Source organism: Phacochoerus africanus, chromosome 4, assembly GCF_016906955.1.
Source record: "Phacochoerus africanus isolate WHEZ1 chromosome 4, ROS_Pafr_v1, whole genome shotgun sequence".
Classification (NCBI taxonomy): domain Eukaryota; kingdom Metazoa; phylum Chordata; class Mammalia; order Artiodactyla; family Suidae; genus Phacochoerus; species Phacochoerus africanus.
This window is the reverse complement of record NC_062547.1, coordinates 69,618,674-69,685,499: the sequence shown is the minus strand read 5'-3', so window position 1 is coordinate 69,685,499 and position 66,826 is coordinate 69,618,674. Positions and strand designations below refer to the sequence as shown.

At 52.1% G+C, this 66,826-nt stretch overlaps 6 protein-coding genes across 22 annotated transcripts in view; 5 read left to right on the top strand and 1 right to left on the bottom strand.

The window, feature by feature from the left end:
• Positions 1-4,739, top strand: part of AP1M2 (adaptor related protein complex 1 subunit mu 2) — a 12,956-nt gene extending 8,217 nt beyond the window's left edge. For both annotated transcript variants that reach the window (XM_047777042.1, XM_047777043.1), the window contains 4 exons: positions 1,415-1,573; positions 2,411-2,536; positions 2,989-3,064; positions 4,316-4,739. In XM_047777042.1, coding sequence (XP_047632998.1) covers positions 1,415-1,573; positions 2,411-2,536; positions 2,989-3,064; positions 4,316-4,338 — 384 coding nt within the window. In that variant the 3' untranslated portion in view covers positions 4,339-4,739. The remainder of the gene's footprint in view (positions 1-1,414; positions 1,574-2,410; positions 2,537-2,988; positions 3,065-4,315) is intronic.
• Positions 4,740-6,073: 1,334 nt separating this feature from the next.
• On the top strand, positions 6,074-8,637 carry CDKN2D (cyclin dependent kinase inhibitor 2D). 2 transcript variants are annotated; one of them, XM_047777051.1, is made up of 3 exons: positions 6,074-6,220; positions 6,493-6,648; positions 7,688-8,637. In XM_047777051.1, the coding sequence occupies exons 2-3, from the start codon at positions 6,508-6,510 to the stop codon at positions 8,045-8,047; spliced, it is 501 nt and encodes a 166-aa protein (XP_047633007.1). In that variant the 5' UTR covers positions 6,074-6,220; positions 6,493-6,507; the 3' UTR covers positions 8,048-8,637. The 2 variants fall into 2 exon arrangements, with proteins under 2 accessions (XP_047633007.1, XP_047633006.1); XM_047777050.1 differs by having other exon boundaries at positions 6,199-6,648.
• Positions 8,638-8,966: 329 nt separating this feature from the next.
• Positions 8,967-17,849, top strand: KRI1 (KRI1 homolog). The gene is made up of 19 exons (XM_047777041.1): positions 8,967-9,200; positions 9,311-9,384; positions 10,136-10,241; positions 11,356-11,464; positions 11,662-11,716; positions 11,795-11,844; positions 12,356-12,452; positions 12,542-12,619; positions 12,902-13,041; positions 13,289-13,415; positions 13,522-13,617; positions 13,708-13,878; positions 14,941-15,016; positions 15,114-15,202; positions 15,294-15,420; positions 15,506-15,636; positions 16,025-16,089; positions 16,205-16,303; positions 16,962-17,849. The coding sequence occupies exons 1-19, from the start codon at positions 9,107-9,109 to the stop codon at positions 17,302-17,304; spliced, it is 2,127 nt and encodes a 708-aa protein (XP_047632997.1). The 5' UTR covers positions 8,967-9,106; the 3' UTR covers positions 17,305-17,849.
• Positions 17,526-25,661, bottom strand: ATG4D (autophagy related 4D cysteine peptidase). 5 transcript variants are annotated; one of them, XM_047777044.1, is made up of 11 exons: positions 25,112-25,650; positions 24,482-24,565; positions 24,225-24,398; positions 23,488-23,752; positions 23,350-23,414; positions 21,934-22,068; positions 21,606-21,736; positions 19,524-19,602; positions 19,371-19,447; positions 19,173-19,292; positions 17,526-18,059 (listed from the first exon to the last, which is right to left on the bottom strand). In XM_047777044.1, exons 1-11 carry the CDS (start codon positions 25,341-25,343, stop codon positions 17,877-17,879), a joined length of 1,545 nt encoding a protein of 514 aa, XP_047633000.1. In that variant the 5' UTR covers positions 25,344-25,650; the 3' UTR covers positions 17,526-17,876. The 5 variants fall into 5 exon arrangements, with proteins under 5 accessions (XP_047633000.1, XP_047633001.1, XP_047633003.1 ...); XM_047777045.1 differs by lacking the exon at positions 19,173-19,292 and having other exon boundaries at positions 25,112-25,656; XM_047777047.1 differs by lacking the exon at positions 21,934-22,068 and having other exon boundaries at positions 25,112-25,644.
• Positions 25,662-46,439: 20,778 nt separating this feature from the next.
• Positions 46,440-53,263, top strand: S1PR5 (sphingosine-1-phosphate receptor 5). 8 transcript variants are annotated; one of them, XM_047777034.1, is made up of 3 exons: positions 48,668-48,727; positions 49,965-50,081; positions 50,918-53,263. In XM_047777034.1, the coding sequence occupies exon 3, from the start codon at positions 50,936-50,938 to the stop codon at positions 52,130-52,132; it is 1,197 nt and encodes a 398-aa protein (XP_047632990.1). In that variant the 5' UTR covers positions 48,668-48,727; positions 49,965-50,081; positions 50,918-50,935; the 3' UTR covers positions 52,133-53,263. The 8 variants fall into 8 exon arrangements, with proteins under 8 accessions (XP_047632995.1, XP_047632989.1, XP_047632990.1 ...); XM_047777037.1 differs by lacking the exon at positions 48,668-48,727 and adding an exon at positions 49,031-49,479; XM_047777039.1 differs by lacking the exons at positions 48,668-48,727; positions 49,965-50,081 and adding an exon at positions 46,440-46,825.
• A 3,506-nt stretch (positions 53,264-56,769) lies between these two features.
• On the top strand, positions 56,770-65,750 carry KEAP1 (kelch like ECH associated protein 1). 4 transcript variants are annotated; one of them, XM_047777029.1, is made up of 6 exons: positions 56,770-56,889; positions 58,961-59,646; positions 61,730-62,415; positions 63,974-64,179; positions 64,457-64,633; positions 65,045-65,750. In XM_047777029.1, the coding sequence occupies exons 2-6, from the start codon at positions 59,008-59,010 to the stop codon at positions 65,209-65,211; spliced, it is 1,875 nt and encodes a 624-aa protein (XP_047632985.1). In that variant the 5' UTR covers positions 56,770-56,889; positions 58,961-59,007; the 3' UTR covers positions 65,212-65,750. The 4 variants fall into 4 exon arrangements, with proteins under 4 accessions (XP_047632985.1, XP_047632987.1, XP_047632984.1 ...); XM_047777028.1 differs by lacking the exon at positions 56,770-56,889 and adding an exon at positions 57,183-57,303; XM_047777030.1 differs by lacking the exon at positions 56,770-56,889 and adding an exon at positions 57,311-57,439.
• Positions 65,751-66,826: the final 1,076 nt, after the last annotated feature.

Sequence of the window (66,826 nt, the reverse complement as noted above, 5' to 3'; positions counted from 1 at the left end):
CTCAGATATGGTGTTGCTGTGGCTGTGGCGTAGGCTGGCAACTACAGCTCTGATTAGATCCCTAGCCTGGGAACCTCCATATGCCACGGGTGTGGCCCTGAAAAGACAAAAAAATAAAAATAAAAATAAAAAAAAGCTCGTCCCATGTCACACAAATCTAAATCTAGATCTAATGTTGTAACTTGTTTATTCGTCTTGGGATTGTTTTTTGGTGTTTTGTTTTGTTTTTTGTCCACTCCTGTGGCATGTGGGAGCTCCCAGGCCAGGGACTGAACCTGTGCCATAGAAATGACCTGAGACCCAGCAGTGACAAATTTGGATCCTTAACCCATTCAGCCACCAGGAAACTCCACTTTGTAAGGAGAGCATGTGAGGCCTGAGAATACAGGCTCAGGTCAAATTTCTGCTGTGCCAGTTACCAGCTATGTGTTTTGGGCAAAGTGCTCTTTCTCTCTGTCTCCTCATCCATAAAATGGACTTCAGGAATGGATCCTACTTTAGAGAATTAGTGAGAGTTGAGTGCTTGGCACAGGGCCCAGAATGAGGTAAGGGCTCAGTAAATGCCAGCTTTCCAGTGAAAACTGAAGGGCTGAGGGACCCATCCAGACCTTGCAGTCAGAAGTTTCAGCTGTGCATCTTGGTCAGAAGCCTTCATTTTCTCATCTGTGAAGTGTGCTGAGAGCAGAGCCTGAACTAAGGGCTGCTCAAATGAAGGATCATTTTGAACCCACGCTTGTTTGGACACTTTCCAAATGGAAGGCCAAGAGCAGGGCCTCTCTGGAGTTCCTTTTGTGGCTCAGTGGGTTAAGAACCTGACTAGTATGCATTAGGATGAAGTTTCGATGCTTGGCCTCGCTCAGTGCATTAAAGATACCGAATTGTTGTGGCTGTGGTGTAGGCCAGCAGCTGCAGCTCTGATTCGGCCCCTAGCCTGGGAACTTCATATGCCCCAGGTATAGCCCTAAAAAGAATCCCCCTTGAGGATGCAGGTTCAATCCTTGGCCATACTCAGTGGGTTAAGGATTTGGTGTTGCTGCGAGCAGCAGTATGGGTTACAGATGTGGCTCAGACATAGTGTTGCTGTGGTTGGGGCGTAGCCTGGAATCTGCAGCTCTGATTGGACCCCTAGCCTGGGAATGTCCATATGCTATACCTTAGGCCCTTAAAAAAAAAAAAAAAAATAGGAGGAGGGCCTCTAGAGTCTCTTGTGGGTGTGGACCCCAGCTCTGCCACTTTGTTGGCTGTGCACTTCCAGGCCAATGCCTTAACTTCTCTGTTTCCTCATCTGGAAAATGGACAGGATCATGGTCCCCACTTCAGGTTGTGGAAGGCTCTCGGTGAGATGGCATGGAAAGGGCTTGGTGAATATCTGCATGAGTGAATTCTTCAGGACCCCCACTCTCTTAACTGACAGGCCAAGGGGCAGTTTAAGAAGCAGTCGGTTGCCAACAGTGTGGAGATATCTGTGCCCGTTCCCAGCGATGCTGACTCCCCACGCTTCAAAACCAGCGTGGGCAGTGCCAAGTACGTGCCAGAGAAGAATGTTGTTATCTGGAGCATCAAGTCTTTCCCGGTGAGTCCCGGGCACTGTTGCGGTTGGGGGGAAATCCAGGGGCCTGACCCCTGCTGCTTGTGACCGAGGCAAAGAATAAAGTAGAGCGCCACATGTGCGAAAAGGTGGAAACCGGGCCAGTCTGGTGGTTAAGCTCTCCCATCTCAAGTCTTAAGGAAACCAGCCCTGGGTTCAGATTGCTCACCCTTGGCTCTCTGAGCTAGACGGCCTTGGGAAACCCATTTCCTCTCATGGAACCTCAGTTTGCCCATCTGTGAAAGAGGCAGGATGTCGTTATGGCCCCTGCCCCTTCACCCCACCCCCACCCCAGGTCCTGGGGCTGCTAGAAGATTTGGTCTGTCTCTGTGATCTGGAGAGGTTCCCTGGGGCCTGGAAAATGGGAGGTGATAATTAGAAGGCCTTCCACCTGGAGTTCCCATTGTGGCTCAGTGGATTAAGACCTGACATAGTGTCTGTGAGGATACAGGTTCAATCTGTGGCCTTGCTCAGTCGGTTAAGGATCTGGTGTTGCTGCAACCTATGGTGTAGGTCACGGATGCAGCTCAGATCTGATGTTGCCCTGGCTGTGGCATGAGCCTCAGCCACAGCTCTGACTCACCTGCTAGCCTGGGAACTTCCATATGCTGCAGGTATAGCCGTAAAAAGTAAAAAAAAAAAGAAGGCCCTTGACCAGCCTTTGCAGTCAGAAGCTTGGCTATGAGTCTCGGGCCAGGAGGCCTTGACTTTCTGGTCTGCAAAATGGGCTGAGAGCCGAGCCTACCCTGGGGGCTGCTGTGAAGATGTTCTAGGGTATGGAGGGGTCCCCTCAGTGTGTCTGATACCCCCATATGCCCTCAGGGAGGCAAGGAGTACCTGATGCGTGCCCACTTTGGCCTCCCCAGCGTGGAGAAGGAGGAAGTGGAGGGCCGGCCCCCCATCGGGGTCAAGTTTGAGATCCCCTACTTCACTGTCTCCGGGATCCAGGTGAGGGGAGTGGGCAAGAGGGGGGCTCCTCTCCTCGATCTCTGTGGGATCCCTTCTCTCCCATCTCTCGGCTTGGATCACCGCCCTTCCCTGGCCTGAGTCATCTCTCCTTTGCCATCAGCCTTATCTTTTCCTACAACAGTGTTACCTTTTCTGCTCTCAGCCTGGGTCCCTCCCCCTTTTGCTTTGCCCTGTGCCATTCCCTTGTATGGTGCCATCTTTCCCATTGTCCTGGACCACTTCCCCCCTCCCCACCCCACATTGCCCTTGCCACATTTTTGCCCTGAGCCATGTGACATCATTACTCCCAGCCTATGTGTTCTTTTTTTTTAAATTATGGTTGATGGCCTATGCTCTCTTGTTCCCCTAAGTTATATATATATATATATTCCCTTGGTCCCACTGGCTCTCTCCTCCTATAGCCTGAGCCACCTCTTTTCATCTCCTTGCAGGTCCGATATATGAAGATCATCGAGAAGAGTGGTTATCAGGCCCTGCCCTGGGTCCGCTATATTACCCAGAGTGGCGGTAAGGCAGCCTGGCTTCCTGGCATGATGAGGACAGGAGATGAAGGGGATGGTCTTGGGGCTTTGATACATTCTGTCTCAGAGGGTGCCAGACCTCAAAAGGCTTGGCTACAGGTCTACCCCATCTTTGTCAGTGTGCCACCCTTGGCCTCAGTTTGCCTGTCTTTATTTTATTTTATTTTTTGCTTTTTAGGGCTGCACCCACAGCATATAGAGGTTCCCAGGCTAGGGGTCAAATTAGAGCTACAGTTGCCTGCCTATGCCACAGCCACAGCCACAGCCACATAGGATCTGAGCTTCATCTGCGACCTACACCACAGCTCATGGCAACGCCAGATCCTTAACCCACTGAGCGAGGCCAGGGATCAAACCCACAACCTAATGGTCCCTAGTCAGATTCATTTCCACTGCGCCACGAGGGGAACTCCTGCCTGTCTTTAAAATGGGGACAGGGAGTTCCCTTGTAGCTTAGTGGGTTAAGTATCTGGTGTTATCATTGCTGTGGCTCTGGTTATAGTTGTGACGCAAGTTCAATCCCTGGCCTAGGAACTTCTGCATGCCACAGGCATGGCCAAAAAAATTTTTAAAAAATGGGTTAAGGATCCAGCATTGTTGCTGCAGCTGTGGCTTAGGTCACAACTGTGGCTCAGACCTGATCCCTAGCCTGGGAACTCCATATGCCGCTGGGCAGCCAAAAAAGAAAAAAAAAAACGGGGCGGGGGGATTTGCCCTTTCTAGGGTTGTGATGATAGGTTTTGGATGAGGAGCTGAACACATAGCAGCGCCATCTACTGCCTGAGAGGCTTATTGCTGTGGTTACTGTCCCTGTCCTTTTTTTTTTTTTTTTTTTTTTTTTTTTTTTAGGGCTGCACTGAGGCATATAGAGGTTCCCGGGCTAGGGGTCAGATTGGAGCTGTAGCTGCCAGCCTACACCACAGCCACAGCAACTCATGATCTGAGCCACATCTGTGACCTACACCCCAGCTCATGGCAATGCCGGATCCTTAACCCAATGAGCGAGGCCAGGGATTGAACCTGCATCCTCATGTATCCTAGTTGGGTTCATTACTGCTAAGCCATGATGGGAACTCCTGGTTACTGTCCCTGTGTTTGAGCCCATCCTTAGCCTTGTTAAATATGCAGATAATCATGAATAGTGGGGAAGGGGATGGATTTCAGGATGGGTGGGGAGCTGTCTTTCTGCCTTCTTTCCCTAGTTCTGAGATGGTCCCCACTCATTGTTTCCCTGCAGATTATCAACTTCGTACCAGTTAGAAGGGAGAAGAGGTGGGGGCTTGACCGTGGGCCACCCTCTCCCCAGGCCCCCGACTGAAGACTCTATAAGAGGGAGGCAGGATGGCGTGCATGTCTGTGTGTGTGAGGGCAGTGTCTGAATTGGTAGTTTCCTGCTCTCAGCACCAGGCTGGCTCCCAGCCTTTTCTTTTACACATAGGCTGGGAGGGGTGGTTTCCCTGTCTCCAGGCTCCTGCCCCTCCCCACCTCCAATTTTATATGAAGAAATAGAAGAGGGGCTTGAAGTCCCCCTCGTGAGTGCCTTCTTGCAGTGACCTGCCTTAGGAGGTGGGGGGAGGGTGCCCCTCCTCCACAATTGCTGAGCCCAGAGGCCCCGCTGACCCATTCTGAGTTTTAGGATGGCATTAAAAAAAATTAATCTAGCTGCTGTGTATGTGCTTCTTGGCTGGGGGCTGGGGATGCCAGCCATGTACCTGAAGTGCTGGGATAAGAGTAGGCAACACATATCCATTTCTCAGCCCCGGTCATTGCTCATCTAGGCCCTCTCTGTTGCCTCCGTCCACTTTGGTCCTCTCGCTCAGGGCTTCCCTCCCCGACGAGAGCCAGTTCCCCTCATCGCCGCCAGAGGGCACCTGTTAACTCCTAAATCAGATCGTGGGTCCTGTGCGCAGAACCCTCCCAGAGTTCCATTCTTTTTAAAAAGTAAAAGTCAAGTGCTTACCGCAGCCCACAAGACCAAAGTGCATTATCCCTTCCTCTCACCTGCCTGCTCTTGCCTCCCTCCCACTCTCTCCCTCTATACCTCACTCTTCCTGTACTTACTGGGCACTCTCTCACCTCAGGGCCTTCGCATCTGTAGCGCCTCCACCTGGCTTATTTTTCCCCAGAAATCCACATGGCTTTTTCCCTTAATCTTCAGGTCAAACCAAATGTTACCTCCTCAGGGTGGCCCTTTCTGACCTCTCAATTTCAAAGGCCTTCCTTTCCCAAGAAAGGAACTACTTAATGCCGTTTTATCAGTATACTCTGAAAATATTTAATTTTCGATTTATCCAGCCCTAAACGGTCGGCGTCCTGAAGCAGGAAGTACCCGGCTTGCTCTCCACTTGGGCGCCTCAGTAAATGTTTGAAGGCCTCAGTAAATGTTTGAAGGCCTCTATTGAGAGCCTCCGACCGCGACTTTTGCCTCCCTCCTCATCCACGTGGCAGCTGTAGCGTGAAATTTCCTCCACGCCCTTGAACTTGAATGCGATTCCTTCCTCATCCATTCCATTTCCACGTTTTGTTTTCTTCACGCTGCTTACCACTAAATTTATGTGCTTGAATGTACGCTCCCCAACGCGAGGAAGGGTTCCTGCACAGAGTGAATTAATTAAATAAAGCGCTCAGCGTACAATAAGAGCTAATAAATACTTAATCTTGCAATTAAACGGGAGAATCCCGAACTGGGCGGCCCCAGCCCTGCTTTCCTTCCCCCGAAGGTGCCGAGGCCCTGGAGCAGCCCGCGCTACCCTACCCTGACCTTTAATCCCCTGGGTCAGTTAAACAGGCCCTCTTTCCCGCCCGCCCGGCGCGTTTGAAAAACTGAAAACCCCGCCATTGCCGGCGGTTCACCGGTCGCCGAAGCTCGTCCAATCAGCAACGGCTCCGCCCCCTCTGGCGCGCAAAGCCCCCCTGACGACGCGTGGCCATTGGCTGCGCTGGCCGCGTGGGCGGGACACTACGGGGTCGCGAGCCGGGCAATGCGGCTGGGCTACAACGTAGCGAGTTCATAAGAAAACAAATCCTCGGCGCTCGGGGGCGGGGCCCCGAGTGTGGTGGCTCCGCCCCCTGGCGGCCGGCTCCGCTACTGCGGCCGCGGCGAGGGTTCAGAACAGACCCCGCCCGTCGAGGAGGAGGGAGGGTGAGTTGGGGGAGACCCGGCCCCTAAGGGGCGGGCGCCGGCAGGCCCCTGTGGGCAGCGGAGGGTTGGGCCGGGCTCTCAACCCCTTGCTACCCACCGGCTGACAGGGGGAGGAGCCAGCTGGGAGGGCGGGGGTCGCGTCGGAGCCCTGGACTAGCGAGTGGGACCGGGATCCTAGCGCAGGCCGGGGACGCGACTGGAAGGCTGTTAGGGCCAGCGCCGCTGGGCTCCCCCGCACTGACCGCACCGGGGTGGGGCGAGGGGCTTCGCAGGCCGCCAGTATCGATATGCTGCTAGAGGAGGTCTGCGCCGGCGACCGGCTGAGCGGAGCGGCGGCCCGGGGCGACGTGCAGGAGGTGCGCCGCCTTCTGCACCGCGAACTGGTGCACCCCGACGTCCTGAACCGCTTTGGCAAGACGGCGCTGCAGGTGAGGCCCGGCCGGCCCCGCAGCGAGGGCGAGGCGGGGAGCGGGCCGAGGACCGAGACCCCAGACCCCTTCCCTCTCGTCTCCTGTCCCCGGTGGCCAACTGGGGTCTGTTCCTTCATCTCTGGGCTGACTTTGCTCCCTGATGTCCCCTTTCTTAGGGTGGTGGATGGGGTTAGGTTGGGGGAGGGGAAAGCTTTCCATCTTTGGAGAATTCCTTGTTCTCTGATTGCGGAGGATTCAGTTTCCCTGGAGAAGTTCTTATTCCTTGGGTGAGGGTTCAGCTTCTTTGAATCCCGGTTTCATGGGGACAGCTTTGGTTTCTTGGAGCTTCCATGGAGGATCCGATCTCTGGAAGGAGGGATTCATGTTTCCAGGGCGTCCCCATCATCTGGGGTGGGGGAGGTAGTTTCTCTGAGAGGTATCCAGCTTCGGATGGGGGTGTCTCCCTGAGGTCTCCATTCCCTGGGGATTTTCATATTGGTATATTATGGGGGAGGATCCCCATAAGGGAGTACATGGGAGTCCCTATTCCCTTGGCATTTACAAAATAGGAATCCCATTTTTTGAAGGGGTCAGGTACCCTGTGGAGCATCCCCATTATTTGGGAGGGGGACATTCCTTGGAGAAGGGGTTTCAAATTCCCTGGGCATCTCCTTTCCCTTGATGGGGGTGTTCTCATCCTCTGCGGGTCTGTTTCCTGGTGGGGATTTCATATTTCCTGATGATTTCCCATATGTGGAGAGAAGTGTCTCAGGTTCCTTGGGGGAGGGTCTTAGGTTCCTTGAAAGTTTCCTTGGGGGCTCTTCCCTAGGGGATGTATTATCCTGGGGGTGATCAGTTTTTTGAGGGTTCTTGTTCTCAGGAGATCTTGTTCTCTGGGGTCTCATCAGCTGCCTGGGAGCTTATATTCCCCCAAATTTCTCATTCTCTAGAGGACCTTGTCTCTGGCATTCTCTACTCCTGAATGACCCTTTTCTCCAGTCCCCCATTTTCCTGGGCCTCCTCCTTTGAGGACCCCCTGACCCTCTGCCCCCAACAGGTCATGATGTTTGGCAGCCCCACCATCGCCCAGGAGCTCCTGAAACAAGGTGCCAGCCCCAATGTCCAGGATGCCTCCGGCACCACTCCAGCCCACGATGCAGCCCGTACTGGATTCCTTGACACCCTGAAAGTGTTGGTAGAGCACGGCGCTGATGTCAATGCACCTGATGGCACCGGGGCACTCCCCATTCATCTGGCTGTGAGAGAGGGCCACACCTCTGTGGTCAGCTTCCTGGCTACTGAGTCTGATCTCCATCACAGGGACGCCAGGGGGCTTACACCCCTGGAGCTGGCAAGGGGGAGAGGTGCTCAGGATCTCATGGACATACTACAGCGGCACACAGTGGCACCACTGTGACCTGGGGCCACCCAGTCCAGCAACAGGACCCGGCTGGGTTCTGTGTCAGAAGAGAAGGGAAGAAACACTTTCTCCCTTAGCTCCTCCTGCCCACTGCCGAGGGGCACAAGTTTGTGGCTTGTTGGTGTTGATTTCTGGGGTGTGTGTGTTTGAGGTGCATTTCTCATTTTTTTTCTCTCACCCCTTTTGGTGTATTGGGCAGAGAAGGGCTCCTGCAGGCAACAGCCACCTAAACGGTTCAGTTTCCTCCACCCCCCAGACTGCTGGGACTACAGACAAGTCCCAAGGGCAGAGGGTTTAAAGCCGTAGCTCCAGAGTGAGGTCATTCCTTCCAAGGCTCCTGGAACCTGTCGACCTTGGCCGGCTGTACCCAGAGCTAGACCTCAAGTGTGCACACTGCTTTCGGGCATGGGGGAGGGGGGTGTTCCAAATCAGTAAAAGGGTAGTATGAGTTCATTCATATTTTGTTAAAAGCTTGTTTTCCAGTCCCTTGTACAGCGTTAACACATTCTATTTATTAAGCTTTATGGAAAAAATTGTTGTGTGTGTAATTTAATGTTTTTACCCATTAAATTAAGACTTGTGCATGATCATAGCGCCATTGGCTTCTGATTTTTGAGGCTGCGATGGAGAGTCGTGCATTCAGGATGTTTGTGGGGGTGGGCACCCGGGTCGCGGATCGTGGGTCCTTTGGCGGAGGGGCGAGAGTGGTAATTCCCAGGGCGCCAGGGGTGAGTGAGCTGGGTGGGGCAGCGGTTTGCGCTGTCGGAACGGAAGGGAGGCAGGAAACCGCGAGTGGAGAAAGGGCCCCCAGATGTCAGCTGGGTGCCGGGAGCCCTGGGGGTGGGGGAGTGGGGTGGGCGGTGGCCGTAGCCTTCCCTGCAGAGGCGTGGCCCATGGGTGGGGACTGCCGTCACAGGGCTTGGGATCCCGGAAAGGCCGGGGGCTGGGTTAGGTGCCGTCCACGAAGCTCCGCCCCATTTAAAGCTAGCTTGCTAGGGAGTAGCCCCGCCCCCTGGGGCGCCCTCCGTACGCTTGCGCAGTGTGCCCAGAGCCGCCATGCCGGAGCCGCGTGAGTCGTCGCCCCTGCGGGTGAACGCGGCGTTTGCTGCGCGGTACGGCCGCTACCGGGAGCGCGAGGAGCTGCAGCGGCGTGAGTGCGGGGCGCATGCGCGCAGGGCGCCGGCGCATGCCGGGCGGTCAGGAAGTGGGCTTGATCTGGTCCCCCAGGCTGACCTGAGGGCTCCTATCTGTGCCCCACAGTCAAAGATCGCTACGGAGACCGGGACGGCAGTGGCGACTCCAGCTCCGAGTCTGACTCCAGCGATGAGCGCGTGGTGAGCTTACCCGCTTCCGTCCTGAACTTGGGGAGGCTTCCAAGCCCACCATCCTTGCCCGGTTTATAGGGAGCTGCTTACCCTCATCACCAGCGCGCCGAGGGGAGCTTTCAACTCCCGCCCTTCATTCCCTTGAGAGCCAGACAGCGCCGTCCCCATCCCCAGGGGGTGGCCAGATTCCCCCTACCTCCCCCATCCCACCTCGGAGCTCCTGGCCCATTTTGATCTGTGAGGTGTAAACCGTCTGTCCACCTCTTTGTCCCTAACAGTCTAACCCTTTCTCAACGCCTGCCTCTCTCCCCAAAGTGGGGCATCCCTCTGCCACATGGGGCACCCACCTTTTCCCCATAGCAGCCCTGATCTTCCCAGTCTCCCTGAGTGGTCCAGCCCTTTCTCTCCATTCTTCCTGTGCCCTTTCTGCCCACCTAGCCCCGTGTCCTGAATCCATTACTGATGCCAGGAAGTAACCTCCCCTTGCCCACTACTTCCATCTTATATCCTGTACATATCCTATGTGTGGACCACCCCCAAGACGGCCCCTCTCCCTCCTCTACCCGTTTGCCCCCCTCTTCCACTCAGATCCAGACCTCCACCCCCCACCTGCCTCTCTAGCCAGATTCCCCTTCCTGCTTCTTAATATATGCCCCTCCCCCACCCTAATTCCCACACCCTCTCAGCCCACCTACCCCTGGTGCCCCCATCACCAGGTGCCTCCTTCTGAAATCTGTCTCCACCTCTTTTCCTGCCCTAGGAATTTGACCCCCAGCAGGAGCGAGACTTTTACAGGACTCTATCCTTGTTGAAGAAGAAGGATCCCCGGATTTACAAGAAAGATGCCACATTCTATCAGAGAACAGGCCTGGGACTGCTCGTTTTTTTGTTTTGTTTTGTTTTGTTTTTGTGTTTTGAGGGTGGGACCGGCAGCATATGGAAGTTCCCAGGCTAAGGGTTGAATCAAAGATGTAGCTGCCAGCCTACACCACAGCCACAGCAACTCAGGATCCGAGCCACATCTGTGGCCTACAGCACAGCTCAGGGCAATGCTGGATCCTTAACCCACTGAGCAAGGCCAAGGATCAAACCCACATCCTCATGGATACTAGTTGGGTTCATCAACCACTGAGCCATGACGGGAACTCTGGGGCTGCTCATCTTGAGGCCCAGTTTCCTCATTGCCTTATGGGCTGTTGTGATTATTTCACCAATCTTTTTTTTTGGCTGCTACCGAGGCATGTGATCCCAGGCCAGGGATTGAACCTGCTGCACCACCACAGCAGTGACCCGAGCCACAGCAGTGACAACCCTGGATCTTTAACCCAGTGAACCACCAGGGATCTCCCTATTTCATGAGTCTTTACACATCACAACAGCAGGAGTTCCTGTTGTGCCTCAGCAGGTTAAGAACCCTATAGAGTACATAGATACTCTGTGAGGATGTGGGTTCCATCCCTGGCCTTGCTCAGTGGCTTAAGGATCCGGCGTTGCCTCAAGCTGTGCCGGATGCAGCTGGTAGCTGCAGCTCCCATTTGACCTCTAGCCTGGGAATTTCCATTTGCTGTGAGTGCTGCCCCTAAAAAAGACCAAAGGAAAAAAAAAAAGGCTGTGTGAGACTTCCCACTATGGCACAGTGGGTTAAGTATCCAGTGTTGTCTCTGGGTAGCATGGGTTCGATCCCTGGCCCTGTGCATTAGGTTAAGGATCTGGTGTTTCTGCAGCTGTGGCATAGGTCCTAGCTGGGGTTTCTGGCAGGGAACTTAAAAAAATGATAATAATGGCTGTGTGCTTGGCACTGTTCTGAGTGTAAACTACTCACTGAATGGTCACTGCCAGGTACTACCGGGTAGTAGCCCATGTGATACATGTTTGAGAGCTGGGAGCAGGTGGCCTGGGGATTTGAAGCCTGGGTATGACTCAGGGAAGAAGGGGTGGGTGGGTGTGGCTGATGGCAAGTGTCTTCTGGTGGCCCCACAGCATCTTCCTCGGAGAGTGAGGAGGAGCCGGCAGCTGAGGAGAAGCAAAAGAAGGTTTGTCCCATGTACCTGAAGGACTACGAGAGGAAGGTCATCTTGGAGAAAGGAGGGTGAGGAGAAAGCCTGGTGCCCCTGTTCTTGCCTTTCCAGGGCAGGTGGACACATGGGGGACTTGGGGGCAGGGGTGGGATGAAGCCCATGACTCATCAGAGTTGAGAGGGGAGGAGCCTTGGTGACCCACTCCCCGCCCCATGGGGACAGACAGGCCCTGGGGCGCCTATCCTGAAGCCTTCATCCTTTCCTGTAGCAAATATGTTGATGAGGAAAATTCAGATGGGGAGACCTCTGATCAGAGACTCCAGGTAAGTGGGGTGCAGGCTGGGCGGGGGGGCTCGAGGGGCCCAAGGCTGGGCCTGAGGCCCATGTCACTCTCTCTGCAGCAGACCTCAGCGAAAAGTTATGTGGAGGAACAGAAACAGCTGAAGGAAAGGTGAGCCCTGAGGCCGGCTCAGCGGTCAAGTGGAAAGGAGTTGAGATGCTGACGTCAGGCAGGCCTGGGTTCAAATCCAGCATGCCAGAGTTCCCCTTTTGGCTCTACAAATCCGACTAGTATCCATGAGGACAGGGGTTCGATCCCTGGCCTTGCTCAGTGGGTTAAGGATCCGGCGCGTTGCCATGAGCTGTGGTGTAGGTCGCGGACACGGCTCAGATCCCGTGCTGCTGTGGCAGTGGCATCGGTCTGCAGCGGCAGCTCCAATTCACACCCTAGCCTGGGAACCTCCATGGGCCACAGGTGCGGACCTGGAGAAAAAAAAAAAAAAAGAGTCCGGTATGTCATCTGTTCATTCTTTGCCTTAGTTTTGGCATCTGTTCAAAAGGGTTGATAATGGGCTCTATGTTACAACACTGCTCTGGGCTTGTCAGGAAGAGCCCAGGCCTTAGACAGGGTAGCCAGCAGGGCCAGTCTGCCGGTCCTGAGGCCTATTCTCTCTCACGGGCAGCTTCCGGGTGTTCGTGGAGGACAGCGAGGATGAGGACAGCGCTGGGGAAGGTGGATCCGGGTTGCTGCAGAAACGCGTCAAAAGCAGAGAGGAGAAGGTGGGTGCTGGGGCCCAGCTGAATGGGGGCTGGCAGCAGAGAGAGAGGCGCTGGGGCTCCCGCAGACTCTTAGTGCCCGCCTCCCCCAGGCCCAGGAGGACGCTGACTACATCGAATGGCTGAAGGGGCAGAAGGAGATTCAGAACCCCGACACCCTGAAAGAACTGGTGAGCCCCAGGCGTAGTCACTGACCCACTAAACTGCCTGGTCCACCCCCTTCAACCTTTTTCTGGAAATCAACCCTTGAGGTAGCTCTGCTCTGAAAATGGGGTGGCTCCCCTCCCTGGGCCTCAGCTTCTACATCTGTGAAATGGGGATTATGCCCCCCTACTTTCTAGGTTGGCCGTGAAGCCTCAGTCACCTAAATCTCCTCGGTGCCCACATCTACCCTCCTTCCCTGTCACTTAGTCCCTGACCTGGGTCCTGTCATACCCCACCCCCACCCCTAGACTCACCTTAAGGAATATTGGAACAACCCAGAGCTGGATGAGGGGGAACGCTTCCTGAGGGATTACATCCTCAACAAACGCTATGAGGAGGAGGGAGATGAGGAGGAAGAGGAAGAGGAGGAAGAGGAAGAGGAGGACAGGTGAGCAGCTATGTCCCCCAAGGGCCTGGAGCCTGCACTGGCCAGAAAGTAAAAGGCACTGGGTGTTTACTTTTTCACACAGATGGTAGCAGGGTTAGTCTTTCGTGCCTCAGTTAACCCATCTGTAAAATGGATATAATGGTGGCACCCTGGCAGAGGGTGTAGGGAGGCTTCAAGTTAATACACTGGTACATAGGAGGGTGAGGACTCATCTGACCCCTCAACTCCGCCCCATCTCATCCCCCAGGATCCCTGGCCCCCCAGTCCAGCTGGCCGTGGATGACTCCTCAGACGAGGGGGAGCTTTTTCTGAAGAAGCAGGAGGACTTTGAGCATAAGTACAACTTCCGCTTCGAGGAGCCAGACTCAGCTTTGGTGGGTGCCTGGAGCTGGGGGCTAGGGGGCAGGGGCCAGGGGCCGGGGTTGGGCAGGACCTGGCCTACGGGGTGGGAGAGCCTAGGTTCATCTCTGCTGCCCACAGGTCAAGACCTACCCTCGGAACATCGCATCCTCTGTGCGCCGAAAGGACGAGCGCAGGAAGGAGAGGAGGGAGGAGACGCGAGAGCGGAAGAAGAGGGTGAGTGTCGGGGTGACTTGCTGGGGGGTGGTCCCCAGTCTGTGAAGAGGAGCCCATGCCCCCTCTCTCACCCTGGCCTGCCGCCCACAGGAAAAAGCAAGGAAGCAAGAGGAGCTCAAGCAGCTGAAGAATCTGAAGAGGAAGGAGATTCTGGCCAAGCTGGAGAGGCTGCGGCAGGTCACAGGCAATGAGACCCTGGGCTTTGAGGAGCAGGACCTCGAGGATGACTTTGACCCCGCCCGGCACGACCAGCTCATGCAGGTGAGCCCAGCTGTGTGACTTCAGAGAAATGGCTTAACCTCTCTGAGCCTATGTCTCTGAAATTAAGTTGGGGAGTTCGCTCGTGGTGCAGTGGGTTATGCACCTGGTGTTGTCACTGCTGTGGTACAGCTTCGATCCCTGGCCTGGGAACTTTCACATGCCAAAAAAAATAAGTTGGTTAATGGTCAAGGAACTGCAGGTCACTGTCTTTCCTGTAAACTCTCTTATTGAGGAGTTCCTGCTGTGGCTGAGTGGTAATGAACCCAACTGGTATCCATGGAGATGTGGGTTCGATCTCTGGCCCCACTCAGTGGGTTAAGGATCCAGCATTGCCGTGAGCTGTAGTATAGGTCACAGATGCAGCTCAGATCTGGTGTTGCTGTGGCTGTGATGTAGGTCAGCAAGCAGCTACAGCTCCAGTTGGACCCCTAGCCTGGGAACTTCCATATGCTGTGGATGCAGCCCTAAAAAAATAATAAAGTAAAAAAATAAACTCACCTGTTGAGCTGCTAGTGTTTGTTGTTGTAGTTGGGGAAACGGTTTCAGACTATGGAAACAGACAATGAGGGCTGGATGGGAGAAGTGGTGGGGAACATGGACTCTGCAAAGCGGCCCCTGACTAAGCCTGGGAGGTCAGGGAAGGAGACTAGACATGTGTAGGTGGGCCAGGTGATAACTGGGCTGGGTGGGTGCTGTGTGGTCGGAATTCAGCCTTCACTTTCTAGAAGCTCAATCCTGAGCTTCAGTTTCTCGGTATTCTGAGGTTTCTGCACCTCTGGGTGCTTGTGAAAACCCAGTGAGGTGAAGCCCAGCATCAGGCATGTAGTGGGTGCTTAATAAATGACACAGTTGGTAATGTCTGCTTATGCCAGTCAAGTGGAACAGGGCGCACAGAGCAAGGGGTTGGCGAGGGCAAGATGAGCCAAGAAGTGGGGGGGGGGGGCAGACGCAGCGCGTCAGCCGGCCCCCAGTAGGAGCTGGGTCCCTAGGGGGCGCTGGGGAGCCGTGTAAAGGGCGGGAGGAGAGCTGTCTCTGCTGACCCACTCCCCAACAACCCTGCAGAAGTGCTTTGGGGATGAGTACTACGGCACCGCGGAGGAGGAGAAGCCGCAATTTGAGGAAGAGGAGGGGCTTGAAGGTGAGGTCACCGGTTAGGGTTAGGGGGAAGCGGGCTGGGGTGGGGGCGCTTGGCCCAATCTGACGCCCACTGCTGTCTTTCTGTCCTCTGGAACCAGATGACTGGAACTGGGACACGTGGGCTGGGCCAGAGCAGGGTGGAGCTTGGAGCCAGCAGGAGCTGCACTGCGAGGACCCAGACTTCAATGTAGGTGCCCTGGGCTTGGGGATGGGGGGGCGGGGCACTCACAGAGTCCTCCAAGGCCCGGAGGGCAGGTGTGACCCATGCGTCCTGACAGATGGATGCCGACTATGACCCTAGCCAGCCTCGGAAGAAGCACCGCGAGGCTCCTTCCCTGGGCAAGAAAAAGCGAAAGTCTCCCTTCGCCACCGCTGTGGGGCAGGAAAAGCCTGTGTTTGATCCCGGTGAGGCCAGGCGGGCTGCCGTGGGCAGGTAGGGGCTCTGCTGATCTGGCGCACTTCGGCAGCCTGGCTGTCTGTCCCTTCGTAGGGGACAAGACGTTTGAAGAGTACCTGGATGAGTATTACCGGCTAGACTACGAGGACATCATTGATGACCTGCCCTGCCGCTTCAAGTACCGGACGGTGGTGCCCTGCGACTTCGGGCTCAGCACGGAGGAGGTGGGATCCCAGGGACATCCGCTAGGCAAGGGGGAACCCGGAGCCTGCCCGGGCTATGACATGGCTGGTTTCTTCATCACAAAAGCAATAGGAATAACGGAGTTCTCTCGTGGCACAGTGGGTTAGGGATCTAGTGTTGTCACTGCAACAGCTTGGGGGGCTCCTTTGAGGCAGGTTCAGTCCCTAGCCTGGGACCTTCTGCATGCCACTAATGCAGGAGAAAAAAAAAGGCAATAGGAATAATAGTGCTAATGATGACACCGCTAAGATTACCTGCCTCAAACGGTTTCTGCAAAGCAGAGGCTCAAATGGCGGAGAAGGTGACTAAGGCTTAGAGTCAGGTCCCCCCCAAGCAAACACACAGGACCTCACCTTCCCTCCCCCTTAGATCCTCGCTGCTGATGACAAGGAGCTGAACCGGTGGTGCTCCCTGAAGAAGACGTGCATGTACAGGTGAAGGGGTGGGGCTGGGCTGGGTGCCCTGGGAGGAGTGGTGGGTGAGCTGGCAGGCAAGTGTGGGCACCACCCAGAGCACCCAGAGACAGGCGAGTCTGCCTGATGCCTACAGGTCGGAGCAGGAAGAGCTGCAGGACAAGAGGTCATACAGCCAAAAGGCCCAGAATACATGGAAAAAGAGGCAGATCTTCAAGTCGCTCTGCTCAGAGGAGTGAGTGTTGCTGGTTGAGGGGTGGGGGTGGGCATGGGAGCCCTCCAGGCCCAGGTTTGAGTCATGCCTTGTCACCCATTTGTTGTATGACCTTGGGAATGGGGCTTCCCTTCTGATACCTGGGTTCAAATCCTGGCTGGACCATAGCTGTGTGACTTTGGGCAAGTCACTTTCCCTCTCTGGGTCTGTTTCCTCATTTATAAAATGGAGATAAAGATGGCTCATTTCTTAGTGTTTTTTTGTTTTTGTTTTTTTTTCAGATTAAGTGAATTCAGGTAAAGTGCTTAAAACAATAAAAGCTGGATAGGTACAAGCTCTTATTACGACTGTCGTTTCCTTATCTGTATGTAAATCAGGGGTGATTGAAGCTCATGGAGTTGATGGAAAGCTAGAATGAGTTAATTTGTATGGTTAGCATAGGTCCAGGCTCACCTATTAAAATTAAACTATTAAAATCAGTGATGCTGCCTCAGTTCAGCAGAAAAATCTGTTTTGGCGTCAGACCCACACTTGATGAGTCCTGGGGAGGCCCCTGAATTATTGTGTTGCCAACTCTCTGAGCCTTTCCCTTTCTCATCTGTAAAAATGGAAGGTGTGTGTATCTAGGAACAGGCCTAATTGTGACTGCCTGGGCTAAGCCATGACTTTCCTCCTCCAGGACAGAGACGGCCACCACGGAAGCCACAAGGAAGCCACAGAGAGACAAAGCTGGCCTGCAGGGGCAGCTGCTGCCACCTGATGGGGCCTGTGGGAAGCAGCCCCGGCCTGAGAGCCCCCCAGCACAGGAAGAGGAGGCCTCTGTGCCACCTGCCAAGAAGCCAGCCCCCCAGAGGCGGAGGAGGGGCAAGAAGGCACGTCTCCTGGGCCCCACAGTAACACTTGGTGGACATGAGTTTAGCCGCCAGAGACTGCAGGCCTTTGGCCTCAACCCCAAACGGCTGCACTTCCGCCAGCTGGGCCGACAACAGAGGAAGCAGCAGGGGCCCAAGAGCAGCCCCTGATCTTGAGGGAGCCCACAGGAGCCCTGGCTCCTCCCCTTCAATCAAGCCCCTGGATGCCCAGCCCTCCTGCCAACTGTAACCTTCCTGAGTACCTGTGGGCAAGAGAGTTTTCCCATCTTATAGATGTGGAAACTGAGGCTTACTCAACAAGCCTCCCCCGATAACTTGGAGACACACCTTGAGCCCCATCCCTCAGATGCTGGACCTAGCCATAGCCAAGATCAAGTCAAACAGCTTTATTAGCCCCCAGCAGCCACAGATCCCCACTCCCTGCTTTGGCAGGACGGGTCTTTGGGGCCAGTGCGGGGCGTGCGCGGTCCAGTGCAAACTACAGTACTGAGTCAGGCCCTGAGTGAGTGCCCAGGGGCCCTCCCTCCCACCCTGCCCTGTGAGGAGGGCCCAGCTGGTGGGAGGCAGGTGTGCAGGCTCTGTTCCTGGCTGAATGGCCCCAGCCCAGAGGCTTCCTGGACTGGTCTTAGCTGCACCTGTCCGGGGGGAGTTGAAGCTCCCACACCCAGCATGACATAAATAAAAAAATAAATAGGGGTGTGTCTTTCCCTCATCCCTTCCCTTTATAAAAACACAAAGTCCTCAGAGCTTGGGCGTTTGGCCTTGAGGAGCCGGCCTGTGCGAGGGAGCCGCAGTGTTGGCTGGGAGGGCTGGGAGCAGAGGTCATCCAGGCTGTGGTCCTGAGCGTGGCCCTCAACCAAGGTGAACATGGGGTACCGCTCTGTGGCTGAGGAGGAGCTGAGGACCTGATGGAAGGAGAGAGAGCAGCTCAGCCCCCAAACCATGTTAATTATCCTAGTAGTTATAATGATCTTAACAAGTATACACATATAAGTTTTCTGGCCACACCTGCAGCATGCGGAAGTTCCTCGGCCTGGGGTCAAACCTGTGACACAGTAGTGAAAACACTGGATCCCTAACCACTTCCGCCACCAGGAAATTCCCTAACAACTATATCAGATGCTTCCTGAACTGAACTCCCATCCCATCCCTCCAGGGGAGTGATGCAGGCCAGCCAATCAGCATCTTCCCAGCCTGGCCACAGTGGTTGGCTCCGTGATGAGCATGTGACCCTGTGTAGCCAAACTACTGCAGTCCTGGAATTTTCTCTATCTGAGAAGGTGGGGTTCCCTTTCCACTGTACTAGATAGTAGGTGCCCAGAGAAGCTATTGACCACTTTTTTCCTTTTTTAGGGCTGCACCTGTGGCATATAGAGCTAGGGGTCGAATTTGAGCTTCAGCTGCAGGCCAATGTCACAGCCCATGGGATCTGAGCTGCATCTGTGACCTATGCCACAGTTTGCAGCAATGCTGGATCCTTAACCCACTGAGCAAGGCCTGGGGTCGAACCCACGTCCTCACAGACACTAGTCAGGTTTTTAACCCACTGAGCCACAACAGGAACTCCCAGTGGCCACTTCTTGCCACCATAAAGCTAAAGCCCTGATAGGACAACAGAGCCAAAGAACAAGGAGGGGTCCTACCACTTGACCCCCCCTGGAAACAGCTATCCCCTTAAATTGTTCATTTCATGCCCCTTTTGTTCTAGGCATGCCCCTTTTTGTTCCAGGCCAGAGCTGGGTTTTTGCAGCTTGTAGGCAGAATAATCTTTTTTGTTTTTTTTCCTGCTGTGCCCAAGGCATGTGTAAGTTCCTGGGCCAGGGATCAAACTCACACTACAGCAGTAACCAGAGTTACAGCAGTGGCAACACTGGATCCTTAGCCTGCTGAGCCACCAGGGAATGATCTTGACAACATAGCCTAGAGCAGCCTCCCCAGGTCTGCTGGCCTCAAGTCCTCTGTTCCTCTTCTGCCTTGGCCCTGCCCTTTGCTGCCGCCCTCCAGCATGCCTTGCTCACCCTGGTCAGCTCTGAGCAGAGCGTCTCAAACTCCTTCCTGTCTCCAGCATAGAACCCCACAGTACAGCTTGGGTCCATCTTGGTGAAGGCCATCTTGCGGGGTGAGGTGCAATGGAAAGACTAGGGCAGACAGACAAAGGCAGCTCGGGGGGCTCCCTCCAGAGGCCACCAACACCACCCCGAGGAATCCCAGCTCACCTCTAGGGGGAAGTCAGCCTGACTGACATCCACAGTGGGCTGGCAGTAGTGAGGGTCCAGGTAGAGCAGGAAGTCATCTGCAGGGGAGGAGGTGTGAGCTGGGGTGGAAAAGAGTAAGGTGGGATGGAATGAAGCAGGATGGGGGAGGCCTACCCTGGTAGCCAATGAAGTACAGGGAGTGGCGTGGCTTGCCCCCCATGATCCCCAGGCACAGCTCTGAACGCAGGAGCTCCTGTAGGGAGGAAAGTGGGTGAAGGTGAGGACTCGGGGCAGGTGCTGTTCGGCACTTGAACTCTTAGCAAAGGGCCAGTATGTGTGAACCCAGGCCTGTGACCAAGAGACAAAACCATGCCCTTAGGGAGCTAATATCCAAGTGTGGGAGAACAAGGAACAAAATGATAAGTTAAATAAATGTCAGAAGGTGGTAACAGGAAAAGAATAAAGGAGGAAAGAAAGTCTTGCTAGTTTTAATAGGGAATTCAGGAAAGGCCTCACTGAGAGATGACATTTCAGTAAAGATGGGGAGTTAAGTGCATCTTGATAAAGATGTGGTACATACATATATACAACGGAATATTACTCGGCCATAAAAAAGAGTGAAATAACATCATTTGCATCAACATGGCTGGATCTAGAGACTATCATATAAGTGAAGTAAGTCTGAAAGAGAATGACAAGTACTATATCGCTTACATGGAGAATCTAAAATATGGCACAGGAGTTCCCATTGTGGCTGAGTGGTAATGAACCCAACTAATATCCATGAGGACACGGGTTTGATCCCTGCCTTGCTCAATGGGCTGTGGTCACAGACAAGGCTCGGGTCTGGTTTTGCTGTGGCGTAAGCCAGCAGCTGCAGCTCTGACTTGACCCCTAGCCTGGGAACTTCCATATGCTGAGGGTGTGGCTCTAAAAAATAAATAAGATGAAATATGACACAAATGAGTTATCTTTGAAACAGAAATAGACTCACAGACATAGAGAACAAACTTATAGTTGCCACAGGGGAGCAGGGGTGGGAGAGGGATGGATTGGGAGTCCAAGATTAGCAGATGCAAACTAGTGTATATAGAATGGATAAACAACTTCCTACCATATAGCATGGGGAACTATATTCAATATCCTGTGATAAACCATAATGGAAAAGAATATAAAATAGAATGTAAATGGAGTTCCCGTGGTGGCTCAGTGGTTAATGACTAGGAACCATGAAGTTTCAGATTCGATCCCTGGCCTTGCTCAGTGGGTTAAGGATCCGGCATTGCTGTGAGCTGTGGTGTAGGTTGCAGACGTGGCTCGGACCCCGCATTGCTGTGGCTCTGGCATAGGCCGGCAGCAACAGCTCCAATTAGACCCCTAGCCTGGGAACCTCCACATGCCGTGGGTGCAGCCCTAGAAAAGACAAAAAGACAACAAAGATAATAGTAATAAAATAAAATAAAACAGAATGTACATATATGCGCAGCTGAATCATTTTTCTATATAGCAGAAATTAATACATTGTAAATCAACTATACTTCAATTAAAAAAAGGCGAGGGGAGTTCCCTGGTGGCATAGGGGCATTGTCACTGCTGTTATGAGGGTTTGATTTCTGGCATCAGAACTTCCACATGCTGTGGGCACAGCCAAAGAAAGGGGAAAAAAAAAAAAAAAAAAGCAGGTGCAAAGGCCCTGAGGCAGGTGCCTTCTGAGAACAGTGAGGTGTCCCGTGTGGCTAGATCCGAGCGTGAGGCAGAGAGTGGGGGCAGAGAGGTCAAGGAAGGGACAGAGACATGGTACAGAGCCTTGTGGGCTGCAGAGAGAACTGAGGCCTTCATTCTGAGGGTAAACATGCTGGGGTCTTTCCAGCCTTGCTGTTCCTTTTGCCTGAAGCACTGTTCCTCTGGCTTATTTGCTTCTGGTTGGAGAGGGGCTTTCCTGGGCTGTGTGGCCACCCCCACCTGCCCTTCATCATCTTAGTTTTGGTTCCTTTTGAGTCCAAGTTGTCATACCACAGCTGTCAATTTGGTTCCACATCAACTCTTTGTCATTTTCCTATCAGAATGTCCCTTCCCTGAGGGCCTGGATTGTTGCCTGTTCCCCCTTGAGTCCCCAGCAGCTGGGACAGTCCTTGGCACATAATACCTGCCCCATAACTATCATATAAACCGCTAAAGGGATGAAGGAAGCTAACCCAAGCTGGAAAAGTCTGGAGGGCTCCTTGGGGAGGCATAGTGGAATCTGTCTGAACCTACCTTCACACAGGGCACATACACGGGGTTGAGGGTCTCACCACCCAGCCTCACAGGCACCAAGATGACGACAGCTTTCCACTCAGCTGTGGGGTCTGGCCGGGCCACCAGGCGTGCCACATCCGCCTTGTACACTGGAAGGACAAGGCAGCAGGTCACATTCTTGCCTGCCCTTCAGGCCTCGGAGAGTGACCCTCCAGCCCCAGAAGCCCATCCTTGCCTGAGAGACATGTCGGGATGATACTCCTGTTGCTGGAAGAAAACTTTCCAGTGCACCCCCCCGCCAACTCCCTCAAACAATCCCAGGGCCTCCAGGCAGGTGTGGACATACCCGTTTTACAGAAAGGGCCGCTGAGGTCCTGAGACATTGACAAAGAGTGGACAGCTAGGAGGAGGTGGAGGGCCTTCCTTGGGGCCCCAGTGCCTCCCCAACACCAGGCCTGATGAGTCCTCCCTGTCTGGGTGCCTGGGTTTGCAGGGAAGGAAATGGGGGTGCTGAGTGGCCCACCAGAGAGCTGAATATCCTTGTGTGTCCCTCCTCAAATCCTGTCTGCTAGTCTCCCTGCTGCCACTTCCTCCCTTGCGGCTAGTAAGCCCCCTCCTGGGTCCTAGAAGAGTGCAGCCAACCTTTTCTGGAGACAAAGCTGCTATGGTGTGTTTTGTTGTTTTGGCTACACCCACGGTATGGGGAAGTTCCTGGGCCAGGGATCAAACCCACACCGAGCTGCTAAGGTCTTAACGCATGTGCCCCTGCCTGCTGGGCCCGCTAAAATCCTCACCCCCTAAGGTAATGGAATTAGGAAGCAGGCCTTTGTGAGGTGATTAGGTCTGGAGGGTGGAACGCTCATGAATGAAATCACTGCCCTTATAAAAGGGACCTCAGAGAGCTCGCTTGCCCTTTTTGCTACCCAAAGACCCATCAAAATGAACCAGGAAGTGGGCCCCCACCAGGCACCAAAAGTGCCAGTGCCTTGATCTTGGACTTCCCAGCCACCAGAATTAGGGAAAATAAAGTCCTGTTATTGACAAGCCACCTAGCCTAGGGTATTTTTGTTTCAGCAGCCATAACCAACTAAGACAATGGCTTTCTGTGAAATGTTGCCCAAATTCCTATATTTTTTTCATAAACATTTACAGGTTTTATAGATGCCTTGATACCAATCCATGAAGGCTCCTGTTAAGACCTTTTCTAAGAGTTTCCTAGTGGCCTAGCGGTTAAGAATTAGGCATTGTCACTGCTGTGGCATGAGTTAAAACCCTGGCCCAGGGACTTCCACATGCCTCAGATGCAGAAAAAAAAAAAAAAAAAAGACCCTTTCTAAACTGTTTTGGAGAGAATAACACAATATCTATTATTTAGTGAGCACTTACTATGTGACAAGCATTGTTTGAAGGGTCTTACTTGTATTACTGACTCACTTAGTCGTCAGGACAACCCTATGAGGGACAGAGGAGACCCGACTTTTGTACATGTTAGAAATGCTTGCAGAGTAAGACTGAGCTGGACTGAGGAAATCCTTACATCCTTCACTCTATCATTAGGGGAGAAGCCCCTAAAGCCTCACCTGGTCCCAGAAGGAGCAGAACAACCCTGAGCACTTCCCACAGCGTGGGCCTTGCATCCTTTCTAAGGCTCCCTCTGCCATAGAACCTGTTTCAGCCTCTGAGGAAGGTGGGTCCTAAAAGGCAGCTGAAGTAGTGACTGGCTCAGGGTGAGACCCTGTGACCTTGGCTCCCAGCCCCTTACCAGTGCAGTCCTGAGAAACGTACACCACCAAGCGGGTGACCTCTGAGCAGCTCTCCACAGCTTTCCTGCAGATGGGAGGAAAGGCCTGAGTTCCTGGGGGTAACCAGTGGCTCCCGTGTCCCCTGCAGTGGCCCTCACCTGAGAATGTGTGCCACCAGAGATGGCCCATACCAGTCTCCTGCCTTCTTGCCTGAGCTCTGCCCAAGCTCCACCAGCCGATGTAGGCCGAAGGGGGCCCGGGGATGGTCAGCAAACCAGGATACAATCTGCCGGTGCCGGCGCTCCTGTTCCAGCTCAGGGGCAGCCTGGGCCCAGCGCGGAGGCATCCAGTGGGCTGGTCCACGGTACCGGTTAGGAGACGACTCAGGGGGGCCCAGGCCCACGCCCTGGGACCACGTCCAGTCTGGTAGTGATGGAATAAACAAATGGTGACAGTGGAGGAAAGAGGCACAGTTCCCATTCCTAATGACTTACACACAAGTGTAATGCTCCAGAGACCCTGTGTTTAACCACAATTTTCACATTCCTTAAAATTATTTTATTTTATATTCTTGGCCATTCCACGGCACATGGAGTTCCCAGGCCAGGGATTGGATCTGAGCCGAAGTTGCCGCCTAGGCTGCAGCTGCAACAATGCTGAATCCTTAACCCACTGTGCTGGGCTGGGGATCAAACCTGCATCCCAGGGCTCCCGAGACGCCACCAATCCTGTTGTACCACAGCAGGAACTCCTTAAACTTATTTTTATTGACAACTCTCACTTCCCTCCAAAACATACTTGACACACACTTCTAACATGACTTTAAACTCTTAGTTTATAAACAATTTTAATACTGCTGACTTGTAGTTGGTGCCTTTCCCCCTCCACTACTCACCTCTGGGCAGGAAATGCAGCAGCAGGCCCTGTGCCAGCATCATCTGCCCACTTCGTAACATGCATCCCCAGCCACAGTCTGAGGTCAGGCAGCCCCCAGCCAGGGGCGGGAAGTCCCGGCGGTAAGTGAGCCATAGGCGGGACACAAAGTCCCGCTGGAAACGCTGGATGTCACCTACAAGAGCAGGCTTGTCAGCTGCCACCAGGGACACCCCCAGGGGGGCCTCCTCCAATCCTAGCCACAGGTCACCAGCTCACCCTCGCCCTCGAAGCGGTAGCGGCGGCCACACAGGTGGACACTGGAGATCTTGCTAAAGCTGGTCCGGCTTTTGACTGCCCAACCTGGGGAGATGTGGGGCAGCGCCCAGCAAGATGAAGCACTTGCTTGACACCTGATGGTTAGGACGGCAGCAGCGCTTCCATTCCCCCATCTGTGACATGGGGGCTATCTTAGTTCCTATCTGACAGAGAGCTCTGGGGAATCATAGCTGCATGCCTCTAAGGTGGAGGTGGTGCCCCTAGTAACAGTCACAAGCGGTCTGCCAATTAATTCAGATTGAATTAAAGCAGGTCTGATTATCGTACCCATTTTACAGAGGGGGAAAATGGAGGCACAGGGAAACCAAAAAAACCCTTGCCCAAGGTCACACCAGGAATCACTGAGACTGGAAAACACATTCCCCGTTTGACCTGCCAACCAGCGGCCCGCCCTGGGCAGGGCAGGGCGGGGGATCGACCCACAGGTGACTCACAGGAGAACAAAGGGTGGAATACTTGGCAGGGGCAGGGTCTGTCCTCCTTGACTCCCGATCTGTAAGCTCCCCGCCCGCCTGAACCCTACGTTCTCTCCAACGTCAAATCCAATCCCCGGGCCCGCCCCCTCCTCACCGTACTTCACGTTGTTCCAGGCGGTCAGGAACTTCGCCTTAAACTTGTCCACTTCGTCCGGCTCCCCAGGGCCAACCCCTGGTGACGCAAGAGCGGGGCCGCTGGCTCCGGAGGGCCCCAGGCTGTTGGGGTCCGGGGTCCGGGGACCCCGCGGCCTGCGGCCCTCGGGGCGGCGCGCGTCCTCCGGGCTCCCGCTCCGGTACTGCGCGGCGGCCGGCGACACGGAGTTCATGGGCGCGCCGGGAGGGCGGACCGAGGGCCCCGGGGGCCGCGCGCGAGCGCCCCAGGGGGCCAGGACGCGGACACCTAGGAAGGCGCTAGTGAGCCCCTGGCACAACGGCCAGACCCCCGGGCCCGGCGCAGGACGCTATCACCGCCGCCGCCGCCATTTTAGCGGCCTTAGCCCCGCGAGGGAGGCGGGCGTGACACGGCCGGACGCCCCGCCCCTGCCCCCAGCCTGGGTTCCCAGCCCCAGTCCCGGGTGGCCGCAGTGGGGCCTCCTGACGCAGAGCCTTCCCCACAGCGCCCCGCGACCCCCACCGCCGCCCGCTCTATCGCTGCGCCCAGGTCTGCCCGAGCCCCTGCAGGTCCTTATCGGAGGCCCCAAGAGCCGGGAAGCCCCGCCCAATCAGGCCCCGCCCCCGCCCCACCCCCTCTGGAGCGCTGGGGACTGACCACCCCGCGCGGCCCAGGTGCGGTTTGCTCCTGCTCTCGTCCACCAGAAGATCGGAGCGCCCCTCTACGGGCTGCGCACACAGGACACGCCTCGGCTGTGTGCTCAGCCTGTGGATGACACCCTCTCCCCAAACTCCCCCTTCAAGCTACACTTCTAGGTGCTTCTGTTTCCCCAGGAGCAAAAAAGCGCTCAAATACACGATAAACACAAACGAATCTTCCTAATTTTGCTGAGGGAAGGAATCCAGACAAAAAAGAAGAGTGTATACTCTCTGGTCCCATTTATTTAAACTCTGGAAAAATGCAACCTCATCTATAGTCTTAGCAGATCTGTGGTTCCCTGGGGCCGGGGTGGGGAGAGGTGGGAGGGAGGGATAAAAAGGGGGTAGTTTGTGTTTACTATCTTGATTGTGGTGTTTGTTTCCAGCGAGTGAAAACTCAAGGGACTGTACATGTTTACAGTGTGTGGTTTGATGTGTCCATTACACCTCAATAAAACTATAAAAAATTTTCAATGCATCTAATTCAGAAGATGGGCAGAGTTCATCCCCATAAAGCGCTTAGGGTGGCATTTGAGGGACAGTCAGGGCTCAGCAAAAGCCAACCATGACCCCAAAGACAGGATAAAGGTAGTGACCTTGGGAACTGCAGAGAGGGTGGCCTCTAGTGGCCAGCTCAAGGGCTCTGTCAGCAGGCTGACAGAATTTGGATGAAGGATTTGGGGGAAGAGTATGCGATGTGATGGCGGGAAAGGACAGTCACCTCCCCAATTTTCTCATCTGCGCTCCCCTCATTCACTTCCCTTCAGCCACACCAGCCTCCTTTCTCGAATGCAACAGGTACCATCTCACCTCAGGACCTTTACTCTTGCTGTTGCCTCTGCCTAGACCACTCTTCCCAGAGATATCTGATTTGCTCTCCTTCAGGACTTTATTCAAAGGTCATCCCTGCAGCATGACTGCCTTCAAAATTCCACCCCAGGAGTTCCCTAGCTGTTGTCACTGCTGCAGTGGTGGGTTTGATCCCTGGACCAGGAACTTCTGAACGCCAGGGCACCGCAAAACAACAACAACAACAACAAAAACGATCCCATTCCTACCCTTGGGATTCTTCCCCCTTCCCTGCTAAGTTTGTTTGTTTTTCCAGAGCAGTTATTATAACCCTGATTGTCTGAGTCAGCTTGGGCTGCAGTAACAAATGCTGCAGACAGGGTGGCTTACACAAGAGATATTTATTATACTTCTGGAGTGTGGAAGTCCAAGATCAGGATGCCAAGTCCAAGATCACAGTCAGACTCTTGGTGAGGGCCCTATTCCTGGCTATGTCCTCACATGGCCTTTCCCCTGGTGCATTTTAGAGAGTGATATCTTGTGTCTGTTCCTCTTCATAAGGGCACGAATCCCATTAGGGAGGTTCCATCCTCATGACCTCATCAATCCCAAAGGCCCCACCTTTTAATACCATTACATTAGGTGTTGGATTTCAACTTAGGGATTTTGGGAGTGGGACGTAAACGTTCAGAGGGCAGGTGTCTCTGTCCATTTTGGTCACTGCTGGCTCCTCAACACTCAACATGTGGCCTGGCATACAGTAGGTGTTCACACAACTTGTGGAATGGCAGGAGAGCTTGTAGCCTCCCAGGAAAGAGATGGGCCAGGATGGCCACAGGTGACCCCTTCTGTTTGATTGGCTGCCTGAACCATACACCCCGCCCCCCATGGCCACAGCTGGTGCCTCCCTGGAGAAGAGGAGTGATTTAATCTTAATTCCTTCCCTTCACTCCCCTTTTACACATGTATAGCCACAACCTCAGCTTCCCACCTGGGTCTCCATCCCCGCAGCATCTAGCTGCCACCTATGTCCCTCCTGGGATGTCCCTCAGGCTCCCCAAGTTCAATCCATTCCTAGCTGATCCTGCATTTGACCCCCACTTGTTTTCCTCCCATTCCCTTGGCTCCCATCCCCCTAACTCAGCCTTCATTGCATCTCTTCCCAGGGTCTGTCTGTCCACTTATCAATTAAACTGTCCCTAGTTGTCCTCATAGCCCCAAAGCAGCACAATAGTCATGGGCAGATGCTGCAATCAAGTGTCTCCAACAGATGATCTTGCTTTCCTATACCTCACTTTCCTTGTCTGCCAAATGGGGTAGTAATATTGCCTACTTTGTAGGATTTGGAAGAAGACTAAAATGAGGATGCAAAATGCTTAACATAATGTCTGTCACACAGCAACCACCAATTTATCTTTTTTTTTTGTCTTTTTTTGGGGGCCGCTCCTGCAGCAATATGGAGGTTCCCAGGCTAGGGGTCTAACCAGAGCTATAGCTGCCGGCCTACACCAGAGCCAAAGCAACACAGGATCCAAGCCATGTCTGCGGCCTACACCACAGCTCACAGCAACGCTGGATCCTTAACCCAATGAGCGAGGCCAGGAATCGAACCTGAAACCTCATGGTTCCTAGACGGATTCGTTTCCCCTGTGCCACAACAGGAACGCCCCACAACCACCAATTTAATGTGAATTGTAACTGCTATAGTCTTTCCTTTTTGATTTTTAGGGCCAAACCCACGGCATATAGAGGTTCCCAGGCTAGGGATCGAATCAGAGTTACAGCTAAGGGCGAGGCCAGAGATCGAACCCACGACCTCATGGTTCCTAGTCGGATTCATTTCCACTGTGCCACGAAGGGAACTCCTAAAATTATTTTAATAGGTAATTTCCACCACACCAAAAAATCTAGAGCAGCACTGTCCAATTGAAATATAACGTGGGAGTTCCCGTCGTGGCGCAGTGGTTAACGAATCCGACTAGGAACCATGAGGTTGCGGGTTCGGTCCCTGCCCTTGCTCAGTGGGTTAACGATCCGGCCTTGCCGTGAGCTGTGGTGTAGGTTGCAGACGCGGCTCGGATCCCGCGTTGCTGTGGCTCTGGTGTAGGCCGGTGGCTACAGCTCCGATTCAACCCCTAGCCTGGGAACCTCCATATGCCGCGGGAGCGGCCCAAGAAATAGCAACAACAACAACAACAACAAAAAAAAAAGAAAAAGTAAAAAAAGAAATATAACGTGAGGTAGAGTTCCTGTAGTGATTCAGTGGTTAATAAATCCGACTAGGAACCATGAGGTTGCCGGTTCAATCCCTGGCCTTGCTCAGTGGGTTAAGGATCTGGCATTGCTGTGAGCTGTGGCACAAGTTGGCAGCTACAGCTCTGATTCAACCCCTAGCCTGGAACTTCTATATGCCGCAGGTGCAGCCCTAAAAAGCAAAAAAAAAAAGAGGAGTTCCCATTGTGGTGCAGCAGAAATGAATCTGTCTAGTATCCATGAGGATTTGGGTTCAATCCCTGGCCTCAAGGTGGGTAAAGGATCTGGTGTTGCCATGACCTGTGGTGTAGGTCGAAGAAGCAGCTCAGATCCTGCATTGCTGTGGTTGTGGTGTAGGTCAGCAGCTGTAGCTCCAATTTGACTCCTAGCCTGGGAACCTCCACATGCTGCAGGTGCGGCCCTAAAAAGACAAATAAATAAATAAATAAATTGGTTCATGTTCCATTGGATTGCATGTCATAGGCCTGGCCCAAAAAAGAGAGAAAAAAAGTGGGCGTGATTAACACAACACTATAAATCAACTTGTGTTTTAGCAAAATAAAACAAAAATAAAAATTTTTAAAAAGTGGGTATGGAGCTCCCATCATGGCACAGCAGGTACGAATCCGACTAGGAACCATGAGGTTGCGGGTTTGATCCCTGGACTCACTCACTGGGTGGTTAAGGATCTGGCATTGCCGTGGGCTGTGATGTAGGTTGCAAACGCAGCTCGGATCTGGCATTGCTGTGGCTGTGGTGCAGGCTGGCGGCCACAGCTCCGATTCAATCCCTAGCCTGGGAACCTCCATATGCCATGGGTGCGGCCCCTAAAAAGACCAAAAAAAAAAAAAAAAAGTGGCTACATAAGCAGATATGGCAGGGGATCCATGAAGGAAAAGAACAAGCTATAGGTTTTTTCTTTTTCTTTTTGGCCATACCCAAAGCATGCGGAAGTTCCTAGGCCAGGGATCTAAGTGGCACCACAGCAGTGACAATGCTTAGTCATTAACCTCTGTGCGACCAAGGGATCTCCTGGCTTTTTGACATAAAAGACACCATTTTCGGTCTAAGACATTTGAGATCTAAGCCTGGCCATAAGGCTTGCCCTTGAACAAGTCTCGGTAATTAATGATCTTAATGGAACAAAAGACTGCAGGAACAAAAAAAAAAAACATGTTATCAGGCCTGAGAAGTAACAACATCAATGATAATAAATCATTTGTAAAGACTTCCAATTCTGTTTCAATCATAAAGATTCTCCTGAAGCACTTTCTTGAGCTGTTTTGCAAAAAATCTAACACCCCTCAAGTGCTCAAACACCAGATCAACTAGAACCTAAGAAATATGATGTTGATCTTTTCTGACCCTCCAGATTTCAATCAAAGCTTGGACTCTGTCCTGTCAACCTTTGCCCCATTCTATGCTCAAACCCCTCATGAATATGCATATACTACCACAACCCTCTCATGAACATGCATGTATGCCTAGCTTAAAATGTCCCCACTTTTGCTGTTCTGGGAGACACTGCTTTGGGAAAATTCCTCAGTGTTCTTACTTGCCACAAGTAATAACTCCTTCCTTCTCACAATCTCTAGCTTGGTTATGTCTTTTGGCTTGACACCCACCAAGAGGCAAAATCAGATTTCCGGTAATAGTAGACAATCTGAATAGATATTCTTCCAAAGACATACAGATGGCCGACTGGGTGGAGTTTCCTTGTGGCACAGTACGTTAAGGATCTGGCACTGTCACTACTATAGCACCAGTCTGGTCCCTGGCCTGGCCTGAGGAACTTTTGCTTGCCATAGGCATGCCCAAAAAAAAAACAACAACAAAAAAAGATGGCCACCTGTACCTGAAGAATGCTTGACATCACAAATCAACAGCAAAATGCAAATCAAAACCACAAGGAGGAGTTCCTGCCGTGGCTCAGTGGTTAACGAATCTGACTAGGAACCATGAGGTTTTGGGTTCGATCCCTGGCCTTGCTCAGTGGGTTAAGGATCCGGCGTTGCCGTGAGCTGTGGTGTAGGCTGCAGACGTGGCTCAGATCCGGCGTTGCTGTGGCTCTGGCATAGGCCGGCGGCCACGATTCTGATTCAACCCCTAGCTTGGGAACCTCCATATGCCATGAGAGCGGCCCAAGAAATGGCAAAAAGAAAAAAAAAAAAAAACACAAGGAAATGTTACATCATACCTGTTAGAATGACAATGATCTAAAAGACAAGAAAGAGGAGTTCCCATCATGGCTCAGTGGTTAACAAATCCGACTAGAGATTGCAGGTTCAATCCCTGACCTCGCTCAGTGGGTCAAATTGGAGCTGCAGCTGAGGCCTACGTCACAGCCTTGCCAGATCTGAGCCTTGTCTGTGACCTACATGCAGCTCATCACAACAGCTCACAGCAATACTGTATACCTAACCAGATGAGTGAGGCCAAGGATAGAACGAGCATCCTGATGGATACTAGTCTGGTTCCTAATCTGCTGAACCACAACAGGAACTCCAAAATCTGATACATTTGATGTGTGTTTTACAACCACAGAAAGTCTCAACTTGGACTGGCTATAGTAGTTCCCTTGTGGCACAGTGGGCTAAGGATCCAGCATTGTCATTTCAGTGTCTCAAAAAAGGCCACCTTTGAAGTGCTCAATAGCCACATGTGGCCAGTGGCTACTGTATTAGACAGTGTAGAAAATGTAACCACTGCCCAGGTGCAGATAGGAGACATGTCAGATGCAGTTGGGTTCCTGGGTCCTTCCCTCTGTGTCCCGAGACAATCTCTGCCTGAATCAGAGTGCGGCCGAGGCCTAGTCTGTGTCTCCAAAGGTGCTGACTCCTTCTATTATCTCTCTTCCTCCTCTTGTAAGGTCCTACTACCTTAAGAAAACCAGTCTCCAGCAAGACCCTGGGCCACCCCAAGCTTGTCTGGATCCAACTGTGGCCACCAGATGTTAGATTCTAAATAACAATAGCTGTTATTGTGGCCAGCCTGCCTTGTGGGCTATGTTGTTTCTCCAAAAAAGGTATATTGAAATCTGAACCCCAGTTACCTGTGGCTGTGATATTATTTGGAAACAGGGTCTTAGTTAAGATGACATCATACACAGATTTCACTTGTGGCACAGCAGATTAAGGATCTGGCATTGCCACTGCAGTGGCTTGGGTCACTGCTGCACTGGGCAGGTTCAATCCCCTGGCCTGGGAACTTTCACATGCTTCTGGCACAACCATAAAAACAAAAAACACAAAACAAAACAAAAAAAAGATGAGATCATGCTGAATTAGGGTGGGCCTTGAATCCAATATGACTGGTGTCCTTATATATTTTTTAATTTTTAAATTTTTTGGCCTCACCTGCAATATGTGGAAGTTCCTGGGGCCAGGTATTGAACCTGTGCCACAGCAGTAACCTGAGCCACAGCAGTGACAAATCTGGGGATCCTTAACCCACTGAGGTACCAGTGAACTCCACTGAGGCCCCCTTTCTTAGGGCCACACCCTCAGCATATGGAGATTCCCAAGCTAGCAGTCAAATTGGAACTGCACCGGCCTACGCCACAGCCACAGCAACGCCAGATCTAAGCTGTGTCTTCGACCTACACAGCAGCTCACAGAAATGCCAGATCCTTAACCCACTGAGTGGGACTAGGAATTGAACCCGAGTCCTCGTAGATGCTAGTCTCAGTATCTATGTTATCACTGAGCCACAAGGGGAACTCCCACTGATGTCCTTTTAAGAGAAAACAGAGATGCAGACAGACACAAGGAAGAAGGTCATGTAACCACGAGGCCAAGACTGGGTGAAGAAACTGCTTGCAAACGGAAGAAGGTAGTAACCACCGGAATCTAGGAAGGATGGAAGAAATGGTTCTCTCTTCTCCTCTAGAGCCTTCAGAGACAGTGAAGCCTGCTGACACCTTGACTTTGTACTTCCATTGCCGTGCGAGAATCCATTTCTGTTAAAAGCCACCCTGTCTGTGGCAATTCATTACAGCAGCCTTAGGAAACCAGTGCAGCCTGTTGAACCCCTCTGCCTCTTCAGGTCAGAGCTTGCCCATCAACTGCCCGGAAAGGCCTGCCCTGACCTCCAGCTCGGCCCAGGCCCTCTTTATTCTCAGGCTCCTCCTGACCACAAATGTAATAATAATAATAATTATTATTATTTTTTGGCTTTTTGCCTTTTCTAGGGCCGCTCCCACGGCATATGGAGGTTCCCAGGCTAGGGGTCTAATTGGAGCTATAGCCACCGGCCTGTGCCAGAGCCAAAGCAATGCAGGATCGGAGCCACATCTGCAACCTACACCACAGCTCATGGCAATGCCGGATCCTTAACCCACTGAGCAAGGCCAGGGATCGAACCTAAAACCTTGTGGTTCCTAGTCGGATTCATTATCCACTGTGCCACAACAGGAACTATTAATTCCTAATCAGTTGTGTCATTGCCTGTTTTTTGTTTGTTTGTTTGCTTTTTAGGTCCGAACTCTCAGCATATGGAAGTTCCCAGGCTAGGGGTCTAATCACAGCTACAGCTGCAGGCCCACACCACAGCCACAGCAACAAGGGATCTGAGCCATGTCTGCAGCCTACACCACAGCTCACGGCAATGCTGGATCCTTAACCCACTGAGCAAGGCTAGGGATCGAACCCGCAACCTCATGGTTCCTAGTCGGATTCGTTAACCACTGAGCCATGACAGGAACTCCTGTCATTGCTTGTTAATCCCAGTGTCTCCTGTGTGGGCAAATGCCCCATGAAAACAAGAGCCACAACTGTCCTAATGCCATTATTTTTTCAAGAACATGGTGGGAATTCCCTGGTAGTTCAGTGGGTTAAGGATCTGGCATCATTACTGTTGTGGTTGAGGTCACTGCTGTGGCATGGATTCAGTCCCCGGCTTGGGAACTTCCACATGCCATGGGCATGACCAAAAAAAAAAAAAAAAAAGAGAGAGAGAGAGAGAAAGACAAATACAAATACTGTATGTTTTCACTTATATGTGGAATCTATAAAATAATACAAATGAATGAATATAACAAAACAGAAACAAATTCACAAATTAGTGGTTACCAGTGGCTGGAGGCAGGAGGAAAGGGCAACATAAGGGTAGGGGATTAAGAGGTACAAACTACTATGTGTAAGATAAAAAGCTACCAGGATATATTGTACAGTGCAGGGAACATAATATTTTTAAATGACTGTAAATAGGGTATCATATACAAAAACATCAAATCACCATGTTGCACAACTGAAACATAATTTTTTTTTTTGTCTTTTCTGGGGCTGCTCCCACAGCATATGGAGGTTTCCAGGCTGGGGGTCTAATCGGAGCTGTAGCCACTGGCCTACACCAGAGCCACAGCAACTCGGGATCCAAGTCACATCTTCGACCTACACCACGGCTCACGGCAACGCCGGATCCTTAACCCACTGAGCGAGGCCAGGGATCGAACCCGAAACCTCATGGTTCCTCGTCGGATTCCTTAACCACTGAGCCATGATGAGAACTCCTGAAACAAATTTTTTTGTTTGCTTTTGTTTTTTAGGACCACACCTGTGGTATGTGGAAGTTCCCAGACTAGGGATCGAATTGGAGCTGCAGTTGAGGCTTACGCTGCAGCCATAGCAACACCAGATCCAAGTCCTCTGCCACCTACACCACAGCTTGAGGCAATGTTGTATCTTTAATCCACCCACTAAGTGAGGCTGGGGATCGAAACTTGTCCTCATAGATCCTAGACAGGTTCAAAATCCGCTGAGACAAAATGGGAACTCCTGAAACAATATTTTAAATCAACTATACTTCAACTAAAAAAAAAAAAAAAAGAGAGAAGACTATCCATGGTCACTTGCATCTTGCTGCACCAAAGACTAGCGATGACAAAGAGAGAAAACCAGTCATTCCTGCTCTCTAGTGCCTCTTGTGTTGAAAGATGATAAACACAGAGAAACTGTTTGTTAAATGACTAAATGAATGATTATGGAACTTAGTTGTCCTGAGTGCTTCTTCCTGGCTCTCTCTCTCTCTCTCTCTCTCTTTTTTTTTTTTTTGTATTTTTAGAGCTGTACCCTCAACATATGGAGGTTCCCAGGCTAGGGGTCGAACTGGAGCTATTGCCGCTGGCCTACACCACAGCCACAGCAACACCAGATCCAAGGTGCCTCTTTGACCTATACCACAGCTCACAGCAACACGGGATCCTTAACCCACTGAGTGAGGCCAGGGATTGAACCTGTGTCCTCATGGATGCTAGTCAGATTCATTTCCACTGAGCCATGACAGGGACTCCCCTTCCCAGCCCTTTCTGAGTCTCCACAGCTGGCTCTCCAAGGTGCTAGATCAATTCCTCAAGCCTTGCCCTTCTGACTTTATCTGTCTTAAATCATTTAACCCTCAGCAAAACCCTATAAATTAGATACAATCATTATACCCATCTTACATACAGGGATCTAAAAAATAAGAAATAGAGGTCATACAACAAGGGAGCTATTGTTATTCCCAGTGGTAATTTTCAAAGTCATCATACATTTAAAATTCAGAGGAGGAGTTCCCGTCGTGGCACAGTGGTTAACGAATCTGACTAGGAACCATGAGGTTGCGGGTTCGGTCCCTGGCCTTGCTCAGTGGGTTAACGATCCGGCGTTGCCGTGAGCTGTGGTGTAGGTTGCAGACGCGGCTCAGATCCTGTATTGCTGTGGCTCTGGTGTAGGCCGGTGGCTACAGCTCCGATTCAACCCCTAGCCTGGGAACCTCCATATGCCGTGGGAGCGGCCCAAGAAATAGCAAAAAGCCAAAAAACCAAAAAAAAAAAAAAAATTCGGAGGAGTTCCCTGGTTGCCTAGCAGTTAAATGACCTAGTGTTGTCACTGCTGTAGTGAAGGTTTGATCCCTAGTCTGGGAACTTCTGCAGTGGGCACAAACAAAAAAATAAAAAAATAAATAATAATAATAATAAAGCATAGAGGAGTTCCTGTCTGGCTCAGTGGTTAACGAATCTGACTAGGAACCATGAGGTTTCAGGTTTGATCCTTGGCCTTGCTTAGTAGGTTAAGGATCCAGTGTTGCTGTGAGCTGAGGTATAGGTCGCAAATGAGGCTCGGATCCTGCGTTGCTGTGGCTCTGGCGTAGGCCGGCAGCTACAGCTCCGATTAGACCCCTAGCCTGGGAACCTACTTACGCTGCAGGTGCGACCCTAGAAAAGACCAAAAAAAAACCTGAAAAATAAAAATAAAGCGTAGAAAACAACATAGTAAAAACACAGGCAGAGAGTTCCTGTAGTGGCTCAACAGGTTAAGAACCCGACATCATGTCAGAGAAGATGCAGTTTAGATCCCTGGCCTTACCCAGTGGTGAAGTTAAGGATCTGGTGTTGCCGAGGCTCTGGCAAGGCCTCAGCTGCAGCTCCAATTCTACCCCTAGCCTGGGAACTTCCATATGCCAGAGGTGCATTCTTTTTTTTTGTTGTTGTTGTTGTTGTTATTGTTGTTGTTGTTGCTATTTCTTGGGCCGCTCCCGCGGCATATGGAGGTTCCCAGGCTAGGGGTTGAATCGGAGCTGTAGCCACCGGCCTACACCAGAGCCACAGCAACGCGGGATCCGAGCCGCGTCTGCAACCTACACCACAGCTCACGGCAAGGCCGGATCGTTAACCCACTGAGCAAGGGCAGGGACCGAACCCGCAACCTCATGGTTCCTAGTCGGATTCGTTAACCACTGCGCCACGACGGGAACTCCCAGAGGTGCATTCTTAAAAAGAAAAGAAAAATATACAAGCAAAAGATTTGTATGATCTCAGGAGTTTCCTAGTAGTCTAGTTTGGGAGTTTCATCACTGAGGCCTGGGCTCTATCCCTGATCTGCGAACTGTGATCCTCCATCAAGTCATTGCATGCGTTGGTCAAAAAAAAAAAAAAAAAATTTGTACAGTCTCTTCACAAAAGACAAATGAATTTCAAACAAGCACATGAAAAGATTCTCACAACTAGCCTTCATGAAAATGCAAACTAGCATGACAATCAGATACCACTGCAAATCAGCCAGAACAGCCAAAACGAAAAAGACTGACTTTATCAAGTGCTGGTGAAGATGCAGAGGAACTGGAACATCTGGCGGATGTGCACTGTGTTGCATGTCAATGACACCCCAGTAAAGTTTAAAAAAACAAATCCGGAGTTACCATCTTATATCCTCATTAAACAAAGATTTAGGGAGTTCCTGTTGTGGCTCAGTGGGTTACAAACCTGAGTGGTGTCCATGAGGATGCAGGTTCAATTCCTGGCCTCTCTCAGTGGGTTATGGATTCAGTGTTGTCACAAGCTTCTTGTGTAGGCTGCACATGGGACTTGGATCCTGTGTCACTATGGCTGTAGTCACAGGCCGGCAGCTGCAGCTCCTATTCCACCCCTAGACTGGGAATTTCCATATGCCACAGGTGTGGCCCTAAAAAAACAAGAAAAAAAAAAAACCCAAATATGTATAGTAACATCAGGACACGAACAAAAAATTGCTCTTGAGCGGAATCCAATGAGGTAGGAGAGTCTCCTGATGACTGTACTTTGGCATCAGCACATGAAATTTATTGTGGGTCCCTCAGCAATTCCAGGAATGTTTCTGTGCATCTCCACCCAGTTCCCATGCCCCTTAGTGAAACCCTTCCAGGCTGAGCAGTTTCGAGATGAAATTATACATTCTTGAAGGAAACATAAATATGTAAAAATGCTTTCTCATGATAGATCAAGTTCTTTTTTTTTTTTTTTTTTTTTTTTTTTTAGGGCTACACTGAGGCATATGGAAGTTCCCACCCAGGCTAGGGGTCGAATTGGAGCTGAAGCCACAGCAAGTCCAGATTGGAGCCTGTCTGTGACCTACACCACAGCTTGCTGCAACGCAGGATCCTTAACCCACTAAGCAAGTCAGGGATGGAACTGGCATCCTCATGGATATTAGTTGGGTTCTTAACCTTTTTCTTGTTACTCTGGTACTCATCCTGCATGGGCGGGCATGGGCTCAGCTTCACAGAGTCATGCAGGGTTCCAGGCTCACAAGGCAACTACCACCTTGTGGCTGCACCATCAGGAACTCTTTGCCTCAGCTGCCACAGACAGACAAGAAAGAGATTGGAAAAGATTGTGTGGGCTTTTTGATGCCTCCTCAGAAATGATTAATATACAGAGGTGATGTATATAGTCTCCACTCACATTTCAATGGCCAGATTTCATCAAGAGAGTTACCTAATTGAAGTAATTTTTCATTTAATAGATATTGATCCCTAGAAATGTTTATCTAAAGGATCAGTGGTAATTAGCTATAAAAAGAGAGGAAGGAAGTGCATTTCTAGTAGAACAAACAGCACATTCAAAGACACCATAAACAGGAGTTCCCATTGTGGCTCAATGGTTAATGAATCCAACTAGTAACCATGAGGTTGTGGGTTTGATCCCAGGCCTCGCTCAGTGGGTTAAGGATCCGGTGTTGCTGTGAGCCGTGGTGTAGGTTGAAGATGTGACTTGGATCCCGAGTTGCTGTGGCTCTGGCGTAGGTCAGCACCTATAGCTCCAATTAGACCCCTAGCCTGGTAATCTCCATATGGCCCGAGAAAACACACCAAAAAAAGACAAAAAAAATTAAAAAAAAAAACAAAGACACCAGAAACGAAGAGACAAAGGAGCAGTTCTTGTCCTGGCTCAGTGGGTTAAGAGTCAGACTAGTACCCATGAGGATGTGGGGTCAATCCCTGACCTAGCTCAGTGGGTTAAGGATCTGGTGTTGCCATGAGCTACAATGTAGGTTGCAGACACCTCAGATCTGGAGTTGCTGTGGCTGAGGCGTAGGCCGGCAGCTGTAGCTCATATTCCACCCCTAGCCTGGGAACATCCAAATGCCTAAGGTGCAACCCTAAACAAGCAAAATCAGAAACAAAAAATAAAAACAAGCAAACAAAGAAAAACCCCAAAGAGACAAGGGGTTTATGGAATCAAAATTCTGAGAGAAAAGGATTTTCAATCCAGACTACTATTTCCAGCCAAAATATTGATCAAGTGTGAGGAGCAAGTAAAGCATTTCAAAGCATGGAAGGGCTCAAAAATGTTATCACTCATGCTCCTATGTTCTCAGAAAGTTACTGCAGGATGGGCTCTGCAAAAATTGATGGGTAAACAAAGAAAACATAAGACCTGAGATGGAGGGAAACAGGGATCTCAACATCGGAGAGAGAGGAAGAAAATCCTGGGAGGGTGGCTGGAGGAATTCCCCAGGAAAAAGAACCCAGAAGGAAAACAGAATGCTATCTGTAGCTGGCAGAATTTATCTTTTGAAAAGTTGAATTGAGATAAACTGTCAGAACTTCTCAGAAATACAATGAAAGGGAAAAAAAAAAGTAGTCAATTAACTCCAAATGGAAAGATTATGCCTCATAATAATTAGACTTCTCAATTGTACCCTTCAAAAGGAAATGAAATTACATTTCCATAAAATCAATTAAAAAAAATGAGCCACCAAGACATCAGGTAAATGCATGTCTCATATCCAGTTGATGACTCAGTGGCACCACGTGATGCCTGGGAGGCATCTCAAACTCACTTGGCCCTAAACTGAACTTCTCAAATGTAACTTCTGACCTTTCTCTTTTTCCAAGGCCTCCCCATCTCAGACGCCTGAAACGCAGCCTACCAAGGTTTGGAAACTCCTAATGGCCCACAATAAGAAGATTAGATAAATTTGTGCTGACTCCTCCCACATTCTCCAACCCGGCCAATGACAGCAGTCCACTCCCCAGGCCAGGAGATTGGCTCGGTTATAACATGTGCTCCTAGTTGAGCCAATGAAATTCAGTACTGGGACTTCTGGTGAAATCTTGTGGGCGGTTGGATATTTCTTTCCAAGTTACTACTGAGTAGGAAAAAGGGATCTTATAGTTCCTGGATCTCCGACACCCAATGGGGAGCTTGATGAGATGAAAACCCAGCTGAGCCAAGAGACAATGTTAGATTCCTGGTGACGTTGGGATTTCTTTTCTTTTCTTTTTTCTTTTTCTTTTTATGGCCGCACCTATGACATATGGAAGTTCCTGGGTAAGGGACTGAATCCGACCTGCAGCTTCAACCCAGTTGACCCAATCTGATGCAGTCAGATTCTTAACCCACTGCCCCACAGCAGGAACTCTAACATTGGAATTTCTTGATTCAGCTATGCCTGAAGTCAACCCACTCCTAGATCCCTAGGTTTTCAGTTACACAAGACAACTCATTCCCAACCATGTGGTTGCCCCAGGGAGTTAGGGAAGGGGAACAACTGTTTAATGTGTGTGGGGTTTCTTTTACAGGTGATGAAAATGTTTTGAAACTAGATAGAGGTGATGGTTGCATACCATTGTGAATGTACTCAGTGCCTCTGAATTGTTCCTTTTTTTTTTTTTTTAATTTAAAAATTTTGTGGGGGAGTTCCTATTGCGGCTCAGCTGTAACAAACCTAACTAGTATCCATGAGGACACAGGTTTGATCCCTGACCTTGCTCAGTGGGTTAAGGATCTGGTGTTGCCGAGAGCTGTGGTGTAGGCTGGCAGCTCAGGCTCCAATTTGACCCCTAGCCTGGGAACTTCCATATACCAAGGGTACAGCCCTAAAAAGAAAAAAAAAGAAAAAAAAATTGCATGTGAAGTTCCCGGGTCAGGGATTGAACCCATGCTAAAGAAATGACCCGAACCACAGCAGTGATAATGTCTGATCCTTAACTTGCTGTGTCACCAGGAACTCTAAATTGTCCTAAAATTGACTGTGGTGATAGTTACACAGCTCTGTGAATACGCTAAACCATAGAATTACATACTTTAAATGGATGATTGGTGGTATGTGAATTATGTCTCCGTAAGCTGTTAAAAAATGATGTCTTTGGGAGTTCCTGTTGTGGCTCAGTGGTTATCGAATCTGACTAGGAACGATGAGGTTGCGGTTCAATCCCTGGACTCACTCACTGGGTTAAGGACCTGGCGTTGCTGTGGCTGTGGCGTAGGCAGGCAGCTACAGCTCCAATTAGACCCCCTAGCCTGGGAACCTCCATATGCTGCGGGTGCAGCCCTGAAAAGACAAAAGGCAACAACAACAAAAAAAGATGTCTTTGGGGTTTCCTGGTAGCTCAGTGGATTAAAGATCTGGCATTGTCACTGCTGTGGCTCTGTTTACAACTGTGGTGCGGGTTTGATCCCTAGCCTGGGAACTTCTGCAAATGTTGGGTGTGCAGGAAAATAAAAAAAAACAACCCTGATATTTATCAAGTGGTTAGCTCTGGGCCAGGCAATGTGTTAGTTGTTTACACCAATGATTACATTCATTCTCACAAGGTCACCGTGAGAATGAAAAAGAGTTTTATGTTTCCATCCTATAGATGAAGAGACTGAAGTCAGAGAGGTTGAGCAAGTAACACAGAGAGATGGTGGTCAGACATCAGAGGCCTGGCATTTGACGTCCACCAGATCCGACCCTGGACCCACCCCCGTTTCACCTCCTACCCCTGCTCTTTCCCCGCCTAAGCCACATTTCGGCCCTACTGACTTTTTTCTTTCTTTCTTTCTTTCTTTTTTTAGGGCTGCACCCACAACATATGGAAATTCCCAGGCCAGGGGTCGAATTGGAGTTGCAGCTGCCAGCCTACACCTCTTTCTTTCTTGCCCCACTCTTGGCATGTGGAAGTTCCCTGACCAAGGATCGAACCCTTGATGCAATTTTGACCTGTGCCACACACAGCTGCAGCAGCTCCAGATCCTTAATCTGCTGGGCCACAAAGAAACTTTCATTTCTTTTATCCATACATTCTTTCCCACCTCCAGGCTTTTGCATTTATCGATTCAATCCCCCTGCCCAGCTGTTCTTTTCTCTGCCCTCACTACCTAGTCTATGAAATGAATGTCTAAGTGTGAGGGGGAAGACAGAGAGAGAGAGAGAAAGTTCTGACTCTATGTTTCAAGACCTTACTTGGAAATGAGAGGTGCAGGGAGGGGGGCACCAAGAGGGTTGCTTGGAAGATCAGGGCCTGCTTCCTATGCTTCTTGAAGACTTGCCCCCACCCCCTTTCCATGTCTACAGTTTGGGAGCCCTTGGGCCTGGGTTAAGTTGTAACTGGCGACATGTGTGTGGGAGGACGAGTCGGATTTTCCCCTGGGTAGTTCTCCAGAACAGGTGCCACACCCATGACATACAGAAGTTCACAGGCTAGGGGTTGAATTGAAGCTGTAGCTGCTGGCCTTCACCACAGCCACTGCAATGTGGGATCCGAGCTGCATCTGTGATCTACACCACAGCTCACAGCAACACCAGATCTTTAACCCTCTGAGCAGGGCCAGGGATCAAACCCTCGAGTATACCAGATGAGTTCGTTAACCACAGAGCCACCATGGGAACTCCTTGTCAGGGCCTTTTAAAATCTTTAATAGGTACACTCATACAATAGAATACTCTCCAGTCGTAAAAAGAAATGAAGGAGTTCCCATTGCGGCACAGTGGAAACTAATCCAACTAGTATCCATGAGGATTCGGGTTCGATCCCTGGCCTCACTTAGTGGGTTGGGAATCGGCATTGTCGTGAGCTGTGGTGTAGGTCGTAGATGCAGCTAGGATCCTGCATTGTTGCAGCTATGGTGTAGTTCTGATTCGACCCCTAGCCTGGGAACTTCCATAAGCCACGATATAGCCCTAAAAAGCAAAATAAAAAAATTTGAAAAGAAATTATCTGGCTGCCTGCTACAATGTGGAAGAACCTCAAAACATTACTCTAAGTGAAAGAAGTCAGGTACAAAAGGCGACATATTGTATGATCCTATTTATATGAAGTATCAAGAATAGGGAAATCCACAGAGACAGAGTGCAGATCTGTGGTTGCCCAGGGGGCTCGGGAATGGAGATAGCGAACAACTGTTTAATGGGTGTAGGGTTTCCTTCTGGGGTGATGGATATATTTTGAAACTAGATAGAGGTGATGGTTGTATACCACTGCAGATGTACTCATTGCCACTGAATTGCTCCTTTTGAAAAATTATATTCCTTTTTATTCTTTTTTTTTCTTTTTGTCTTTTTTGTCATTTCTTGGGCCATTCCTGTGGCATATGGAGATTCCCAGGCTAGGAGTCGAATCGGAGCTGTAGCCGCCGGCCTACGCCAGAGCCACAGCAATGCGGGATCGAAGCTGCGTCTGCAACCTACACCACAGTTCACGGCAATGCCCGATCCTCAACCCACGAGCAAGGCCAGGGATCGAACCCGCAACCTCATGGTTCCTAGTTGGATTTGTTAACCAATGAGCCACTATGGGAACTCGAAAAATTATATTCTTAAAAAATTTTTGGCCTTGGCTGTGACATGCTTAAGTTCCTGGGCCAGGGATCGAACCTACACCACAGCAATGACCCAAGCCACAGCAGTGACAATGCCAGATCCTTAACTGCTAGGCCCCACAAGGGAAATCCTGAATTGTTCCTTTACAATGATTAATGTTGGCAGTTCCTGTTGTGCTCAGCTGGTTAAGAACACAATATAGTGTTCCTGAGGGTGCAGGTTCTGTCCCTGGCCTTGCTCAGTGGGTTAAGGATACAGCATTGCTGAAAGCTGTGGTGTAGATCGCAGATGTGGCTGGGATCCTACATTGCTGTGGTTGTGGTGTAGGCCTTCGATGAAGCTCTGATTCCATCCCTAACCCAGGAACCTCCATATGCTGCAGGTTCAGCCATTAAAAAAAAAATGGTGGGTTAAGGATCTTGCATTGCTACAGCTGTGGCATAGGCTGCAGCTGTGGCTCAGATTTAGTCCCTAGCCAGGGAACTTACATATGTGGTTTGTGGCCATAAAATAAAATAGTAAATTAAATTAGATGAGTAATTTTATTTTATTTTTTTCAGTGTACTGCAAGTTTTACTTACACTCTCAGAGAGAGTGGTCAGCCTTGGGTAGGGACTGGACTAATTTTATGTTATGTGACTGTCACCTCAATTTTTAAAAAATTAATAAAAGGAAGTACAGTACTCTAGGCCTCTGCTCATGCTGATTCTTCTGCCAAGAACACCCTTCCCGCTGCCTTCTTCTTACTCTGACCTCAGCTCACTTCCCCTCCTCAAAGAGGCTTTCCCTGCTCTAAAATAGTCTCCAATCACTCCTGTATTACAATGTGATATTTTATTTCATTATAGCACACATCACTATATGGAATTATCTCAATAACTTGTGTAAGGATTTTTTTTGTTCCCTATGAAAATGTGAGCCCCTTATGGGCAGGGGACAGTGCGTGTTCCCCTTTTCAGAAGAAGAAACAGAGGCTCAGGGAAGTTTAGACAACTGTGGCCCTAAAATCAATCAATCAATCCCATCCAACCCAATCCAATCCAATCCATGATCCTGGCATCTTGGCCAGGGATTTTAGTTTTGAATATCATTGGAAGCTAGGCTGGCAATATAAATGTCCAAAGCTGGGGGTCAAACTGGAGCTGGCCCACGCCACAGTCAGAACAACAAAGGGTCCAAGCTGAATCTGCGACCTACACCACAGCTCATGGCAACGCCATGAGAGAGACCAGGGATCAAACATGTATCCTCATGGACCCTAGTTGGGTTGGCTAACTGCTGGTCTTTTTTTTTTTTTTTTTTTTTTAAGGCACTTTCTAGCTCTAGAAGAGTCTCCAGGGTCATTGTGCATTTTCTCTGCCCCAGTCCTAGATGCAGCCATTTCTCCAAGGAGCCCTGGTTCCTCGAATTGGAAAAATGGTATTTAGAAATCAAGATCTGGGTACCAAGTGTACTCATTGTTACTGGGGTGTCACTACTTCTGGGCCCTTGACAGACAGATCTAGGAACTGCGTGTGTATTAATCCGTCTGTACACTCACATCAATATTTGTTTTCATATTTAACTAGTAAAATAAATGTTTCCCAATGATAACCCCATCCAGCACCACATTACTTATTTGTATCTTCCTTCTCCAATTGGATGAAAACTGGTTGTCAGTAGCTACAACATATGTACTATTTGTTCAATGCTAGTAAACAGCAGTTCTAGAATTAACCTGTAACCCTGTGAGAAACAAATATACTGACCAGAGTAAGTGTTTCTGCACAGTTCAGACAGATTTTTTTTTTTGTCTTTTGTCTTTTTTAGGGCCACACCCATAGCATATGGAAGTTCCCAGGCTAGGGGTCTAATCAGAGCTGTAGCTGCCAGCCTACATCAGAGCCACAGCAAAGCCAGATCTGAGCCATGTCTGTGACCTACACTACAACTCACGGCAATGCTGGATCCTTAACCCACTGAGCAAGGCCAGAAATCAAACCTGAAACCTCATGGTTCCTACCAAGATTCGTTTCTGCTGTGCCATGATGGGAACTCCGATTTTTTTTTTTTTTTTTTAATGGCTGCATTTGCAGCATTTGGAAGTTTCTGGGCCAGGGATTGAATCTGAGCTGTGACCTATACCACAGCAGTGGCAATGCCAGATCCTTTAACCCACTAGGGCTTTCCAGGGATGGAACCTGCTCCTCTGCAGCTACCCAAATTGCTGCAGTTGGATTCTTTTGTTGTTGTTGTTATTTTTTTTATTTTTATTTTATGCAGATTCTGAACTCACTGTGCCACAGTGGAAACTCTTGTTTATTTTGTTTCGTTTTTGGTTTTTGGTCGGGCCTGGGGCATGTGGAAGTTCCAGAATCAGAGATCAAACCCACACCACATGGAGTTCCCATTGTGGCTCAGGGATAACAAAATAGTATCCAACTAGTATCCATGAATGCAGGTTCAATCCCTGGCCCTGATCAGTGGGTTAAGGATACAGCATTGCTGTGAGCTATGGTAGAAATCTTGAAGTGGGTCAGGGATCTGGCGTTGCCATGAGCTGTGGTGTAGGTCAGAGATGCTGTTCGGATCCGGCGTTGCTATGGCTGTGGTATAGCTCCGATTCAGCCCCTAGCCTGGGAATTTCCATATGCCGTGGGTGCAGCCCTAAAAAAATTTTTTTTAAAAAAAGGCAATTCCCCCCCCCCCACAAAACCCCACACCACAGCAGTGACCTGAGTGGCTGCAGTGACAAAGCTGGATCCTTAACCCCCTGAGCCACAAGAGAACTCGTTCAGACAGATGTTTGAATGGGAAACCTCAGAGCCAAACAAACAAACCTTGTTGTTGTGAGCCAGAGCTGGCCCTCGGACCTCCAGTTGGAGACCCTGGAAAACATGACTGCTCTGGTCTCTGGCCATGGGCAAGTTGTCAGTTTTATCTGCCCGCAGCCACATCCATGCCTCAGGACTGGTTGGAGGAAGACCAGGCAGGGGGGAAATGGGAAGTCCTGCCCTCTGACTTTCTGGATGGGAGGGGGCGTGAGGGGACTGTAGAAGGCCTTTTGCTCTTTCAGAGGCAAGGACACTGCTCAGTGAGAGTGGGTGCAGATTGGGTGGGGTGGCCCCTGTGGGTGAGAGCCCTGGCAGCAGAACCTGCCAGGCAGGTGTGCTGGCCCAGGCATGCATCGGGCGGGCGGGCTGTGGCAGAGGCCAGGGGTGCCCTTCCCTTGGGAAGAGACCAGGAAAGGCTTGGGGAGCAGGGGGTGCAGGCATGTTGGGGTGGCAGTGGTGTCTGGGGCTGATGGGGCCTGAGCTAAACCCTCTCCTAATTCCTCCTCTGTGATACTGGTGGTGACCAACAGCAACTGAACTAACATTTACTGAACTCTCACCTGTGTGTCTGAGCTCTGTTCCATGTATTCCTTCTCAATAGCATCCCTCAGAACGGCTGCTGTCATCCATTTTACAAATGAGGCCACCATAGCTCAAAGGGGGCGACACTTATGCAGAGTCCCAGAATATACTGTAGCTGAGCCTGGCTCCAAACTCCAAGCCCTTAACCTTCACTCCAACACTGGACAGAGGGATGGACGGGGTCACTCTTCCTAGAGTTCGGCGGCTAGGGCAGAGACACAGAACATGCCAGATGAATAAGTAAGTAAATAATCAAGGTAATTTCTTTTCTTTTCTTTCTTTCTTTTTTTTTTTTTTTTGTCTTTTTAGGGCTGCACCTGCGGCATATGGAGGTTCCCAGGCTAGGGGTCTAATCAGAGCTGTAGCCACCACCTTATGCCAGAGCCACAGCAACGAGGGGTCCAAGCCGTGTCTGCAACCTACACCACAGCTCAAGGCAACGCCAGATCCTTAACCCACTGAGCGAGGCCAGGGATCAAACCCGCAACCTCGTGGTTACTACTTGGATTTGTTAACCACTGAGCCACGAAGGGAACTCCAAGGTAATTTCTTTTCTTTTTTTTCTTTCTTTTCTTTTCTTTTTTTTCTCTTTAGGGCTACACCAGTGGCATTTGGAAGTTTCCAGGCTAGGGGTGGAATCGGAGCTACAGCTGCCGGCCTAAACCACAACCACAGCAACTTGAGATCCAAGCCATGTCTAAGACCTATACCACAGCTCAAGGCAATGCTGGATCCCTGACCCACTGATCAAGGCCAGGGGTTGAACCCGCATCCTCATGGATACTAGTCAGATTCGTTTCTGCTGCGCCACAACGGAAACTCCTACTCAAAGTAATTTCAGATGGTGCTAACTCCACATGAGGTTGGGGAGGAGGGGGACACATCAGGGAAAGCCTCTCTGAGGAAATATGAGCTAGGAAGGTCTGGGGAAGGGTTTTCCAGGCAGGCAGATCCCCAAGTGCCAAGGTCTAGAAGCATGTGAAGAACTGGGTGGGGGAAGCTCAAAGAAAGTAAGGCAGAGGGAGAGTGGAGATATACAGAGGAGAGATGCTCCAGGGCCTTGTGGGATTGGGGCGTTTACTCTGAGCCCCATATGAAGGCATGGGAAGGCCGGAGGCAGGACAGGAATATGATTGCGTGTGATCGCATGCATGAGGTGGCATGAGTTGGGGGTGCTGGGCCTGGGACCCATGGCCGGAAGAGCCCCCTTGCACCCTGTAGGGGCCCGTGGGAGGTGAGATTGCCACTGCCTGGGAGGTGAGAAGCAGCCACTTTCCCACCCTGGGGTGTGGCTTCCCCCTATGCAAAAGGGGGTCATTGATCCAGAACAGTCTATGCACCAGGCATGGCCCCCACCATGTTTGGGGAATCTACAGGGCTCTTCCCAGCAGGCTTTTCCAGGAGGCTGTGGGGTTGTGGCACCCAAACCTTATCTCAGCCCTCCTACCCCACTTGGGCTTCACTGTCTGTTCTGCTCCCAGTATGTTTGTTGGAGCAGACCGGAGTGGTTCTGTTTGGAGCCCCAGGAAGCCCTGAAGGCCTGGAGGGGGATGTGACCTGGCCTGGGTGCCCCACCCCCCGCCCCAGGGGCACCCCTTCAATCCATTCCCAGCCTGCGGCTCACAGTCCCTGGGACGCCCCCACCGTGGCCGGCAAAGCCTGAGGCGGCCAGAGCAAAGGGCACAGTTCTGGTGAAGGTCATTGCAACCAGGCCCAGCCCCCCCTTCCACTTCGCGTCTGCTGGTCTGAGGGAGCTTCCCAGGCTGGAAGCTCCTGGGAACTGGGGGTGGGGGTGCGGGGCCAGCTGGGACTGGCCCGTTGGAGGAGCGGAGGCCTGGGAGAGGCGTGGGAGAGAGACAGACTGAGAAAGACAAAGACAACGACGGAGAGAGAGGTGCACAGAGACAGGGAGAGACTCAGAGACCAGAAGAGAGACACACACAGAGAAAGTGAAGGAGACATTCATTCATTCATTCATTCACTCACTCACTTTCTCAGCGGCTACTTATTCGGCACAGGCTTTGTCCCCGGCAGAGTCCACGACAGACGCAAATCCCTGTCACGGTGGGGCTGACAGTCCGATGGGGACACAGCCCAGAAACAACGATAACGGAGTAAATCGCCTTGTCGGGAGTGATAAGGGTGAGAGAGACTGGGTGGGGGAAACAGGAACTTGGGAGCCAGTCTCCTTATCTGGGGGAGGGGACGGTTCCCACCAGAATCTGGTCTGCGCCTGCCCCTCCCCCACTTGCCCCAAACTGGCGGTGGGAGCGGGGAGATGGGGTGGGGCCTACTCCCGGAAGCCGCTCGGACCTATCTGCTGGGGGGGAGGGGATGCGCCTACCTCTGCCCCTGCGAAGCCCCCTCCTAGTTCGGGGTGCCAGGTCCCTCCGCCGACGGGGCGTCTTTGGGGTGCAGCCCAGAAGGTTCAGTTGTAAGGTAGGTGGAAAATGGGGAGGGACCAGTGCCCAGGGCCGGAGGTCAGATAGGACCCCTCTACTGGGGAGGGGGAAGGGGAGAGGCTCAGGTTGCGGCCTCCAGGGTGAAGAATCCTCCCCTTCGCCTGTCCCGGGGTCCTCCCACCGCGATGGAGCGTCCCCCCACCGCGATGGAGCGTCCCTAGGAGGCGGCTCAGGCCCGGAGCGGGGGAGCCGAGGGCTCGCCGGTGCCAGTCGCCGCCAGGGTGCGTTCCGGTGCCGCGGCGGGTGGCACAGGCTGGCAGACACAGGCTGGTAGCCCGGGCCCCAAGAGGAGGGGGCAACTACTTGCGAACGCCAGGGCTCGGCGTGGCGCCCTGTCCCCTGTCCTGTCAGCTCCAGCCCCGCCCCTGAACGCGGCCGCTCACTCGGGTCCAGGCAGCGGGACCGCTGAGGGCGCACCACCTGGGCGCAGGGGTGAGTGTACAGCACTGGGTCCCTTTTAGGCGCGGGGCTCAGCCTGCTGGAAGGGGGTTACCCTGGCCACTACCCTTGCCCCCTTGCGTGGGTATCCCGGGCTTTTCCCAGAGGCCTCCTGGGAGGGGAAAACCGGTGACTCCGAGAGTGGACGCGGGACCCGGGTTGGGGGTGGGGGCCACCCGGAATCTCCCGGCCTCACCCTCTCCTGGCCTCCCCACTGCAAGTTTCGCTGCCTCAATTCTGCCTCCAGGCAAGCCGAGGCATGGCGGGCGGTGCACAGGCTGTGAGCCTCTGCGTAGCGTCCCCAACCGAGCGAGGATAACCTGTATCAGCGTGCATTTGATGCCTCCCGTTCCCCCAGCGTGGCTGAGTCTGTGACTCCTTGTGAGTCTGTATTTGCGCCTGGCTTCCTGTGTGCAACTGAAGCCGTCTGGGATGCATTTGTTTCTGCCATGTCCGAATAAGTCCGTTTCCCTTTCCAGGCCGGTGTAGTTGTAATTCCCCGGTTTCCTCATCGGAGTCCTGCTATTGTGTAACTGTTTCTGCGTGGATGTGTTTGTGTGGGAACATGAAAACCTTTGTGCCTGCTTCTATGTGAGGTACTTCTTTTGAGCCTCAGCTTCCTCCTCTGTGAATTGGGACTAAGGGAGAGCTGTCAAGGGGATGAAAAAGCCCAGTCGCAGATGGGAGGTATTATTATACTTTAATGACATGGATGCCTTCTGCAAGAGTCTGTCTGTGAGGTGTGGATCCTGTCTGCCGCCACCAGGCTCTGCCTCAGCAAAATGGCTGGATAGGCTCAGCTTTCTCACTTGGGGTTCTGCGGTGGATTAAGGGGGGGTTCACAGGAAAAAGCCCTGTGTGCCCTGGGGCATATATTTGTGGGTGCTGGGTTCCAGGCTGGGTGTGGGTGGAGGCTGTGAAATTGTGGCCTGTGAGACTAGGCATGAGATCCCATTTGCGTGTGGCAGAATTTAATTCTGCCTCTGTGGCTCTGCCCATGTGTAAGTGTATTTTCGTGTTTCCTTGATGGGGTATAACTGCGAATTTTGCCCTAGTTTGTGACTCTTTGAGTACATGTCTTTGTTGGAATGTCACTGTATTTGTGTGTCCTTTTCTGTGTGTGATTGTTTCCATTTATGATTAATATGCCTCTGGATATGCATGCTTGTGTGTGAATTATTAGTGTTCCTTTCTTGTGGAACTGTGTGCTACCCTGTCCGTTCGTGATATTTGTGTGTGTCTTTGTGTTGGCCTGTCGCCATGGACGCCCCCCTTCCGTCAGGAACTCTTTCTGGGCCCCTAGGCATCCTGTGGGATTCGTAATAAGGGGTTAGGGTTCCCTTACCAGGTGAGGACCACTGCCTGTGCCCGCCTCCGCAGGCTGTGGTGATGGTGCCTGCCAGGTCTGACCTTGCACCCAACCTCTCCGCAGCTTTGGGGCTGGAGGCCCATGGAGCCGGGGCTGCTGCGGCCAGCGCCTGTGAGCGAGGTCATCGTCCTGCATTACAACTACACCGGCAAGCTCCGAGGTGCGCGCTACCAGCCAGGTGCGGGGCTGCGCGCCGACGCCGTGGTGTGCCTGGCCGTGTGCGCGCTCATCGTGCTCGAGAACTTAGCAGTGCTGGTCGTGCTCGGACGCCACCCACGCTTCCATGCGCCCATGTTCCTGCTCCTGGGCAGCCTCACGCTGTCGGATCTGTTGGCCGGCGCCGCCTATGCAGCCAACATCCTGCTGTCAGGGCCGCTCACACTGCGCCTGTCGCCCGCGCTCTGGTTCGTGCGTGAGGGAGGCGTTTTCGTGGCGCTCGCCGCATCGGTGCTGAGCCTCTTGGCCATAGCGCTCGAGCGCCTCCTCACCATGGAGCGCCGAGGACCCGCGCCCGCCGCGCGTCGGGGGCGCACGCTGGCGCTGGCCGCCGGCGCCTGGGGCGTGTCGCTGCTCCTCGGGCTACTGCCGGCACTAGGCTGGAATTGCCTGGGGCGTCTGGAAGCCTGCTCCACGGTCCTGCCACTCTATGCCAAGGCCTACGTGCTCTTCTGCGTGCTCGCTTTCGTGGGCATCCTGGCCGCCATCTGTGGACTCTATGCACGCATCTACTGCCAGGTGCGTGCCAAAGCACAGCGCCTGCGGGCGCGCCCTGGGGCTGGAGAGGGCACCTCCACCCGGGCGCGCGGGACGCCGCGCTCGTTGGCGCTGTTGCGCACGCTCAGCGTGGTGCTCGTGGCCTTCGTGGCATGTTGGGGCCCTCTCTTCTTGCTGCTCTTGCTGGACGTGGCGTGCCCCGCGCGCGCCTGCCCCGTGCTCCTGCAGGCAGACCCCTTTCTGGGTCTGGCCATGGCCAACTCACTTCTGAACCCCATCATCTACACATTCACCAACCGCGACCTCCGCCACGCACTCCTGCGCCTCATCTGCTGCGGCCGCCGCCCCTGCTGGGGAGGCTCTGGCACCTCCCGGAGCCCGGGGAGCACCCTTGGGGCTTCTGGCGGCCTGCACTGCTGGCTACCTCCCGGCATGGACCGCAGCTCTAGCCGCTCCGAGCGCTCGTCGCCCCAGCGGGACGGACTGGACACTAGCGGCTCCACCGGCAGCCCTGCCGCGCCCATAGCGGCCCAGACCCTGGTACCCCCGCCCGCTGCAGACTGACGCCCTTTGGCCAGCCGTTGCCCTCACTAAGAGCTCTTTTGCCGACTTCCTTCCTTCCCTTCCCTCTTTCTCTCTTTTTCATTTTTGGCCTCCCCGCGGCATATGGAGCTTCCAGGCCAGGGATCAGATTTGAGTCGCAGTTGTGACCTAAGTCACAGCTGTGGCAACGCTGGATCCTGAACCCACTGTGCCAGGCCGCGGGTCGAACATGTGTCCCAGCACTCCCAGGAGGCTGCCGATTCCGTCGCGCCACAGCGGGAACTCCTCGACTTTCTTTTTAAATTAAGGAATTTATGGGAAAAGCCGCTGAAGATGGTGGAGGCAGAAAAGATGGAAGAAGATGTATTTTATTGACACTAAACCTCGAAGCAGTGAAGAAAACAGACAAAAATCCTTGCCTTGTGGAATTGATATTCTGGTGGTGGACATAGACAATAACGGAGTGAAAAGGTACGGAGATAATTCCACGGACAATATAGTGATGCAGTGGTGGTCAGGGAATGCCTCTCTACAGAGGTGGCAACAGGTGTTATGACTTGAGATGGTCACTGTCCTGGGAATTTCTGAAGGATGAGCACTTCAGGGTAGGGTTAACAACAGGTGCAAAGGGTCTGAGGCTAGAATATGTGTGTTCTCTGAAAAGTAAGGATCCCAGTGTGGCTGGAGCTAGGATGGAGAGGGAGAGTGGGAGGAAACAGAGGCAGGGAAATAATGGGGCAGATTTTGCAGGGCCTTATGGGACAGGGGGATTTTCTTTTGCTCTGAGTGAAGTGAGATTCATGGAAGGTTCCAGGCAGAGGAGAGACTGAATTTGGTCCAGATGTTTACAAATGCCTCTGGTCTTTGTGGGGTGGGGGGCAAAGCTAGGAGAACAAGGTGCCCTGGACTGACCTAGGTGAGTGATGATAAGGCCTCAGACCATGTGGATTCTTGATAGATTTGGGAAGTATTGGACCAAGTTACTGAGGCATTGGTGTGAGAAAGGAGTCAAGGACAGCTCTTCACTTTAGAGGAGAGCCCAAAGACAGGGCACCCCAAAATCGACTCTGGGAGACTCTGGGAGACCAATCCATCTGAAACAAAATTTCTTTGAATGTGGTGTCCTACATAAAAAATAAAAATATAATCGGATTATAAGAGTGATTACAGTTTATTGTACCTGGCTAGTTGCTCCACAGTGCTAGGCCCAGGACATGCCTTTTTCTTACCTTTACTGCAACTTTGCAAGGTAGATTTTCCTCACCCCCATTTGATAGTGAAACTCCAAGATCTACCTTGCCCAAGTGTCTTAGACAGGATATTAGCCCAGGTGGTCAGGCTCCGGGCATGAGGAGGCACAGGCCTGATATCTAGCCCCTCTGGAGCAGTCTGTCGAGGCCAGGTTGCCCCTCCCTCCTTTAAGGGTCTTCATTCTCGACGGGGGCGATGCTAGGGCCCCATTTGTGCCCATAAAAGGCTTCAGGAGCGCTGGCCGAGGCTTCCTGCTCTCCCCAGCCTCCAGCTGGCCGCAGGCACATTCCTAACGTCTGCGCCCTGGGGCCCGCGGAAAAGGGGCGGAATCCGGGTGGGAGGTGGGAGTAGGGGGTGCGGTCTTCGGGCTCAGGTTGCGGCGCGCCACCTGCCGGGAAACAGCGAAACTGCAGGCAGCCGCAAAGATGGCTGTGTATTTCGGGGCCACTGACCCAGCCTGTCATGCTGAGTCCCCGTGGGCCACACGCAGGCCGTCTCTGCAGGCAGCACGCACGGGGAACCAACCTATTTCCTGGAACACAAACACACTCAAACCTAGGGTCACATCCCAGAACTGAACCCAGTTTCCCACCTGGCCTGGTTCCCCTATTCCCAGGGTCCGGTAAACTTCCAGAGCAACCTGAGACACTTACCCCACTGTTCACTTGTTTGCTGGTGTGACAGCAGATTTACTCACTTTCTCACATTTTACAAAATTCAAAAAGCACCAATACCCCCTCTTGGATGCATGCACTGTTGGGATGCATGCACTTCCAGAGCTATTCTGTGGATAAATGAGCTGAAATGGAAATACATTTTCTCTCTTTTTACACAACTTTAGCATTTCTCTCCACTTTGTTCACTTAGTAGTATATCTGGGAAATTGTTACACTTTTAGATTTTATGCTGTGTTCATCAGCTCTGGCTGTCATGACAAGCACCATAGCCTAGGTGGCTTAAACAACCAAAATTTATTTCTCACAGTTCTAGAGGCTCGAAGTCCAAGACCAAGGTGTCAGCAGGTTTGGGTTCTGATGAGAGCTCTCTTCCTGGCTTATAGACAGCTGCTCTCTCGGCCTGTGTTCTCACATGGTAGAGGGAGAGTAAGAGCAATTTCTCTGGTTTCTCTTCTTAGAAGAACACTAATGCCATCATGAGGGCCCCACCCTCACAACCTCATCTAAACCTGATTATCTCCCCAAATCTCCATCTCCAGATACCATCACACTGGGGATTAGGGCTTCAATATATGAGTGGTGGGGGAAGGGGGCACGATTCAGCCTACAGCACTTTTTTTTTCTTTTTAGGGCCACATGTGAGGCATGTGGAAGTTTCCAGGCTAGGGGTCATCAGAGCTGCAGCTGCCAGCCTATGCCACAGCCACAGCAACTTGGGACCCAAGCCACATCTTTGAACTACACCACAGCTCATGGCAATTCGGGATTCTTAACCCAATGATCGAGGCCAGGAATCGAACCCACATCTTAATGGATACTAGTTAGGTTCTTAACCCAATGAGCTACAACAGGAATTTCACAGCACTTACCACCCCTCCACATTAAAAAAACAAACAAACAAGGTAAACATTTATACAGCAAATGTCCTGCTTCTATTCACTGGCTGCCATGGTATTTCACAACATAGACGTCCCACCACTTATTACACTAAGGCCCTAGGGACACCTGTGTTGAGTCCAACACTTTGCCTTTATACACAGTGTTGCAATAAACATCTGTGTACATACATCCTCCTGCACATATGCAAGGGTACCTTGGATAAATATCTACACGTGGCACCCGCTGGATCACAGGCCTTGTAGGTATTATTTTGAGAGATAAGAAAGTTTCCTTTGTGCCTTGAGGAAAGTATTCAGCAGCTTTGTTATGGCGCCCTCTCTGGAGCTATCCAGAAGCGCATCTTCACACAATAGGAGGGGAAGGAAGGGCGTGGAATTAATCCCAGACCCAGACCAGGGACCTTGAATCTTACAGGTTTACCTGGAGGTAAGTAGAATCCTTTTTTTTGGGGGGGGGGCGTCATTGTCTTTTTAGGGTCGCACCAGCGGTATGTCGGCATAGGGAGGTTCCCAGGCTAGGTGTCTAATCGGAGCTATAGCTGCCAGCCTACAGCACAGCCAGAGCCATGCCAGATCCAGGCCGCGTCTGCGACCTACACCACAGCTCACGGCAACGCCGGCTAGGGATCGAACCCACAACCTAATGGTTCCTAGTTGGATTCGTTTGCGCTGCGCCACGATGGGAACTCGGAATCCTTTCTTAGATCAATATCTGTACCGCCTAGTGTTTCCCTGTATTCACTTAGTTTTCTGTTCTCTCTCTCTCTCTCTCTCTCTCTCTCTCTCTCCCCCTTCCTTCCTTTCTTTTTTTGCTTTTTAGGGCCGCACCCATGGCATATGGGGGTTCCCAGGCTACGGGTGGCTGGCCTACACCACAGCCACAGCAATGTCAGATCTGAGTGGCATCTGTGACCTACACCAAAGCTCAAGACAACCCAGGATCTGTAACCCACTGACCAAGGCCAGGGATCAAACCTGCGTCCTCATGGGTGCTAGTCAGATTCGGTTCCGCTGAGCCAGGACAGGAACTTCTCACTTAAGTTTTCATATAGATGTACTCTTAAAAAAAATTTAAATGCATTTATTGAAGTTACCTTTATATCACAGACAGCATAAGTGGTAAATCAGTATCACTTGCCATGAAGAATAAAAACCCATATTTTATTGGGCGCAAGTGTTCTTATTTAGTATTCCAGATAACCTAGCAGGTAGGTGCGTTTATTGTTAACATTCTTATAGGGAGGAAACTGAAGCCTGGAGAGGTTAATTAAGCTACAGGCCCACCCGCACAGAGCTAGAGTGGCAGAGCTGGAGTTCGTATCTCCGCCCGAGAGCTTCACGCTCTTTCAGATTGGCGATAACTAAAAAATAAAGACAATGAAAATTCAAGTGGGTGGACAATTCTAACTGGATCCTGCGCTGTCTTAATGTGAGGCCCGCGCCCTGTGAAATTAAAGGGAGAAAGAAGAGCAGGTCGTGGACAGCAGACACGCACAGAAATCGACAAAACTAGGCGGATGGAGGGGACTGCGAGGGGGGTACCGGCCAGATAGGCTTCGCGGTGAGCCCTCGCCCGATGCCCAGCTCTATGCCCACGGGCGCCGAGGCACCTGCGGGAAGGGCGGGGAATCGCGACTCCTTCCCCGCCGCGCCCTCTCCGCCCTCTCCCCGCCTCCTTCCCGGGCGTCCTGAGGCTGCCCCCCCCCCCACTCGACGGCCGCGACCCCGAAGGCTGAGCCACCCCAGAACCAAGGCCCCCCCCGCGACGGCGGAAGCGCCCGCGGGCCTCTCACAAGGAAAATTAGTCGAGAGCCGCCCCCGGCCGGGCCGAGGCCCTTAGGGCTTCCCGGAAGCTCGGTGAGCGGGTGGCACCACGGTGCCCCAGAGCCGCCGCCGAGCCCAGGCTTCCCCACCTCGTAGGGAGAGCGGCGGAGGCTACGCGACGACCCAGGTGAGCGCGGCGGCAGCGGCGGCGGCGGTGAGGGGTGCCCACTGATCCCTGGTGCGGGGACGGACTGGGCCTCGAACCTGGGGCTCTGATTCTCTGCGGCTCCTACCAAGAGTTTGGGAGCGCCGAGCGCTGCGGTCATTGGCCCCGTCGCAAAGACCGCTGTGGTCGCCGCGCTGAGGCTGCGCAGCTGGGCGACAGCTAGCGTGGGCGGGGGGGGGTGGGGAGCGGCCCCTCCGCTGTCCCCGCCGCTCGAGGAGGCCGGGGGCCGCCGAGACTTTTATTCTGACACGGCCGGCGCCCGGCTCTGCTTAGTCATGGTGACCTGCGCGCGTTCCGCACCTCCCCCCTGCACGCTGCGATGGAGGCGCCCGGGCCTGGGCGACGGAGGCGGAGCCCGAGAGCGGCCATGGCGGGGTGAGTGAGGCGGCCTGCGCCCGGGCGGCGGATACCGTGGGCCGTGAGTGCCCTGCGGCCGTGCCTGGGGGCCGGAGAACTGCGCGTTGCGGGCCGGTCGCCTCGGGATTCCCGCGGCTCCGCGGAGGCCAGAAGGGTGCGGTTCGAGTCGGAGCCTTTTGTTGGACGGCGCAACTCGCGGGGTGGCCCGAGAGCGACAAGCCGAGCCAAGGGCCCAGGGAGCGCCGCTCCGACCAAGGCCGGGGGATTCCGGGACGTTGGGGGGGCTTGGTCTGCGCCCTGGGGCTAGCAGTGGAGAGGCAGCGGCGGGGTCACTTCCTCCCTTCTCCAGGCCTTGGCGGCTCAGGCAGGACATGCGCAGTCTCCCACTTACCGCTTCATGGGGGTGGCGGGGGAGTGCCCAGGGCCCAGGGGGCACCGTTGACCGATTGGCCCATGACCAAGAGGCCGGCCTGGGCCTCAGCTGGGGAGAGGCGGCCAAGGCCCGGTGGAGGAGGGTGATCTGGCTGGCAGGCACACTGGAGTGGGCAGTCAGCCAGCCATAGCTCATTGACCCCTGCACGGTGCCAGATCCCAGGCAGAGAGGCACAGGAGAGGGTGGGCACAGCCCTGACCTACACGGGGCTACCTGTCCTCAGAAACCTGGGGGCTCAGGGCCAGACGGATGGGCCATCCTTCAAGGAGGAAGCAAAGGAGCTCATTTCAATTCTTGACAAGTGCTGTGATGGAAATAAAGCAGGGAGGAGGTGATTGAGTTGAGCCCAGAGAAAGATGAGTTAGAGAAACTTGGGGAGCCTCTTGCAGATTCCCTCCTCCCTGAAGGACTTTTCAAAACACAGCTCCTGCCCTGGCTGTCGAGTCTCCACAGGTTTCTTGGAAACCCTTCAGTAGTCATTATGCTCATTATACTCCTTACCGATTTTTCAGATTGCCTGTCATTCTGCCTCTGAGCCTTTGTACTTGCTCTCTCTCTGCCTAGAAAACTCTCATCCCACCCCTACCTCCTTCATATGTTCACCCCTCTTGTCTCAGCACCAACAGAGGCCTGGAATACCTGAGTTAAAGTAACTGCCCTCAAGTCACACTATCACAATGCTGCTGTCATTTCCTTCAAAGCCTCACTTTTTGCTCAAGTCTTGCTTATTTTACTTATAGCTCCTCCATTCCCAAGTGTCAGCTCCAAGGGAGCACAGTGTATGTCAGTCTTACTCACTGCTGTGTCCCTGGTGTCTAGAACTGTGCCTGGTAGTGGTACACAGTAGATGCTCAATAAATGTTGGTGAGGTGAATGAAGGAAGGAGATGGATATGCCCTAGGAAGGGAAGGACCATCCGATAACTGGAACAGAATGAGCAAAGGGGACAGGTGGACAGGAGCTGATTGTGAAGGGCTTTGCCAGCCATTGAAGAGTTTGGTTTTACTCTGTGCCACAGGGCTTGGCGGGGGGCAGTGTTGGGGGGTTTCTGAGCAGGGGAGGGACATCATCTGACCTATAATATAAGGTGGACCCTTGGGCTGGTGAGGCCATGGGGCAGTTAGCACAGATGGACACTGCTTCACTTGGGCTTGGGAAGGAAAACTGGTCTAGGAGTTGCTTTATTTTAGAAAAGGCTTGGCCCCAGGCCCTGCCCGCAGCCCTGTGCTCTCCCTCCTCCAGGTCTCTGAGTGCCAGTGGTGGTGTTGTCCCTTGTCATCTGGAACCCCATGCAACCGGAACCCAGGCCTAGTGGGGCTGGGGCCCACACCCAATTTCTGCCCCTGAGGTCACAGCGCCCCGAAGGGGCAGGGGACACGGTGATGTACGCCTCCACGGAGTGCAAGGCTGAGGTGACCCCCTCGCAGCACGGCAACCGCACCTTTAGCTACACGCTGGAGGACCACACCAAGCAAGCCTTTGGCATCATGAATGAACTGCGGCTCAGCCAACAGCTATGCGATGTTACGCTGCAGGTTAAGTACGAGGATGCACCAGCTGCTCAGTTCATGGCCCACAAGGTGGTGCTGGCTTCATCCAGCCCTGTCTTCAAGGCTATGTTCACCAACGGGCTGCGGGAGCAGGGCATGGAGGTGGTGTCCATTGAGGGGATCCACCCTAAGGTCATGGAGCGCCTCATCGAGTTTGCTTACACGGCCTCCATCTCCATGGGTGAGAAATGTGTGCTCCATGTCATGAATGGTGCTGTCATGTACCAGATTGACAGTGTGGTCCGTGCCTGCAGCGACTTCCTGGTGCAGCAGCTGGACCCCAGCAATGCCATTGGCATTGCCAACTTCGCCGAGCAGATTGGCTGTGCCGAGCTACACCAGCGTGCCCGAGAGTACATCTACATGCACTTTGGGGAGGTGAGTGAGGGCAATTGACATGGATCCAGGGCTTGGGAGCAGTGTCTGAAGAACCAAGGACAGATGGGAGCTCATTTCTTTTTGAGATGTGAAAGGTCAAGGCAAGGAGCTGGAGAAAAATGGGGTTCTGAATTCTTACTCTACACATCTTGGGCAACTCTGGGGAACAGCTCAAGAAAGTGAGGCCTTCATAGGTCCCTGGGCTCCTGGTTTCTCTGGGGTCAAAGATGGGGACAGGGTGCAGTGAGTACGTTGGCATTTCCACACTGGGGTGCACTGAGCAGGGCCCGACATTTCAGGCCGTCAGCAAATATTTATTGAACAACCATGATGTGCTGTAGACCGCAAGTGTGACCCTTAGACATGTTTTCTTTGGTCCGCACAGTGTTGTCCTTACACTATTCTTTGTTTCATTTTCATTTTTAAGTGGAGGAAGTTGTGAACAGAAAAAATAAGTGCTTATCGAGCACTTACTATGGACCAGCCTGTTCTAAGTGATTTCCATCCTTTAAATCACTGAATCTTCCCAGCTATCAGGTGTGTGTGCTTTGGAATGCCTTCCAGGACATTTTCAAAGTCTTCCTGTGGCTGGGATCAGCTGGGGGTGGACACTACCCTGGTCTCCATTTCTTTCCTTTACTCTGCACCACTTTTGGAGTTGACCAGATGCCCCAAGGACCTAAGGCCTATGGCTTCCAGGGAGGTGGCCTGAGAGCAGGGCTCTCCCACTAGTCTACACAGCACTGGTTTCAAGGGATTGCATGGGCTCGGGGTACCAGAAAGGTGAGGACCCACTGATGTGGGGTAACAAATTATTTATAGAGACTGGGCCTGACAAAAAATATTTGCCCTGTATACCCTAGGAGTAGCCCTGCTCTGAGATAGTTAGTAGTATAACCTCCCTTTTAGGGAGGAGAAAAACCCAGGCACAGAGTGTTTCAGGTATTTGCCCAAGGTCCCACACTTAGAAAGTACTGGGCCAAGGAGTTCCGTTGTGGCTCATGGTTAACGAAACCCGACTAGTATCCATGAGGATGCAGGTTTGATCCCTGGCCCCACCCAGTGGGTTAAGGATCTGGCATTGCTGTGAGCTGAGGTGTAGGTCTCAGACACAGCTCAGATATGGCGTTGCTGTGGCTATGGTGTAGGCCGGCGGCTACAGCTCTGATTCAGCCCCTAACCTGGGAACTTCCATATGCTGGGAGTGCGGCCCTAAAAAGACAAAAAAAAAAAAAAGAAAAAAAAGTCCTGGACCAAAATTGCAACTCAGGCTACTTTCTTCCAGCCTGAACCTTTTATTTATTTATGTTTTGGCCCCATCTACAGCATGCAGAAGTTCCCAGATCAGGGATTGAACTGTACCACAGCAGCAACCTGAACCATAGCAGTGACAATGCTGGATCCTCAACCTGCTGTGCCAGCAGGGAGCTCTCTGAACTTTTTTACGTAGAATGTTCTATTGCTATTTCCTTTTTTTTTTTTGTCTTTTGTCTTTTGTCTTTTTAGGGCCACTCCCACAGCATATGAAGGTTCCCAGGCTAGGGGTCTAATCGGAGCTACAGCTGCCGGCCTACGCCACAGCCACAGCAATGTTAGATCCGAGCCGCATCTGAGAACCTATACCATAGCTTACGGCAATGCTGGATCCTTAACCCACTGAGCAAGGCCAGGGATCGAACCCACAACCTCATGGTTCCTGGTCGGATTGATTTCTGCTGCGCCACGACGGGAACTCCGCTATTTCCTTTTTAGCCAGTCTGCTCTTTTGTAAAAGTAATTTCATTTTTTACAAAGGGTAATGATCTCAGAGTTCAAACACAGAATGATACTAAACCATATGTGATACCATGTCTTTGCCCATTTACCTGAGTACTTATGTACTACATGCCTGGCATGTTTGCATTAACTCATTTAATCCTCACAAACTGTGAGGTTCAGACTATTTAAAATGCCCATTTTACACCTGAGGAAACTGAGATTGACAGAGGCAGGTTGAGTGACTTATCCAAGATCATAGCACTGTTGAGGGGATGGCAAGGGAGAGAGACATAGAAGTCAGCCCGTCGCACAATGCCCTCTGCAGGTGGCCAAGCAAGAGGAATTCTTCAATTTGTCCCACTGCCAGCTGGTGACCCTCATTAGCCGGGACGATCTGAATGTGCGCTGCGAGTCTGAGGTCTTCCACGCCTGCATCAACTGGGTCAAGTACGACTGTGAGCAGCGGCGTTTCTACGTGCAGGCGCTGTTGCGGGCTGTGCGCTGCCACTCGCTCACGCCCCACTTCCTGCAGATGCAGCTGCAGAAGTGCGAGATCCTGCAGTCGGACTCCCGCTGCAAGGACTACCTGGTCAAGATCTTCCAAGAGCTCACCCTGCACAAGCCCACACAGGTGATGCCCTGCCGAGCGCCCAAGGTTGGCCGGCTCATCTACACTGCCGGCGGTTACTTCCGCCAGTCACTCAGCTACCTGGAGGCCTACAACCCCAGTGATGGCACATGGCTCCGGCTGGCGGACCTGCAGGTGCCCCGTAGCGGCCTGGCAGGCTGTGTGGTGGGCGGGCTGCTGTATGCTGTGGGCGGCCGGAACAACTCACCCGACGGCAACACCGACTCCAGCGCCCTGGACTGTTACAACCCCATGACCAACCAGTGGTCGCCCTGTGCCCCCATGAGTGTACCACGAAATCGAATTGGGGTTGGGGTCATCGATGGGCACATCTATGCTGTAGGTGGCTCCCATGGCTGTATCCACCACAACAGTGTGGAGAGGTGAGTGGCGGGGTCAGGAGGGGTGGGCTCCGAGGGTCCTGCTGCTAACAGGTCCCATGCCATTGGGATCTAGGGGTTCCCTCCCCGCTGTTGCTGACTGCTTTTCTCTGTGCCTTGCCTTCAGGGAGTGGAAGCCTCAAGGTGAAACTAAACACCTGAGAGATTTTTTTTTTTTTTTTGCTTTTTAGGGCCATACCGGCAGAATATGGAGGTTCTCAGACTAGAGGTTGAATCATCAGAGCTGTAGCCGCTGGCCTATGCCACAGCCACAGCAATGGGGATCTGAGCTGAGTCTGTAACCTACACCACAGCTTATGGCAATGCTGGATCCTTAACCCACTGAGCAAGGCCAGGGATCGAACCCAAAACCTCATGGTTACTAGTCTGATTCATTTCCACTGCACCACAATGGGAACTCCACATCTGAGAGATTTATGATCGTGACCTTGGATGATGTGTCTGGGCCTGGAAACTGTTCATGGGGCCGTTACAAGTCCATACAGCAACTTTGTGCAGATTTGGGGAAAGTCTCCTCAGTTTGAAATTGTTGTAATAGGCTAATTTTGTGAAAATGTAACGCCTCACTGCTATCTGTCCAAAAATTGTTGTTATGAACATATGTCTGAGGCCTGCTATTTGGAAGGTGCCCCCATAGATTTGGTGCCCTTGTGCAGTACGCAGCCTGAACAACTGTGCATGGTGACCCTGTGTTTAGAAGCTGAATGTTTTGGGCTTTTGACTCTTGTGTAGCCTAGACCTCTGCCTTTTTCTTTTCCAGAAGTGTGAGCCAGGTTACCTTCTCACCTGAAACATGTTAAACTCCCCAGCTGTCCATAGGATATCTGGCATTGGTGGGTTTGGAGTAAGGCCAGGAGTGGGAATTTTTAATACACGCCTCAGACAGAGGGCTCTAATGTACATAGTCTTTGAATAGGACAATAAGATGATGCATCACCCTCAGCAGGCCACTTTCAAGATAAAAGGGGCCCTAGGAATTATTCTAGGAGCACAGGCCTGAACTGAAAATGCCCCAGCCAACTGGGATATATGGTCACTCCATCTTTGAGCATCGTAGTTTGAGAATAACCATGCCAGGCTGTAGCCATGTTGTTAGAACTGGGGTTCTAGTGTTTGAGAAGGCTGGATCACACCCCAGCTCTGCCACTTCCTGGGTGACCCTGGGCCTGCCACTTCACCTCTCTGTGCCTCCGTCTTGTCATCTGTGAAGTAAGGGACGATCATGAGGACTGACTTCGCCACCACACTGGATGGTCTTTGGTGAGATGACACACGTAACACTCAGTACAGGGCCTGGCGGTGTTGTGATGGAGCCATTGGGGTCCAGCAGATGTACATGTGACCTTGAGCAGATGGTGGCTATGAACCTTAGTTCTCTTATCTGGAGAAGGGACCTACTGATAACTTGTGCCTGAGGGAATCCTTGTGAGGATTAAAGAGTTCAAGTGCCTGGGGGCCTAGCAGAATATAAGTGGGGGGGGGGGGTCAGTGTTCCTGGTTAGCAGTGGTTGCTGTTGTCACTGTTATTATGTCCTTGCAGGTATGAACCCGAGCGGGATGAGTGGCACTTGGTGGCTCCAATGCTGACGCGAAGGATCGGGGTGGGAGTGGCTGTCCTCAACCGTCTGCTCTACGCAGTTGGGGGCTTTGATGGGACAAACCGCCTCAACTCAGCAGAGTGTTACTACCCAGAGAGGAATGAGTGGCGAATGATCACACCCATGAACACCATTCGAAGTGGGGCAGGTGGGCGGGGGCTTCAGGGAGGGGAGCCAGGAGACACACCCTCTCACCCCTAGGAGTGAAACTTGGCCAGGCCACTTGTTTCAACCTTGAACCCTGTGGCACACACAGGAGAGCTAGATTCTGAGAGTCCAAGCTCCTCTCTCCCAGCTTTGTTTTTGAAGGTTTCCTCAGAAGAGGGGAGAAGGGAGAGGGGAGGGTCCCCCCCACCCGAAAAGGTGGTGGCCGGGGCACCCTAGGCCAGGCCCTGGAGTCACCCTCTCTGTGTGGTGTGGTTTAGGAGTCTGTGTCCTGCACAACTGTATCTATGCTGCGGGGGGCTACGATGGTCAGGACCAGCTGAACAGTGTGGAACGCTACGACGTGGAGACAGAAACGTGGACTTTCGTAGCCCCCATGAAGCATCGGCGAAGCGCCCTGGGGATTACTGTGCACCAGGGAAGAATCTATGTTCTCGGTGAGGCCCTGGGAGTGGGAGTCTGGGTGGAGAAGCCCACCTAGCCTCATCTTTTAGGGGCAGGCTCAAATCATGGTGGGAAAGAGTTCCAGTTGTGGCTCAGTGGTAACAAATTCGACTGACTAGTATCCATGAGGATGCAGGTTCAATCTCTGACCTCACTCAGTGGTTTAAGATCCGGCTTTGCTATGAGCTGTGGTTTAGGTCTCAGACATGGCTCGGATCCCGTGTGGCTGTGGCTGTGGCATAGGCCAGCAGCTGCAGCTCCACTTCGACCCCTGGCCTGGGAACTTCCATATGCTGTACCTGTGGTGCCCCCCCCCCTCAAAAATCCTGGTGGGAGGCTTCTCGTGGTTTCTCCCTTTCCCCAGCCTTCGGAGGGACTGACCATCCCTTTTACTCTTCTGGCAGGAGGCTATGATGGTCACACATTCTTGGACAGTGTGGAATGTTATGACCCAGACACGGACACCTGGAGCGAGGTGACCCGCATGACATCCGGCCGGAGTGGGGTTGGTGTCGCCGTCACCATGGAACCCTGTCGGAAGCAGATTGACCAGCAGAACTGTACCTGTTGAGCCACTTTTGTTTCTTGGGCAAAAAAAGGGTCAGATCAAGAGTATTATCACTTTTGTATCAAAACAGGGACAAAAGAAAAAGCTACAGAGCAAAGGCTTGTCCTCCAAGATAGGAAGCTGGGATGCCTCAGTGTTAAAACGACAACTCCAAAGGCCAGAGTGGTCCCAGGAATGTCTGGGAGAACCTGCCTGGGAGGTGGGTGCAGGAAGGGCGGGCCCCCGGAGAGAGGCCCCCAAACCCACTACCCCAAGACTGGGCCTGGGTCCTACACCAGCAGCCACCACCTCCCTTTGGGATGAAAGCAGGTGCCGAGGACAGACTGGTTTTTTTTCCCTGCATCTCTGTGTTTGGTTCCTTGAGGCCTGGGAAGGAGCCAACTGAGGCCTCAGGGGCTGAGGCCCCTTCCTGCTTAAGGACCCCAGGGACGGGCCTGTACATAGAAACCACTGGATATCGCTGCCCTGGACAGTCATTTTGTTGATAAGTAACCCTGTAACTTTCCAATGAAAATAAAGAACAAACTAACTAGTGTCTTCCACTGGAGCTCTCAGCTGGAGGTCTTGAACCCCTGGGGGCAGAAAGGACTCTTCCTCTAAAATGTACTGAAGTCTTTGATTTCGGGCTTGGATTTGAAACCAGTTTGTTATCTCTGCCCATTGAACTTTTAAATGTAGGGCATCTTTCTCCCCATAGGCAAGCCACACAGGGCTTGCTTTGTCCATCACTTAGCTGCTTTAAAGACACCTACCTAACTCCTTTACACATCTCCTAGGGCTCCCTGAGGTTAATTTCACATATGCACAGTGTATATTTTCACAGTTAATTTTTTGGCCATGCCCTCAGCATGTGGAAGTCCCCTGGCCAGCAGGGATCAAACCCGAGCTCCTGTTGCAACCTGTACCACAGCTGCGGCAACACTGGATCCTCGCTGTGCCACATGAGAACTTCCTCACAGTTAATATTTTAAGGCAGACCATCCCCACATGCTTCCCAATTTGTTGAAAGTCTATCCTTATGCACTTAAGTAACATAGACTTTTATTTTATTTGGGTACCTGGATATTAAAAGGACAAAGGGATTCTTGGAAATTGACTTAGGCAGAGGGATCAATAGTCTGGTTCCTTATGAACAATGTGTGTGAAGGGAGTATGTGGCCTGGATCTTTTCTTCTGCCAATCAACTCTCTTCAAGCTCTGGGAGTGGAGAAAAGAATGCAGTATGGTCTCAACTAGGGTATTTCACAGGTTCTTCCAAATAGCTTAGAGAGGAAGCATTTGATGCCTGCCTTGCCAGGGAAATCCCCCTACGTCCCATCGCTGCAGCTTCGCTCAGTTCACCTGGAGGCTGTCTTAGCCAGCCCAGTTCTCTGATCCTCATCCTAAGGTTTTTATGGAACAAGAAAATCTGTTGGCTGCATTGAATGGATGGGGGAGGACTTGCAGTTGTAAATGTATCTAGATAGACCTTTAGTGTCTACAAGTTCTTGTGTTTGTTTTTTGCTTTTTAGGGCCACACCCGTGGCATATGAAGGTTCCCAGGCTGGGGGTCTAATCGGAGCTACAGCTGCCGGCATACATCTCAGCAATGTCAGATATGAGCCGTGTCTGCAACCTA

Bases quoted from the DNA above. Each gene is read 5' to 3' on its own strand.
- S1PR5 (XM_047777032.1), top strand. From the start codon at position 48,920: ATGCGCCTACCTCTGCCCCTGCGAAGCCCCCTCCTAGTTCGGGGTGCC. The intron at 49,025-50,917 runs GTAGGTGGAAAA...ACCTCTCCGCAG, and splicing joins CCAGAAGGTTCAGTTGTAAG to CTTTGGGGCTGGAGGCCCAT.
- KEAP1 (XM_047777029.1), top strand. From the start codon at position 59,008: ATGCAACCGGAACCCAGGCCTAGTGGGGCTGGGGCCCACACCCAATTT. The intron at 59,647-61,729 runs GTGAGTGAGGGC...TGCCCTCTGCAG, and splicing joins TCTACATGCACTTTGGGGAG to GTGGCCAAGCAAGAGGAATT. The intron at 62,416-63,973 runs GTGAGTGGCGGG...ATGTCCTTGCAG, and splicing joins CACCACAACAGTGTGGAGAG to GTATGAACCCGAGCGGGATG.
- CDKN2D (XM_047777051.1), top strand. From the start codon at position 6,508: ATGCTGCTAGAGGAGGTCTGCGCCGGCGACCGGCTGAGCGGAGCGGCG. The intron at 6,649-7,687 runs GTGAGGCCCGGC...TGCCCCCAACAG, and splicing joins TTGGCAAGACGGCGCTGCAG to GTCATGATGTTTGGCAGCCC.
- KRI1 (XM_047777041.1), top strand. From the start codon at position 9,107: ATGCCGGAGCCGCGTGAGTCGTCGCCCCTGCGGGTGAACGCGGCGTTT. The intron at 13,879-14,940 runs GTGAGCCCAGCT...ACAACCCTGCAG, and splicing joins GGCACGACCAGCTCATGCAG to AAGTGCTTTGGGGATGAGTA. The intron at 15,017-15,113 runs GTGAGGTCACCG...CTCTGGAACCAG, and splicing joins GGAAGAGGAGGGGCTTGAAG to ATGACTGGAACTGGGACACG.
- ATG4D (XM_047777044.1), bottom strand. From the start codon at position 25,343: ATGAACTCCGTGTCGCCGGCCGCCGCGCAGTACCGGAGCGGGAGCCCG. The intron at 22,069-23,349 runs GTAAGGGGCTGG...CTGCAAACCCAG, and splicing joins CGTTTCTCAGGACTGCACTG to GCACCCAGACAGGGAGGACT. The intron at 19,448-19,523 runs GTAGGCCTCCCC...CCTCCCCTGCAG, and splicing joins GTACTTCATTGGCTACCAGG to ATGACTTCCTGCTCTACCTG.